Here is a 60,948-nt window from a genome sequence, read left to right as displayed (position 1 = left end):
AGTGATGTGCTCGACACTGGAGAATTCAAGTCCAAAGTCAGCAAAGATATTTATTGTTTGTAGTAAGTGAATGTGTGTGTGTGAGTGTTTTTCTATGTCAAATTACTACGTCAAGTACTTTTATTATTTAGCACAAAAAACTGTTTTTACAGCGATTATAAATATGTGTATAGTGTTTTTGATTATTGTTGCTGTAAATGTTTTGCTAGATTTATATTCTATTAAAGTGAATATATTCATGACAAATATTCAAACAATAAAAACGATCCACTGTTTCAAGAAGCTTTTCCTCTCTGTGTATTGTATAATAAAGAACACTTTACCTAGAAGCCAGTGTCAAATATAAGAAACTACATTCTTCCTCAACATTAACAGTAAATTAGCAACCGCTGTATCTTCAACATACAGAAGAGCGGGTCCGACTCATCCCCCAACACTGACTTTCTCATGACTGCTTATTTTTCTGCTTCATCATGAGTAGAATGTCTGCAATCTCCTGAAGAGCTCCTGTCTCCTCTGAGACCCGGTTCTTACCCCTTTCAGCTAAGAATCCACCGTCATGTTCCTCACTCTGCACAGGATTTTCAGTGGGGCTTTGCTTTGTACTGTTCTCATTATCTCCACACTTTCTTATCATCAAAACATTTTCTGTCAGCTGCTTATGTGGTTCTACAAAGGAAAAAAAAAAACCATTTTATAAACTTTTGACATTTGACTTCTATTTCGGTACAATTCAGTGCATGTGGTAGCCTAGTAGGTGAAGCTTTGGGCTATCAACTGAAAGGTTGAGAGTTCGAATCCCAGCTCTGCCATGCAGACATTGTCGGACCCTTGAGCAAGGTCCTTAACCCTCTCTGCTCCAGGGGCGCCGTACGATAGCTGACCCTGCGCTCTGACCCCAGCTCCCAAACAAGCTGGGATAGGCGAAGGAATAATCTCATTGTACTGTTTAACTGTATATGTATAAATGACAGATAAGGCATTCATTCTATTCTATACTTTATACTGTAATATTTACTGAAACAACACGACTTATTCATAAAAAGAAATGAATAAAAATGCTCACCACAATAATGCATTTGACATTTGCACGTCTAGGCAGCAGTTTTAGCTTGTTTACTGTGAAAATGTCAGTATTGGTACAGTATTGACAGCCAATTCTCAGAATGGAAGAGAAAAGTTCATGTAAAACGTGATCAGTAAGTCATTACATGTTAGAACTGATCTGACACATTATGGTGAACAGTTTTAACACAGCTTTTCTCCACACCCAGTTCTTCCTCAAACATTTAGGACATATACACGTAGACAAAATTGTTAACGTTTATAAGGATAATATTTTACCCTCCTTTTTCCAATGTTTACATATTTCTAATACTTGGGGTGTGTTCGAGAACCTATAAGCTCTCTACATAGACGGAACTTTATGTCATCCTACGCGCGCTCACGAGAAGGAGGCTGTTCGAAATCCTAGATGCTTTAAAAATGCTCACCACTGAGGTATCTTAAATTTAAACGGTATTTTGACTGAAGAACGAGGGAGCATCTGATGCTTCCTTAGCGGCAAAGGCAATCCCAGCATTCAGTGCGGCACAACTTTTCTCCAAAAAACTAAAAACAAAAAAAACTAATATGGAGGACGATGCAGTGCAACAAACCGAGTTATTTTCAAATGTAAATAAATTATCATTGTTTTTTAATTTGTATAAATGTGTACAAGTATCATTTATTTGCAAATTTGGGCTTGTCGGTGAATGTAACCGTTTTCGGTACACGGAGGGAGATGTTAGTTGACATGCTAGCACGTTGTGCCACCTCATCCCATTGGTTTGAATGGCATGATGCTAACTGTGTTAGCTTAGTAAGCAAAAACTGATGTAATAGCTGTTTAAGATGACTTATTAGAATCCTCTCTACTTAGGCAGCTGCCTATGTAGGCAGTAAGACAGCAAAGCAGATCACTAGGTTTTCAAACACACCCTTAGTTGTTTCGGACATTCATGCAGTGGTGGCCTAGTAATCAGAAGGTCCTTGGTACAAGCCCCAGCACTACCACTTTGCCACTGTTGGGCCCCTGAGCAAGGCCATTTACCATCAATTGCTTGCACTGTATTTAATCACAATTGTAAGTCAGTTTGAATAAAAGTGTCTGCCAAATGCTGTAAATGTGAGCAAAATTTAAGCAAATTAACTCACAAATACAGCTTTTAAATGTTTATTTTATTTACTGACATGAATTTTGTTACACCTGTGAAGGTAGTCTACTGAATAGGGAGTTGGTACGTTAGGGGTTCAAATCGTGGTTCTCCAATGCAGTCAGTTTTGGGCCCTTGAGCAAGGCCCTTAACAGAGTTCAACATTAACATCATCACACTAACTGATAAACCTGTTGGTGGTGGTGTTGGGCTGTTGGGATGCCTTGCTGCCTGGGTGACTTGCTATACAAAAATCCACAAAACCATGTTTTTGTTCTCTATCAAAAAACCCTAAAGTAGAATGTCTGGTCTTTCTTTTATTTTCATCAACCGCTTTATCTTGGTTAGTGTTGTGGCAGGTCCAGTTCCACCAGGAAACACTAGGCGCAAGGTATGAATTCCCTAAACAGGGCACCAGTCCAGCGCAGAGAATTACAGCCATCACTCCATAGACATAGCCGCTCATGTCTGTATAGGCGCCCAAGTATCCAATAAAACCACTAAGATTCACACCCAGATCTCAGCCTGTGTCTTTTCAGCAATCTGTAATACATGGCTGAAGTGCAAGTGGGTTAAGCCACAACAATAAAAAGTTATATAAACAAGAATATAAATGACATCGAATATAAATCTATATATAAAAAGAAAAAACATTAAGGCTTCGGAAAGGCGCAATCAGGCTTAAACGTCATTGAGATGCTAGGACAGAACCTTAAATGGCAAAATTAGTTTAAAAGCCTCAAATTAAAGCAATTTTGTAGAAACTGGTGGGCGAAATGTTTCCACAGCCTTGCAAAGCACAAGCTTTTTCACTTTGACCTTACTGCTACTGCCATCCATTGTTACAGATGCTTGCTTCCAGTCATTAAGAAAATAAGCAGCAGTTCGGCAGCTGGTGGCTTTGCTGCAGTATTGCTGGGGGTGGCAGCCACCAGTAAATAAACTGATTCTTCATACTGAACCTGGTGCTTGGTGAAAAACATTGTTTGTCTGGCTACATTTTGAAATGAAAATAGGCATTTTTTTTATTTACTCCATGGTCGGGCGTCTAGTACATACAGATATGATTGGCTGGGAAGAGAATGTCTGGGAAGAGAGAGGGAGGCCAAGGCCCTGCGATGGATTGACATTCAATTCAGAGTGTGTTTCGGCATTGTGCTAAATGATTTCCGGGAAACCGGGCCCTCAGTGACCCTAACCAGGATAAAAAGGTGGTAAAATATGAAAATGATGATGATTATTATTACAGTTTGTTGCATAGATCTTTGCCCCTTAAAATCCACATTTTGTAGTGTTACAGCTTCGATTGGATTGAAATTCACTATTTTATGTCTTAAATTTTGAATAAGTAGAATATTATGCACTATGAAACAATAATTAATGCAAATTAAAGCAGGCATGGGCGCTCAGGTGTTACTTCCAGCTTGTAACACTGAAAATATTCAGTGTAGGTGACTAATTATGCAAGGCACTGTAAAAATATTCAGGCCACTTTAGTTTTGCACTTTTATCTTTTTGTGGAAATAAATTTACATGAATATAATTGCTAGTTGTACCCATCACCCTACACTTAATCAGTAAGCATGACAAAGTGGACAATATGCTTTGAACTGCCATCCTTACAGATAGTGAACAGGGTTTAAGGTTGGACTTTGGCTAGAACATTGCACTCGGAAGGAGGTTTTTTTCAAGAATATTTCTGTATTTCCATCCATCAATTCTTACCAGTCTCCACATCCCTGCCACTAAGAAGCCCCCCCTACAAATACAACACAGTGGTACAGTGATAACTTGGGAGGTGATAAGGTTTGAACCAACCACCTTCAGATTAACTGGCCAGTACCTTAACTACTGAGCTAACACTGCCCTGGTTTGCCACCACCATGTTTTACCATAGGAATAGTTAAGCCATGTGATTACCAGACAAAATGCTCGCTGTTTCACCCAAAGAGTTACATATTCATCTCATCAGACCAGAATTTAAAGTTAGTAAACATCACACTGGCTGTCATACATCTTTACTTCGACAGTGGCTTCCGTCTTGCCACTCTGCCATAAAGGACTGATGTATATAGTGCTGCGAAGATCGTTGATCCAACCAGTAATTCCATCTCTGTACATTCCATCTCATCACAATTTGAATGCAGAGATCCACACCAATTCCTTGGACCTTATGGTGGGCCCGTATAACCCCAGCTATGTGTCTTTCCGAACTAAGTCCAATAAATTTAACCCTTGCACTCCAAGGGTATCATATTTGAAACATGAGTTTTAGAGGCCTCTGCATCATCAGTATAGATATTGTTATCCTGAAAAACTTGATGTTGTCTTCTGCCCATGGTAGATTTTTCATGTACTGCATGCACCAGAGGACCTTTTATTGAGAGATCAAATATGATACAAAACAAAACTTATACAGTGGGGGAAATAAGTATTTGATCCCCTGCTGATTTTGTAAGTTTATCCCCTTACAAAGACTTGAACAGTCTATCATTTTTATGGAAGGTTTATTTTAACAGAGAGATACAAAATATCAACAAAAAATCCAGAAAAAAAACATTAAGTAAAAGTTATACATTAATTTGTATTTAATTAAGGGAAATAAGTATTTGATCCCCTACCGACCAGCAAGAATTCTGACCCCCACAGACCGGTTATGTGCCCATGAGGCACACAAATTAGTCCTGTCCCTGTATAAAAGACTCCTGTAACAGAATCAGTTTCTTCCATTCAAATCTCTCGACCACCATGGGCAAGACCAAAGAGCTATCAAAGGATGTCAGGGACAAGATTGTAGACCTGCACAAGGCTGGAATGGGCTACAAGACCATCAGCAAGAAGCTTGGTGAGAAAGAGACCACTGTTGGTGCGATCATTCGAAAATGGAAGAAATACAAGATCACAGTCAATCACCCTCGCTCTGGAGCTCCATGCAAGATCTCACCTGGTGGGGTAAGAATGATTCTGAGAAAGGTGAGGTCAGTCCAGAATTACACGGGAGGAGCTTGTCAATGATCTCAGGGGAGCTGGGAGCAGTGACAGGAGTCTTTTATACAGGGACAGGACTAATTTGTGTGCCTTTTGTGCACATAACCGGTCTGTGGGGGTCAGAATTCTTGCTGGTCAGTAGGGGATCAAATACTTATTTCCCTTAATTAAATACAAATTAATTTATAACTTGTATTTAATGTTTTTTTCTGGATGTTTTGTTGATATTCTGTCTCTCTCTGTTAAAATAAACCTTCCATAAAAATTATAGACTGTTCAAGTCTTTGTAAGGGGGTAAACTTACAAAATCAGCAGGGGATCAAATACTTATTTTCCTCACTGTATATGCAAACTCAAAAAAATGGAATTTTTGGATGCAATGTTTTGGTGGTTCAGGCTTTAAAGGATTAAAGTAGAACAGGTGGACCCTGAATTCTAGACACATCTTAAGTATATACACCGATCAGGCATAACATTATGACCACCTCCTTGTTTCTACACTCAATGTCTATTTTATCAGCTCCACTTACCATATAGAAGCACTTTGTAGTTCTACAATTACTGACTGTAGTCCATCTTTTTCTCTACATACTTGGTTAGCCCCCTTTCATGTTGTTTTTCAATGGTCAGGACTACAGGGCAGGTATTATTTAGGTGGTGGATCATTCTCAGCACTGCAGTGACACTGACATGGTGGTGGTGTGTTAGTGTGTGTTGTGCTGGTATGAGTGGATAAGAGACAGCAGCGCTGCTACTTTAAAACACCTCACTGTCACTGCTGGACTGAGAATAGTCCACCAACCAAAAATATATCCAGCCAACAGCGCCCCGTGGGCAGCGTCCTGTGACCACTGATGAAGGTCTAGAAGATGACCAACTCAAACAGCAGCAATAGATGAGCGATCGTCTCTGACTTTACATCTACAAGGTGGACCAACTAGGTAGGAGTGTCTAATAGAGTGGACAGTGAGTGGACACGGTATTTTAAAACTCCAGCGGCGCTGCTGTGTCTGATCCACTCATACCAGCACAACACACACTAACACACCACCACCATGTCAGTGTCACTGCAGTGCTGAGAATGATCCACCACCTAAATAATACCTGCTCTGTGGTGGTCCTGTGGGGGTCCTGACCATTGAAGAACAGCATGAAAGGGGACTAACAAAGCATGCAGAGAAACAGATGGACTACAGTCAGTGATTGTAGAACTACAAAGTGCTTCTATATGGTAAGTAGAGCTGATAAAATAGACAGTGAGTGTAGAAACAAGGAGGTGGTTTTAGTGTTCTGGTTGATCGTATATATAGCACTGGTTCTTATTTTGCATTCTCTAAATATCACTGATGCAAAATCTCTACGAATACCACAGGATATTAATAGCCCACCCTAATACAAACAGCACTGTTATTTAGCATGATATTATCCACCTACTGTTGGATCATGCACTATAATTAGGATTATTTATGCTCCACTTAAATCAATCAAGGACACACTGGTGATTCTGATTAAAAAAACAATTCCACATACTTTTGCAATCAGTGAGTTATTAATACCTGCAGCGTTTGTGTGGGCGTGGTGCAATAACTGTTGTTTTCTCATGCATGCCTGGCTGTCAGCTTTGTGTGAACTTCCACGTCCTCTGGTTGTTTCTGGACCACGCTGTGTGGGCTCCCTTGATGACGTCATAATCCAGGGCGTGTTCCAATTCACTTCATGGCTGTCTGATGGAGCTTGATGTCTCTTGCTGATGTGACCTGTATGCCTCCTAGTGGCAGGAGCTTTGCATGTTCTTTCATGGTGAAGTACAGATCTGAGCTCGGGTGGCTTGCGTGGTTTTAACAGGCAACACTGCACCGAGGCGTCTTGAGATGTTGCTGGTAAAACGAGTCCAGTTTGTGTCCCCTGGTCTCGTATACTGGTAGATTTGTCACCAATCATTGGTTTGGATGTCTGTGGATAAAAGGGAACAAACCGATCTTTCTCATAGTCACGTTTTTAAGATTTTTATTAGAGTTAATAGATTTATTAAATCTATTTAAAATATCCTATTAAATAGATATAAATATATTTATCTATTTCTAATCATGTTTACACACCACATTCTGGCTGAATGATAGCACTCTTGTTGGAGCGCTCCTGTCCGGTGAGCACAGCCTGGCTACTGGAGTGTCTGCAAGAAAGCATGAGTGCAAATGGGAAGCAGCGCTCTGCATCAACTGCGTATTCTCCACTCCCTGTCCAAAGTTTAAAAACAGGAAAAATGTGTACATGCAATTTTAATACGGATATTTACAGATACAGAGATTTAATTTTAACGTCATGTTTTACACACTTTGGTTACATTCATGACAGGACAGGTAGTTACTCATTACACAAGATCCATCAGTTCAAATTTAATGTCAAACACAGTCACGGACAATTTTGCATCTTCAATTCACCTCACTTGCACGTCTTTGGACTATGGGAGGAAACCTAGTACAAATTCCACACAGAAAGGACCTGGAACGTTTCACCTGGGAATGGAACCCAGGACCTTCTTGCTTTGAGGCAACAGTGCTACCCATCGAGCCGCCGAGATTTAATTGAGCTGTGGTAGATCTAGACTGACTCATTAACAGCATAGCAACAAATAAGATTTCAAATTAAGTATAGAGCAATGCAGCCTCCACAGGCTGCACATTTTCAAGTGGTTAACTGTACATTCTAATATGGTAAAGAGGAAATGTATAGGGTCAATGACAGTTTAACCACAAACTGTAAGGATGCACAAACTCAGAGTACATGTCATGGAGCGGGTCGTGACTCGCCACTGAGGCGGCGTATTAAAAATATACCTACTTTTTTTTTATGCATTTTCTCCAGATTTTTTTTAGCGCGTCAAATTTTTACCCAATTGTGTTATGCTTCCTCTCTACTGGTGCTGCCCCCCGCCCCTGATTAAGGAGAGCGAACTGACACACGCCCCCTCCGACACGTGAGCAGCAGCCGGCTGCATTTTTTTCACCTGCACGAGCTGAGTTCATATGCGAATCAGCCCTGTGTACGGAGAGCCACACCCTGATCAGCATTATTCCTCCACTCTGTGCAGAGGTCATCAATCAGCCAGCAGAGGTCGTAATTGCACCAGTTATGAGGTCCTTATCCGGCTCCCTACCCTGTATGAACAACAGCCAAACGTTGTTCATGCAGCCACTCAGCCCAACCGGATGGCAGAGCTGAGATTCGATACGATGTATTCGAAATCCCAGCTCTGGTGTGCTAGCGTATTTTACCGCTGTGCCACCTGAGCGGCTAAAATGTACCTACTTTGCAGAATGCTTTACCATGGTAGAAAAATATTGTGGCTCAAAAACCACACACAAATGAGACATTTGGCAAATAAATAAGGTGGCCAAAATAATGAAAACAACTGAACACACAAACATCCACAGCCCACAATGGAAAAAGTGGATAGAGAAGGCATAGCACAAAATGAAAACTGGATGTCACAATATGGAAAGATGCGTAAAGCACTTTTGACAATTTGGTTCTCAATTTGGAAAGAAAGGAAACCGAGAACAAGCCAGGGATGGCAATTACTGAGTGACACCCCACCCCACCAACCAGAGCAGCCAGTGCTCAGCATGAATACTAACGTGGGACCCACTCTGTTTGGATTGTGAAAAGTGCCGCGACACTGGCTGAGTTCCCAGGGAAAAAATAAAGACTGATGCCGTATATGCCAGCCGAAAACCAAACTGGATAACTGTTGCCAGAGAAAGCAGGTTGCCAACAGAGGTGCCATCAACTCAGTGAGGAAGAAACCGTGACAAATGTAGACACCAGACATGCCAATAGCACCAATGAATAGTGAACTAGAGTGCATTTAATTTACATTTAATTTTAATTCAAGAATTTGAAAAACCTGACCTGTTTAGAGTAATGTAACATACAGTTTTTTTAATGTTGCAACTAATAGAAGTACTGTAAAAGTGCTAGGTTATTTAATGTGTTTACATAAAAAAGAAATGGATTTTTCTTTTGTTTTTAACAACTATGATTGGTAGATTAAACTGTGTGCCTCGTAGTTCGAGGTACTCTTTTGTTTTAGCAAGGCAATGCTCTCAGCAGTCTTTATGGTGCCAGTACATAACAAGCAAAATTCTTTGAAACTGCAAAATTTGAATGAAATGGAAGGAAACAGTACGTTTAAAGTCTCTTAATCAATTATTTAATTAAAAATCTCCAATAACTTACCAAAAAAATATGTAAAAGATTGCAGAGTTCATCACTGTACTCATACAGTCTGAGCTGACGGCTCTTGGTGAACAGTGCATCTGTGATTGACAGGCATTCATCAGGACATTTCCTGGTACACTGCATATTGCAAGACACCTACGTTAGGTTCAATTCAAAATCAGTCACGCAGACTCATCCAAAAATAACAGCATGACACTTATTGGGTCTGCAGTAGGTGCTACAAACAGCATTATAACAGTCCCTCACAACTGAAGCTCTTTCCTAATATGCTGCATATACTGTACAGTATAACTGGGGTGGCATGGTGGCTCGCTGGATAGCACTGTCGCCCCACAGCAAGAAGGTACTGGGCCTAGTTATGCTTGCCCACTACTGCTAGTAGCCAGGGTTCTAATTATTAGCATTGGCATCGGACATACAGACAGAAGGTGTCCGAGGCCCAGGATAGGATTGGCGTGTTACTGCATTGGGCTCAGTGATTCCAGGGAAGGCAGACCCATTACAACCCTGAAATGATAATAATTAAATATAATGCTAAGAAATTAGGAAAAAAATAAAAAGTTGTACCTGTGTAAACTGAGGTAGGAACTCAGCATTGCAGTCTCCGCTATGTGGTTCACTGTAATCATTTTTAAAGATAAAAAATAATTACAAATGCAACCAAACGTTCAAATTTATTAAATTAAGTTTAATCTGTTGGAGGAATTAAGCTACTAACTGGGCTTTTGTGGGGGAAGTAAGAATCTCGCCCTGAAGAGTAATCTTCCTTGATTTCTTACTGAATACACCTACAATCAACAAAACAAAAGTTCAATATTTGGTAGCCTTATATACCCTACAAAAGTATTTAACTACTAATAGTAATTAAACCCATTTAATATCTTTCTCTTCTCCTGGTTGCCCATGATAGGGGTCGCCACAGCAGATCATTTGTCTCCATCTTGCCCTGTCCTAAACATCCTCCTCTGTCACCCCAACCACCTGCATGTCCTCCCTCATTGCAAATCTATTCTTTGACCTTTCTCCCCCCTTAGCACCTTCTCCCAATAAAACTCTCATCCCTCCTCTGCACATGCCCAAACTATCTCAATCTCTCCCCATAACTTTGTTTCAAAACATCCTGCCTGCTCTGTCCCTCTAATACACTCATTCCTAATCTCACCCTCAACACTCCCAATGAGAATCGCAACATCTTTATCTCTGCCAACTCAAGCTCTGAGCACCCAATTATTAATAGGTAAATACTTGGTTAAGAAAACATATGTATTTTTTATATGGTGAATGGCATCATATTTAACCTGTTTATACATAAATGAACATACATAAAAAGTACTTTATGGAATAGGGATATAGACCTCATCAGAGGATTGGTTTAAACTTTGGAATCTGGGTTTACACTTTGTCTCCAGCCACTGACCATGACAGGTACTTTAGTTTTCTTCCCATCTTTCAAAACATGCATAAAGTGGATTGGCTACTCTAAATACTCGGCAATAGGTGTAAGTGTCAATGAAATGGTGCTGCTCTCCTCACTGTGCCCTCGTGTCCGGTGTTATTAGGTGACCTGGTTAGATGAAGCGGTTATCAAGGATGATTGGATGGCATATATTCAAGACAACTTTCAAACAGATAGTGCTCTACAACAGTACCTTCATCTCCAAATTCCTCAGTGCTGAACCCTAAGAATAATGGCTCTTCTTGGTCATTCTTCTGTGAAGTGGTAAGGGGGTATCCAGTCATATTTATGGACTGCCCAATTGCTTCTGTGCAGCTATTAGAAAAGATTAATTAATTAGAAATTCAAATTAACACTTTTACTGTTTATTTTCTTTAGTGTAGGTAAAACGCAAAAAAAAAAACATAAAGCAGAAATTTATGAACTGGCTTTTACATACATTTAATCAAAAACTGCACAAATTTTAACTGGTAATTAAATTTAAATTATTTGCTTTCCTCTCACAAGTCCAAAGACATGCAGTCAGACCAACTGAAGCGACTAGAAATTGCCATGAGTGTGTGTGTGTGTGTGTGTAAATGTAACCTGTCCAGGCCTTTCACCCAATGAAATAGACCCATCCTAACCCTGACTAAAGTGGAGGTAAAACAGACAATATAAATGAATAAATTGAACACTGCTTTATCCTAGTCGAGGTCGCAATGAAGTAACACACCCAGATAGGATGCCAATTAATCGCAGAGCCTCAGCCACTGAAGAGACACAGCCAATCATGTCTTTACAGGGATTTAAACCCTAGTAGAGGATAGTGCAATTTACTGCTGCCCTGCCCAAGCAGTCTAATCTACTTTCTGTTTTCTACATGCAAAGAAAATGTGCACACTTAAAGTGGATGAGTTTGTTTTTACGTTTTAGTTTGTTTGAACTGTTTTCAAATAAATACAGGTCAAAAAAAGACAATTGCTTTTTAAATACACAGACAGACGGACAGACAGATACATACTGTAGACTGATACTTTATTAATCCCAAAAAATAAAATAAAGCCCCAATAACATTCATTTTAAAATCATTGTTGTTTTTTTTTTGTTTTTTTGTATTTTGTTTATGCATTTTCTCCCCTTTTTCTCCCAACTTTTTAGCACGTCCAATTGCCCGAACTTGCATCACGCTTCCTCTCCACCAATGCCAATCCCTGCTCTGATCGAAAAGAACAAAGCCAACCAACGCCCCCTCCGACATGTGGGCAGCAGCCGTATGCCTTTTTTCACCTGCACTAGGCGAGTGCTAATGCGGATCAGCCCTGTGTACGGAGCGACACACCCTGATCAACGCACTCCCTCCCCACCCCTGTGCAGGCACCATCAATCAGCCAGCAGAGGTCGTAGTCACATTAGCCACGAGGAGACCCTATCCGGCTTACTACTACCCCACCCCTATTTGAACAACAGGCCAATCGTTCATGTGGCCGCTCAGCCCAGCCGGATGGCGGAGTAAAATTATTGTCGATACCGAGGCTTGCTGTTACCGTTGTAAGATGCTCCCAAACTGAGCTTGATCTCCTTGGCTTGTCTGAGAGGGCTGTGTTTGAGCGTGCATAGCTGCCCATAGATCATCATCACACAACCCCAGTGCCTGAGAGAGGAATACACCAATGAAACAAAACAGCTTGGGGATTTTAAGAGTTTAAGATATTTTAGTTCATTTTACACTGAACTGACGTTACTGCATTGCGCCCTATGATTCTGGGGAGGCCAGACCCACTGGAACCCTGACCAGAATAAAGCTGCATTAGAAAATTAAATTAAATAGAATATAAAGCTTTGTATCTTTTGCATGTGTAGTGCATGAGCAGCAACCATACTAAAACTGTGCTTCTGTACTTTCTGTACTAAACATTTAAGGAAGTCATCTGTCTCGCGTGTGTAACTCTTCACTCGATTATTAGTAAATTAGGACATACAGGTGTATATTCTGTGCATTTAAAGGGCTAGTTTTTGAAAGACATGTCCAAAAGCTTAAACACAAGAAGGACCCCCTGCTCTGGGCCCCTTAAGCTTAGGGACAAAAAAAGCAGAGCCTTTCTTTGCTGCACGACAGCCTCTAAGCCAAATGAACTGTGACAATTGCTTGACTGTGGAGTGTCACTCATGTTCCTGCAGCTTCTAAATCACGCCTGACATGTTTTTGATGGCTCATGGATTACAGCTGGCCATCCGAGAGAATTTTCTTTCAGTGAAAAATGAGAGATAAATTTGCTTGGAACTTGGTAAAAGACCACCGATTTATGTACTTTTTCTATAGGTTACATTCAACTAGCACCATATATATGGGCACAGAGAACTAAAAACAGCAAATGAATGGACCACAAAATTAAATGCTGTTTTTAAAACATCTTTTAAAAGATTCCACAGAAATCTCTATGCATGTAGGGCAAGGCAGAAAACCCTTTGACCCTTCGATCCTTCTGCTGTCACTGCAATAAAAACAGCCATGCAGTTTACTGACAGAAGCAACCCTTAGTAACCCTCATCAGTAAGTTAAGTTTTCTGACAGAAGCAACTCTTAGTTTGTTTGTTTGTTTGTTTTATAAGGGTTTTAACGTCATGTTTTACACACTTTGGTGACAGGAACGATAGTTACACATTACACAAGAGTCATCAGTTCACAAGGTTATATCGAACACAGTCATGGACAATTTAACATCTCCAATTCACCTCACTTGCATGTCTTTGGACTGTGGGAGAAAACCGGAGCTCCCGGAGGAAACCCACGCAGACACGGGGAGAACATGCAAACTCCACACAGAAAGGACCTGGACCGCCCCACCTGGGGATCGAACCCTGGACCTTCTTGCTGTGAGGCGACAGGGCTACCCACCGAGCCACTGTGCCGCCCCAGCTTTCATGTATTATCACTGCTTTATTCTGATCAGTGTTGCAATGAGTACGGCTTCCCCCAGAATCTCTGGGTGCAATGCGGTTACCATTGCAGAATGCCAATTTATAGCAATTCATAGCAATTATATCTGTATGTAGTTGCCCAACCATCCATTAGCACCTCTGAGGATTCGAACCCTACGATTTAACGCTGCGCCTCCTGAGCACCCCAAGTTGAGACTTTACTGCTCAAGGAAGAAGTCAAACAACAATGTTTAAAAATGCAGCCACATTCTCAGGGCTTAGGTTAATCTGAGTTTAGGCAATGCAAAATTGAAACGCCTGTTGTGCTCTAATAGGACCACCATTTAAGATGTTTTTGGAATTAATGAACATCGTGTTTAAACAGAATACTGTTTTATTTTGCCACAAGAATAAGTGGTTGTTGATATCAATGTTAGAACAAACTGCCCTTAGACCTATAAGTAAACGATGTGTTTGTGTAAGGAAATGCTTCATTATAAAATAATTAAACACAGATCTAAATGGATGAATGTATGTTTACCTGGGAGGTGTTTGTGCAGTAGAGCTCTGATTGCGGCTGACAGGGGATGAGTGTTGTGGGTCTGGACTGTAAATTGACGACATTTGATGAGACTGCTGAAGAAAATGAACTGGCACCGTCCTGAGCGCGGTTCTGACACTCTGAAGCACTGTTTTCAGACAGGTTGGTCTCCAACAGAGGGGACAGCTTAGATGAAATAATTCATATTAATTTATTTATTCATTTAACATTTTTACCACTGCTTTATTCTGATCAAGGTTTCTGGAGCTCTGGTTTCCTCCCACAGTCCAAAGACATGCAGTCAGGTTAAGTAGATATACTAAAATGCCCTTAGATGTGTGTGTGTGTGTGTGTGTGTGTTAAGGTGTGAGTGTGTTTGTGTGTATGTCTGCCCTGCAATAGAGGTGCCTTGTCCAGGATGTTTCTGTTTGCCTTGCGCTCATTGAGAGCTGGGATACAACCCCCCCTGCGACCCTGATTAGGACAAGCGGCTTAGAAAGTGAGTAAGTGAGTGTTTTGTAAGTGTAAACGTCTTGAACGTCTACCATCTTGAACTTGTATTCGTCCAGGAGTTGTTTTCTCTTCTTCCAGCCAAGTGTATCTTCACTGTAAAAATCCGAAATAGCAATATTATATTATTACTGATGTGACATTTGAACTGATTTGCAAACTGATAGTCAGTTTGCATATATAGTAAAAAGCAAGTAATAATAATGTATCTATCTGGTTATCTATTAATAAATAGTAACTAGATGCCTCATTTTGCACATTTCTTTTATTATTCTCAATTTAAATCAGTTACCTGTAATGGGGGTCGCTCTGTGCAAGGCTCAGGCGTGATGGTGAACAAGGACTCATTGGAAGCTCTAGAGGCTCCACACCAATGGATTTATGTGTTTTTTTAGAATCAGGCAGGTGTGTTATTTTAAGTTTACCTAAAATAAACACCACAACACTTTTGCTTAAATATGTCAGAAGAAAAATGGGTTTCTAATTTCTTAGTCCTCATTATTAAGAATGATGCACTTACAAGAATGATGTTCTTTCTTTAATGCAATTTGGTTCACAATAAACATTGTAAGCAGATCCATGTTTCCGACGTTATTTCCTTTAGGTGATGGTGGTGGTGCAAGAACATTCCTTCTTTTCTCCATCTTTTTCTTTTCAAAAAACTCCTTCAACACAAATTCACCACACACACACACACACACACTTTTACCTTTAATTATAAAAATAATTCCTTTATAATCATTAAAACTGTATTTTGAGTTTACTTAAATCTTTGAATTATTTGAAAGAAAAAGGCAACTTTCTTTTTTCATTTCACCACCAGGAAACACTGGACACAAGCAGAATTACCCTGGACAGGGCAACAATACATGTGTCTGTGTAGACACCTGGTCGGACATTAGCACCACTGAGATTCGACCACGGAATCGTTTAATCAATTATTTAAAAATGATTATTTCCTTTATTAAAAATATGGACCAGTGTAGCTGAACTAGGGCAAACCTGACCAAGATAAAGGGGTTGACCAAAGAGTTGTGCGTACTGATGATCCTGGGAACTATTAACATTTTCAACTGGCGTCAAAGGCATGAATTGTGATCCACTTTTTTATACATGTGCTGAGAGCTTCTAAAACTTTACAACTGTAAAAGAAATTATCATAAGTAGTCGATCATAATTACAAATCAAGAATGATGTTGCCATGTCACTAAACAAAATGACTTTTTACAACACCTTATCAATTATCTAAATTGCTGTAAGTATATTGATAAGTGAACCGCTGATAACAGTTGATAAGTAAACTTCACCATGACGTACAACCCTAAATCAGAAAAAGTTGGGACAGCATGTAAAATGCAAATAATAAAGAACACAGAGTTTCTTACATTTACTTTGAGTTTTATTTGATTGCAGACAGGATGAACCTGAGATATTTCATGTTTTGTCTGGTCAGCTTCATTTCATTTGTTAATAAACATCCATTCCTGCATTTTAGACCTGCAACACATTCCAAACGAAGTTGGGACAGGCTAATCGGGCTGGGCAACTTTTTTTGGAATGTGTTGCGGGCCTGAAATGCAGGAATGGATGTATATTAACAAATTAAATAAAGTTGAGCAGACAAAATGTAAAATAAATTGGGTTCAAACTGTCTGCAATCAAATAAAAGTCAAAGTTAATGTAAGGACATTGCATTATTATTTTATTTATATAGGTCTATTTAAACTATTGACTTAAAATAAAAAATAAAATTATTTTAATGGTAAAGATGCAATTAATAATATAAATTACCTTTTGTTTTTTCATGTCACTGCTCTTCATAACACGGCTTCTATAGAAAAACATATACAGTATATCAGTTTAATAAAGTAAACAAAAAAGCTAAAAAATTTATTATTACTTTGTGTATACATATATTTGGACATATTAATACATGTATTGTTATATTTTTGTAAATAATTACTAAATTTAGAGTTCCCAACATACCTCCAGCCCCCTACCCAGTTCATCACCGGGAACCGTTATGAAAAGGTGGCTAATAATTAATCAATATTCGATGTTTTTTTTCCTTTAAGTAAAACCCAATTAACGTGTTTACCGCGTCCTAAGTAATTTTCTGATTGATTAATTATAATTAATGGTGTTTTATTGGTTTAAACAATGTTTACATGACAGTAATTAGTAATTGATACTATTTTAGCTAACAGGCTACATCTTCCTAAAACGTTTGATTCGCGAGCACAGTGCACGAGAATCATTCGACTCACTTAAAAGATCCGGCTCACCTAAATGATTCCTAAATGATAACGGATTTGTTCAGTACAGTTTCTGGAAAGAATTTTTGGAAATGATCTAAATTCATGTATTTTTTTTATCACTTATATGTTGTCCAAGCAACCTAAACGATGTCTTTACACATGGACATGGAGTACACCGAAACCAAAACAAGTACATTATTTGCATCGAGTGATGGAAGAGCTCAATTTTAATAGTTAAGACCTGGCCTGGGTTGTGTTACAGACCAACTTCTAATGTGTAAACTGGGGAAAACAATCAAACCATCAGGCTTACAAAATATGACATGAAGAACAAACCACCAGTATTTGAGAAAAAAAACATGAGAAATTGATTTCAGGTGCTATAAATAGCTGACTGAGAGCCAGAGGAGCTATGGGTGGAAATTGGTCATCAAAGAAGAATCAGGAGAAAATCCTGTAAAGAATGAAAAGGAAAAGAAATCAAATTGGCTAACTGATGTTATGACGGAGATTGAAAAAAGAGAAGAAATGTCAATCATGAAGGATAAAGAATAATCTTTTTAGACAGCTAAACTGTGAACGCCAGATTGCTGCAAGTTAGGGAAAAAACAGTACTACATCAACATTTGCAATGACAATAAGGATGGAAACAAAAAGAATTGCTTCCCAGAGGATATGTAAAGTCAGTAATAAATTTCAGTCTCAAGTTGGTATGTCAGTGTTACTGCCCATTAAGTATGTTGTGGTTGGGGCTTTATTCTGACCAGGGTCATGGCAGGCCAGATTCCATTGGGTAACATTGGGTGCAAGACAGGAACACCCTGGATAGGAGGGCAATACATTGCAGGGCTTCGGACCCAATCAGACAACACAAATCCTGTCTGTATAGATGCCTAGCCATCCGGTAGCAACATTGAAATTTGAATCAGGATCTCAGCTTCCAAACAAGCTGGGATATGTGAAGAAAGAATTTCGTTGTGGCACTCTGGTGGCACCACGGTAAAACACCAGAGCTGACATCTCATCTCATCGAATCTCAGCTCAGGCTTGTTAATGCCAATTGTAATGAGGATCAGGGTGTGTCTCTCAGTACACAAAGTTGATCCACATATGAACTCGCCTTCCACCAAACTGTTATACATCTAAACCGTGTTACTCACCAATGGTTACCCTGAACATTCAACACATTCCAAAGACTCCATCGGGATTACCCCACTCTCTTCCCCTGATCTGCATAATATGTCTTACACGATTATAGACAAAATTCTATTTATTATTTATCTGTATCTAAATTCCATTTATTATTTGCTATTTGCACATCACATTGCACATTATTTGTATCGTTAGAGTATCTGTGTCAAGGTGAAACCACACCCTCTTTTACATTGTGCATGCATTTAAATTTTCAGCAATTAGCAGACACTTTTATCCAAAGCGACTTACACAACGAGCTGAACACGATGAGCAATTGAGGGTTAAGGGCCTGGCTCAGGGACCCAACAGTGGCAACTTGGTGGTGGCGGGACTTGAACCGGCAACCTTCTGTTTACTAGTCCAGTACCTTAACCACTGAGCTATCACTGCCCTGCATGCACGTTGTGAATGACAATAAATTGAATTGAATTGAAACGTATATATTTATGTTGAATATATAATTATAATTATAGCTATTTACATAAATGGTGTTGTACTATATACATAAACATAATAATAATAAGCATATGAATAAAATGGGATTAGTTAGTTATGTATTATAATAATAACAGTAATAATAAAGATGTGTAAAATAAATAACTATATAACTGTGACTGTAACTGTGTAAAGACGTTGCTAAATAACTGTACATATACAGGTAAAATCTACACAATATGGAATTAGCCCCGGGTGTGCAAACATTTACATAAGACTGTATTTATGGCCATACACCAGACCTAAGTATGTGATTATAAAGCCTACAGTATCCTATAGATTAATGTACAGAGTATGGAAAAGAATCTATTTATTATTTATCTGTATCTAAATTCCATTTATTATTTGCTATTTGCACATCACATTGCACATTATTTGTATCTTTACAGTATCTGTGTCAAGGTGAAACCACACCGTCTTTTTCGTTTACATTGTGCGTGCACGTTGTGAATGACAATAAACTGAATTAAACATATACTGTATATTTATGATCAATATACAGCTATTTACATAAATGGCATTATGTCTATGTACATAGTACTATAATAATAATAAGCATATGAATAAAATGGGACTAGTTAGTTATGTATTATAATAATAACAGTAATAATAAAGATGTGTAAAATAAATAACTATACAACTGTGACTGTAACTGTGTAAAGACAAGTTTAATAACTGTACATATACAGGTAAAATCTACACAATATGGAATTTGACCAGGGTGTGCAAACATTTACATAAGACTGTATTTATGGCCATACACCAGACCTAAGTATGTGATTATAAAGCCTACAGTATCCTATAGATTAATGTACAGGTCAGTAGGGTTCATTCTGATACCCAAAGAGCAAAAATCGTGCTGAGTCACGTTACAGAACGGACCAATCAGATTCCTCGGTGGGCGGGGTTAAGCAGAAAAGCCGCATCCTGACCGAGCGGAGAGGAGCTGATAGAGAATAACGGAGCTGCTGCACACCGGCCTACAGAAGCGCTCAGTTATTATAGGAATAGTGATCTTATAATAATCATATTACAAACATTACCTGATGCATATGATTTAGATGATTACAGTAGAGGATAACAATAGAAGATGAGTAATATACTGCATGCTGCGGCTGAAGTGAAGTGGAATAAGAGCACAGCGGTTAAACGGGCCGTATTTCTTACTGCTGCTGCATACAGTATTAAAACGCTTTATCCCATCATTTATAAACGCCTCTGCCACAAACAACACCCTGAGAGCAAAGACACCTGCACATCTGAACACAACGGCAACAATGGACTGGTAGGATACACCTGTAATATATTTCACTTATGCCATATCATGCTGCATATCGCAGATGTAATGATTCATATTATTCTATTTAATGTGTCTTCTTAATGCCAAATAACCCAAAATGGGTCAAACACTTGATTGTGATGTACAGGTATTACAGCTGTCCAGATGCAATATGTGTATGATTGTAATGTTACATCTATTACAGTTGTCCTCATGCCTTATGTGCATTGCTATAATGTACAACTATTTATTTATCATGTTTTACACACTTTGGTTACATTCATGACAGAACAGGTAGTTACTCATTACACAAGATTCATCAGTTCACAAGTTTAAAGTCAAACACAGTCATGGACAATTTAGTATCTCCAATTAACCTCACTTGCGTGTCTTTGGACTGTGGGAGGAAACCGTAGCGCCCGGAGAAAACCCACGCAGACACGAGGAGAACATGCAAACTCCACACAGAAAGGACCTGGACCGCTTGACCTGGGAATCGAACCCAGGACCTTCTTGCTGCCACTCTTGTACAGCTTTTACAATTGTTCTGATTAATGTCTTAATGCCTTATGCGCATGACTATAATGTACATGTATTACAGTTCTCTTAATGCTTTATGTGCGTGATTGTAATGTACATGTATTACAGTTCTCTTAATGCCTTATGTGCATGACTGTAATCACACACATAAGGTATCAGGACAACTGTAATACCTGTAGATAGGTAGGTAGATAGGTAGATACTTTTTTCTACTTAATTACCTTTGGAATTAATAATGAATCTATCTATCTATCTATCTATCTATCTATCTATCTATCTATCTATCTATCTATCTATCTATCTATCTATCTTTCTTTCTTTCTTTCTGTCTGTATCATCTATCACTGTTGTCCTGATACGTTATGTGCATGATTGTAATTTAATTGTTAGTTGAATTGGGTGAAAGCATCTGCTAAATAAGGTAAATGTAAGGATTGTGCATAATGTACTAGGAACGCCATACCAACAGTGAAGTGTGGCGGTGGAGGCATCATGATTTTGAGATGTTTCTTTGCAAGTGGCACTGGTGCATAGCACACCATCAAAGGAAATATGAAAAAGATATACTGGGACATATTTGAAGGACATTGTATTTCATTGCCCAAAAACTGAGGGTGCTTGCACAACCCAGAAAATCTCCAGACTTTAAAACCATTAAAAATGTATCAAGGATTGGGATAAATAGAAATATTATTGTAACTTTGTGGAATGAAAGATGATTATCAGATAAAAAAAGTCAAAATTACACCACTGTCCTGCAAAAAAAAATAAAAATCCTAAATCACAACAATTTTGCAACAAAGTATTTATATTATTGTAAACAGATCAGTAAATATGATTTACTATATTGTCCTTTTATTGCTGTTCACAGGTTACCATACAGAAGGACAGAACTGCGTCAGATACAGTCTCTGGTCCTGATGACAGTCGCAGATCGCCGGGTGTGGATGCCCGTTTCTTCAAACAGATCCTCTCACTAATGAGAATTGTCTTTCCAAAACTGGCCACTCGTGAACTCGCTTTGCTGTGTTTGCACTCAGCAGCTCTGGTATCTCGGACCTTTTTATCTATCTACGTGGCTGGTTTGGATGGTAAGATTGTTAAAAGCATTGTGGAAAAAGAGCCACGCAGCTTTGTGGTCAAGCTGATAAAATGGCTACTTGTGGCACTACCAGCAACATTTGTCAACAGTGCAATCCGTTACCTGGAGGGCAAGCTGGCACTAGCTGTGCGCACACGCCTTGTCGAACGTGCCTATGCCACCTATTTCGCAGAGCAGACGTATTACCGTGTGGGCAACATGGACTCCCGATTAGCCAACCCTGACCACTCGTTGACGGAGGATGTTGCGATGTTTGCGCAGTCTGTTGCCCACCTTTACTCAAACCTGACCAAACCGGTGCTGGATGTCATCCTGACCTCCTACACGCTCATACAGACTGCTAGGTCTCGGGGAGCTGGGGCTGCCGGGCCCACCATGCTGGCTGGACTTGTGGTATTTATCACCGCCAAAGTGCTGCGAGCATGCTCCCCAAAGTTTGGCCAGCTTGTTACTGAGGAGGCACGCAGGAAGGGGCACCTACGGCATGCGCACTCCAGGATCATCAACCATGCGGAGGAGATCGCTTTCTATAGCGGCCATAAGGTGAGGTCCTGATCTACATTTGTTTGTGATTTAAGTACATCTGGCATATAGGTCCCAGTGTAGGTATACAATTACTGGCTGCTGCCAATCTGCTATGTATAGCTTGTTAGCCTTTCTCAAACCCATTCATTAGAAGAATGGAACCATTATTGCACCTTATCTTCAACAAAGCCGTTTTACCGATATACTGTAGTTATGATATGGTAGTTGTATTGTAGTGACATGGTAGTGTGGGGGGTTTAGATCTGAGTGTATCAAACACTGTATCATTACTGGTACCGATGTTAAAGCGCCTGGATGTTCACCAGCCAAAGTAAGAGCACTGCTCTGTAATCAGAAACCTCACAGAACTGATAAAGGACTAAATGAAGACTCATACACAATGTGCCTGTAAGCAGATCATCCCTAGTCTCCAACTTTACATCTACAAGCTGGAACATGAAATTAATAGAAAGTATGTGGACATGCCTGCTTATTATTTATTTCAGCTGTTTTACCAACCATCACTGCAGTCTTGTATAAAATCAGTTAGATGGATGGACGAACTGATTGATTGATTAGATACTTTATTAATTCCAAAGGAATTTTTTGAAATATAAAGTAAATAATCTGCTTCCATCTTTATGGAAACAGTTTGGGAAAAGTCCTTGCTCCAATGGCCTGAACAAAGCTCTGACCTCAATCCCACTGAACATGTTATAAATTGGAATGCCAATTGTGAGCCATCCAACATCAGTTCCTGACCTTACAAATGCTCTGTTGACTGAGTGGGTACACGTTCCAAATTCTAGTAAAGACACGTTCCAAAACATATGGAAAGTGGAGACTGTTATAGCCACAAGGGGGTCCTTGTAATCAGATGAATGAATAGATAGGTAGAATGGTAGACAGGTAGTTAAACAGATAAGCAGACAGACAGAACGGCAGATACATGAGTAAATGAATGACTCCTAAGTCATTACCCCTGATACACCATTCAGCCATAACAATAAAACCACCTTCTTGTTTCTACACTCACTGTCCATTTTATCAGCTCCACTTACCATATAGAAGCACTTTGTAGTTCTACAATTACTGACTGTAGTCCATCTGTTTCTCTGCATGCTTTGTTAGCCCCCTTTCATGCATTGGTCAGGACCCCCACAAAACCACCACAGAGCAGGTATTATTTAGGTGGTGGCTCATTCCACTACCAACTAGGTAGGAGTGTCTAATAGAGTGGACAGTGAGTGGACACGGTATATAAAAACTCCAGCAGTGCTGCTGTGTCTGATCCACTCATACCAGCACAACACACACTAACACACCACCACCATGTCAGTGTCACTGCAGTGCTGAGAATGATCCACCACCCAAATAATACCTGCTCTGTAGTGGTCCTGTGGGGGTCCTGACCATTGAAGAACAGGGTGAAGGCAGGCTAAAAAAGTAGGTAGAAAAACAGATGGAGTACAGTCAGTAATTGTAGATCTAGTGCTTCTATATGGTAAGTGGAGCTGATAAAATGGACAGTGAGTGTAGAAACAAGGAGGTGGTTTTAATGTTATGGCTGATCGGTGTATCTTAGTGTTTTCACATCCAGCATTGTTTTCTTTTCTTTTTTTCCATGGCGCAGGTCGAGATGCGTCAGCTGCAGAAGTGCTACAAGGCTCTGGCAGGGCAGATGAACCTGATCCTGTCTAAGAGGCTGTGGTACATCATGATCGAACAGTTCCTCATGAAGTATGTGTGGAGCGGATGTGGTCTGGTCATGGTGGCAGTGCCCATCATCACTGCCACCGGCTTTGCTGATAACGGTGAGCTGTATTAGGATTTGTTAATTTTAGTCACCAGGACAGTTTTGAGTTCAACCACAATTTAAATATTTACTTCCTTTATTGTTTTTTTAAAGCTTTTGTGACAGAGGGAAATAGGCCTCATTTAAATTTAAAAGGTATGGACATGAGCAATAGATACTTCATACCTGACAAAGGACATTGAAGGGTCAAACAGTAGGGTGGCCTGCATTGTGGTGATAAGTACCATTGTTCCATTGATCAGGCACCCAGTTCTATGCCGTTCCGGTTCACTGGAGGTTTAAACAGAGGACCATGCATCATAATGTTCATTGCATGATACATTACAACAGCATTCAAACACTGAAGCGTGGGCTTTTACTGTGTGAAAATCTGTTCTTCACAGAACTCGCCAACGGTCAAACACAAGTGTTAGTTAGTGAGAGGACAGAAGCCTTTACCACCGCTCGCAACCTTCTTGCTTCAGGAGCAGACGCCATCGAGAGGATTATGTCCTCCTACAAAGAGGTAAAAACCAAACACGTATGCCTGACCTGGTCTGTGTGTGATGAAGGGGAGGCTGGGTTTAAATGTAAGCAAAAATATTTTAATATTTTAATTTTAATATTCTCACTAACTCAATCATGGAAGCATTTTGGGGTTGCTAGTCCACCTGCCTGGTTTTGAATCACCATACTTAATATGGCCAAAAGTATGTGGATACTTGATTGTAAACTAATTTGATGTTCTGTTTCAAACCAGGGCGGCACTGTGGCTTAGTGGGTAGCACTGTCACCTCACAGCAAGAAGGTCCTGGGACCTCCGGGAGCTCCGGTTTCCCCCCACAGTCCAAAAACATGCAGTCAGGTTAATTGGAGACACTGAATTGCCCTATAAGTGAATGTGTGTGTGTGTATGTTTGTATGTTTGTCTGCCCTGCGATGGACTGGCGCCCCGTCCAGGGTGTTACTGTGTGCCTTGCGCCCATTGAAAAGCTGGGATAGGCTCCAGCACCTCCCCCACGCGACCCTGATTGGATAAGTGGATAAGACAATGAATGAATGTTTAAAACCATGGGCATAAAGCATTTGTTTCTCTCTGCAGCTCTTTAGGGATAGATTTCCACAATATTGGAGTGTGTCTGTGGGACCTTGTGTCCATTTAATCGAATGAGCATGTGTGAGGTCAGGCACTTATCATGGATAGAGGGCCTAGCTTACTATCAACATTTCAATGAATGTCTGAAGTCTTATAGGGTAATAGGGTTATGTACAAGGCAGGCACACACACACACACAAACATTAGGGCATTTCTAGTAGTTCCAAATGGACTGACTGCATGTCAGGAAACCCACACAGACACAGAGAGAACATGCAAACTCCACACCAAAAGAACTAAAACTCAGGCCCTTCTTGCTGTGAGGTAATAGTGCTAACCACTGTGCCAGTGTGCTGCCCAGTATGTAATAAATTTTACATAACTGATTATATTTACCTGTTAGTAATAGCCATAGGCACACAGTAACACCCTGGACGGGACGCCAGTCCATCTCAGGGCAGACACACATACACACACACACACACATACACACACCCATTCACTTATAGGGCAATTCAGTGTCTCCAATTAACCTGACTGCATGTTTTTGGACTGTGGGAGGAAACCAGAGCTCCTGGAGGAAGCCCACGCAGACATGGGGAGAACATGCAAACTCTGCACAGAAAGGACCCGGACCGCCCCGCCTGTGGATCGAACCCAGGACCTTCTTGCTGTGAGGCGACAGTGCTCCTGTTAGTAATAGCCGTAAAGGTTAGTAAAAGGCTCATGTCTAGTGGTTAGGGTACTGAACTAGTAATCAGAAAGTTGCTGGTTCAAACCCACCACTGCCAGGTTGCTGCTGTTGGGCCCTTGAGCAAGCCCTTAACCCTCAGTTGCTCAGTCTATAGTGTATCTGTAATTTAAGTCGCTTTGGATAAAGGCATCTGCTAAACGCCGAGAATGTAAATGAATGTGGCTGAAGTATATGTTGAATTTTTTACCATATAGTGTAAATTGTAATTGTCTGGTTGGTGGAAATATTTTGATATAAATCTAATAAATAAATTCAAAATGACTTGATATTGCTCACCTGTACTGAAAAGTACGGCAAAAAAGCAGGGGAAAAGAGAAAGCAAAAGAGTGACACAGAGTGCACCGGTTTCATTTATTACACCCCGACGTAACACTAATAGTTACCAGAAACCAGAAGTTTGCCTCATGAGTATAAACTGAGCGGAGCTGATTGCATCCTAATGAGAAACTCCACAGAGAGGAAGAAACATTAAGGACTAATGGCGGATGGAAAAAATGAGCTTTGAGATTCCTCACAGTCATCTGAGATCTGCTGCAGGTGGTGTTACAGAGTTCTGCAGTGCTGTGAAAAAGTATTTGCCCCCATCTAATTTCTCGTTTTTGTAAATTTGACACATTTAAATGTTATAGATCTTCCAACTAATTTTAATTTCAGATCAAGACAACATGAGGAAAAACAAAATGCAGCTTTTAAATTATCATTAAATTTATCAATGTCAGGACTCTAAAACCTTTGTTTTGTTACTTTTGAGCCATTCAGAAGTAGACTTGCTTGTGTGCTTGGGATCATTGTCCTACCTCAAAACCCAACTGTGGTTGAGCTTTAGGTCAGGGACTGATGGGAGAAACTTTCCCTCCAGGATTTCCTGATAAAGGACATGATTCATGGTTCCATTAATTATGACAAGTCATCCAGGTCCTTCTGAAGCAAAGAGGCTTTACACCTGATGTAACTAGCCTCATGTATTATAGAAAGTTCCATTTCTGATTTATCAGTACACAGAATATTATCACAAAAGTCTTTGTGGTCTTTTAGATATATAATCCAATTTAGTGCAGTAAATTTGTCTTCTACTGCTGGGGATCCCCGATTATTTGAAGTCGAGGTGTGTATATTGCTGCTCATGCCTCCTTCGACCTGCGCACAGCCAATAACGGAACCCTTTTCCACTTATGCACTCTGCACAGGTGCCTCTATCCGCCAATCAGGGTCCTTACATAGTGTTTGAATACATCGCCCACATATTCCAGTAATCCCTTTCGTGCAAGCACTGCCAATTATGCCCGCTAGATGGCGCCCAGCCAACCGGTGGCAACGCCGAGTTTCGAACCGAGGAGTTCAGAATCTCGGCACTGGTGTGTTAGCGGAATATCCCGCTGCGCCACCTGGGCACCTTTCTTTTAGATTTAGTGGTTTGTGCCTTGAAACTCATTCCATGGATGCCTTTTTATCCAGTGTTTTTTATTGTGGAATCATGTACATTGATCTTAACTGAGGCAAGTGAGGCCTGCAGTTGCTTAGATTGTTAGTCTGGGTTTTATGTGACACACACTGGATGAGCTATGTGTTCTTGGTGAAATTTTGGTAGGCTGACGACTCCTGGGAAGGTTTACCACTGATTCAAATTTTCTTCAGTTGTGAGTAATGGCTCTCACTGTGGTTTGCTGGAGTCTTACAGCCTTTGCAATGGCTTTGTAACCCTTTTCAAACTGATAGATTTCAGTGACTTTGTTTCACATCAGTATTTGATAGTCACCATGTGAGATTCAGTCATGTACAACTGTGTTTGAAGCGACTCTATGTGCTGATTTTTGAGATCTTTTAGGCTGCTTCACTAGACAGATTCTATTTAAATGATGTTTTGATTGAACAGGTCTGGCAGTGATCATACCTGGGTGGGTGTTGATTTATTAGCCAGGGGCAATCACTTTTCACAAAGGGTCAGAGAGGACTGAACAGCATTTTTCCTTTAATAAATGAATCATAATTTGAAAAAATGCATTTGTGTTTACAGTGGTACCTTGAAACTCAACGTCATTTGGTTCTGGGAGTGGCGTTGAGTTGAAAAGGCATTGAGTTTCAAGGTATTTTGTTCCATAAGGATGTATGGGAAACTTGTTAATGCGTTCCATGGTCCCATGGAACTGCATAAATTTTAGGCAAATGTAAAATACACACTGAAATACATTTAAAAAAAAGTTAAAAAACAATAAAAATACTGTAAAACCTGCACTTTAGCTTTACTTCTTTATTGTTTCCTTATACTTCTTAGTCATGGAGATGCTTGATCTTGAAAAACCGTATTCCGTTAAGTAAAGGCGCATTCACATGAGAAGTGGCACAATAGCTTTTGTGCTGCTGTGCCGTTACTTCCTATGGAGTGTGGTGATGCACAAAACTTAACGTGACTTATTGTACTAAAACAACGAGCGACAAATTTTATTAGTGGAGACACTTATGAGCGGTAATAATTAAGAGAAGTTTACTGTTTCTATGTCGTTCTTTTAATACATTAAATCATGTTAAGCTTTTTTAACATTAAGCGTTTTAGACTCTCTCGGAAAAGCTGATTCTCACAATTTCTCAGAACCTCGAGCTATAACACAAGTTTAAAAGTAAAACAGTGAGAAAAATCAAGCTAAACACAGATACATGTGGAGCTTTCAGAGTAGATTTGATGGTTATTCCACACAAATGCAGATTCATCTCATATGCACACTTTGATGATGTTCTACTGCACCGCCAAGCCAAGTGCTGAACAAAGCGGCTGTTCACTGTTAATTTAAAATTAAATAAATAACTATTAAATAAAAAAAGCTGAAGACGTTGAGTTTAAGGTAAACATCGAGTTTAAGGGTACAAATTTCTCGCCCAAGGCCACCGAGTTTCAAAGATTTTGAGTTTGGGAAACGTCGAGTTACAACGTACCAATGTACTTGGGTCTTATAATTTAATAGTAAAAGTAGTTTGATGATCTGAAACATATAAGTGTGGCCAAAATAGAACAACTTGGACAGGGGCAAATACTTTTCCACAGCACTGTATATCAGGATGAATGTGCACATGGTACATAGATGCATAGTGATGCACCATTATCAGTCACACACAATTCTCACACAACTTCCACAATAGTGTCATGCACGGCATTATCACTACAATGTGCTTCAAGTGTTTAAAGTCAAAATGTACCTCAGAAGTCCAGCAGACAAGCCAAGTCAAGTCAGTTTACAGAATCCAGGACCAACAGACCAAAAGCAGACGCTTTTTCATTAACTCAGTTAAAATGTGAAGAGGTGGGCCGCTCAGGTGGTGGAACGGTAAAAAAAACACACGCTGGAACCAGAGCTGGGATCTTGAATACATCGTATCGAATCTCAGCTCTACCTGCCGACTAAGGCTGAGCGGCCACATGAACAACGATTGGCCTCTTGTTCAGAAATGGGCGAGACTAAGCCAGATGTGGTCTCTCTCTCTCATAACTGCTGGCTGATTGATGGTGCCTGTACAGAGGTGAGAAAAGAGTGTTGTCAGGGTGTGTCTCTCCGTACACAACGCTGAGCTGCACCGCACTCGTCAAAGTGTAGGTGATAAGATGCATACGGCTGCTGCAAACGTGTCGGAGGGGGCGTGGGTTAGCTTCGTTCTCCTCAATCAGAGCGGGGATCGTCATTGGTGGAGAGGAAGCATGACGCAATTGGGCAATTGGACGCGCTAGAAAGGGAGAAAAAGGGGAGAAAATACATGAAGAAAATATATATGAAAAAAAATGTGAAGAAAATGTTAAAATGTTTTATTTTATTTCTAAACACTACATGACAAATCGGTTTGGTATTACAAAATAAAATTCATGTTGGTCTTTTCAATGTCACATACAGTAAAGGTTGTGATCAATTTTATATCACTCATCTCTGCTTTTGTCTGGACGTTTGGCATTGTGACACGAAGCAGTAAAAGCTGGATAAGTCACGAACAGATGAATTTAGCCTCATGTTCTGTTGGTGATCTGCCTCTCTGATGATCTAACCTCACCCAGTGATTAAATCCACCATCTGCTGAGCAGCAACAATCAGTCCCACTCACAGATGCTCAAGCTTAAACATCCTGCTGTCCTATTGGTCAGTTTGGAAAGAATCCATGAGTCACTGAACCACAATTATGGGTTATTCTAAACTCAATGACATATTTATATTGTTCAAATTGTTCAAATTATCATATACACTGATCAGCCATAACATTAAAACCACCTCCTTGTTTCTACACTCACTGTCCATTTTATCAGCTCCACTTACAATATAGTAGCACTTTGTAGTTCTACAATTACTGACTGTAGCCCATCTGTTTCTCTGCATGCTTTTTTAACCTGCTTTCACAGAGCAGGTATTATTTAGGTGGTGGATCATTCTCAGCACTGCAGTGACACTGACATGGTGGTGGTGTGTTAGTGTGTGTTGTGCTGGTATGAGTTTTTAAACAGCAGCGCTGCTGGAGTTTTTAAATACCTTGTCCACTCACTGTCCACTCTATTAGACACTCCTACCTAGTTGGTCCACCTTGTAGATGTAAAGTCAGAGACGATCGCTCATCTATTGCTGCTGTTTGAGTTGGTCATCTTCTAGACCTTCATCAGTGGTCACAGGACGCTGCCTATGGGGCACTGTCGGCTGGATGTTTTTGGTTGGTGGACTATTCTCAGTCCAGCAGTGACAGTGAGGTGTTTCAAAACTCCATCAGCATTGCTGTGTCTGATCCACTCATACCAGCACAACACACACTAACACACCACCACCATGTCAGTGTCACTGCTGTGCCCACCACCCAATTAATACCCGCTCTGTAGTGGTCCTGGGAGAGTCCTGACCCTTGAAGAACAGCAGGAAAGGGGGCAAAAAAAGCATGCAGAGAAACAGATGGACTACAGTCAGTAATTGTAGAACTACAAAGTGCTTCTATATGGTAAGTGGAGCTGAAAAAATGGACAGTGAGTGTAGAAACAAGGAGGTGGTTTTAATGTTATGACTGATCAGTGTATATATGTATAGGTTTGTTTGTCTGTAAAAAAGTAGATGCCCCCCTTTCCTTTTCCACTTTGGTTATTGCATATTTGTCACCCTGAATGATTTTAACTCATTAACAAACACGTAACTACACAGTTTGTAAAATAATATTTGGCCATTTATGTGTGTGTGTGTGTGTGTGTAAATATGCAAAAATATACAAACTACATTTTGTCTTTCCCAGTGCGCATCTGCCTCTGCAGGTTTATAATAATTACTATCTAATATAATATATATAATAATTACTATCTAATGAAAAATGTTGTTTTGAATTTTGATAAGTTCTGGTTTAAGGTGATCTGATCCAGCTGAGTGACCTCGTCCTGTGCTCTGCAGGTCACTGAGCTTGCTGGATACACAGCCCGTGTCCACAACATGTTCCTGGTGTTTGAGGAGGTACAGAGGGGCGTGTACAAACGCTCTATGGTCTCTGCAACGACAGAAACGGGAGAGAAGAAAAGTGGTGCCCGGCCTGAGCTGCACATTGATGGCCCTCTAGAAATTAAAGGTACAGATCTGAAAAATCTTATGGACATTAGTGAGGAACACTTAAAGTCTGTTTTATGCTTTTTAGTAGGGTTTCTAAAAGCTGACTCAAACTACTGTTTGAACAGTAGGATGATTGAAGATTAGTGGAGATCAGTGGTTGGGCACAGTTACAGAATATTGTCCTTCTGTCCTGACATTTATGGTCAGCAGAGGGGGCATGGAGGTGCAGATGATTCCTCTTAAGTTTCTCCTAACTGACAATCACCTGAGTTTATCACGGTTTCTTCCTCACAGATTTGCCGGCTCCTCTGTTGGCAACCTGCTCTCATTTGGAACTGGGCTCAGTTCGGTCCAGTTTTCCACCAGCGTGTGATGCACAGTACTCAAAATTCAGCCGGTGTCATCGCACTTTCTGGCTGAGTTACAGCAGCCGATGAGAGAGTGGGGTGTGTGTGTTGGGTGGGGTGCCACTGGTTTATTGCAGTCCTGGTTTGTTCTGGGTTTCCTTTTTTTTCTTTTTTTTCAGAGAACTAGGTTGTCGCAGTCACTCTGAGCAGCTGGCCATATTGTGACAACCTGCGACATCCTTAATTTCTGCTCTGTCCCTTTTCTAACCACTTTCTCTGTTGTAGACTGCAGATGTTTATGTGTTTTTCATTAGTTGCTTTAGTTTAGTTCTTTTCTTTTGGCCACTACTTTTATTTTCCATTTACTCTTTATGTTTGTAGCTTTTAGCCACAGTCATGTTCTACTTCTAGTCATGGTTAGGCATCCAAACTGGGTTTATTTTCAATTCTTGAAAGTGCAGGGCTTCACCTGCCTGCTCAGTGGCGAGGCACGACCCACCCATGCTCTGACAAAAATAAGAGAGATATTTACACACATTTTACAGTATGAGATAAGCTGCTAAGCAATACATGACCTAATGAATTTAAAAAATGCTTCAAAAATTGTGTCTTCATCCAGCTTTGAAAGGTAGTGTCAAATAGCATTGTATAGGATGCAGTAAGTAAACACACAATTAAATGTGTACCTGTATAGTAACTGTAGCTGATAACATCAGTGTACACCGATCAGCCATAACATTAAACCCACCTCCTTGTTTCTACACACACTGTCTATTTTATCAGCTCCACTTACCATATAGAATTGTAGTTCTACAATTACTGACTGTAGTCCATCTGTTTCTCTGCATGCTTTGTTAGCCCCCTTTCATGCTGTTATTCAATGGTCAGGACTCTCCCAGGACCACTACAGAGTAGGTATTATTTAGGTGGTGGATCATTCTCAGCACTGCAGTGACACTGACATGGTGGTGGTGTGTTAGTGTGTGTTGTGCTGGTATGAATGGATAAGACACAGCAGCGCTGCTGGAGTTTTTAAACACCTCACTGTCACTGCTGGATTGAGAATAGTCCATCAACCAAAAATATCTAGCCAACAGCGCATCGTGGGCAGCGTCCTGTGATCACTGATGAAGGTCTAGAAGATGACCAACTCAAACAGCAGCAATAGATGCGCGATCGTCTCTGACTTTACATTTACAAGGTGGACCAACCAGGTAGGAGTGTCTAATAGAGTGGACAGTGAGTGGACACTGTTTTTAAAAACTGTCAGTGTGTCATGGTATGGCTGATCAGTGTATATGGCAGTAGTATTTGCAAAACTGAAGGTAATGTTTATTTGATCATCTCTCAGTTACAGTGCTGTACTTATATGACAAAAAGCTGTCCATTATCAGAATTGCATTAGTTAAATGGGCCTCCAGGGACAGTAACTGTATCTGTTGCTGTGGTTGAATTGTGTTTTCTCTTTGCCCTCCCAGTATACAGCTTCACACATTTCACTGTCTCAGGAATTGTATTTAACATACACTGTTTATCTTACTTTACTGGACATTTATTCCATTTTTGTTGTGTTGTTATTTGGGTATTTCATATTAAAACATAAAACAGTGTCAAGCTGTATATTGGGAAGCCAAAAATAAAGACCAATACAACTTGCCTTTAGAATATGTAATAATAATATTCTTTAGAATATGTAATAATATGATTTCTGTCTGATTTTGTGCTTTTTTTAGGCAAGGTGATTGATGTGGATAATGGTATAGTGTGTAAGGATGTGCCTATCATCACTCCAAATGGGGATGTTGTAGTGTCCTGCCTAAACTTCAAGGTAAGATAAATGGCATGTTGTATAAAAAGTAACTACAATGCTGAAAGTTTCAGATGTCTGCTTCACCCAAAATCTTTACCTACACTTCTTCTTGTTCCTCAGCCTTTGTCCTGTTTTTCGATTACGGGGTCGGCATTTCCGGCTTCTTCCCGTTAGGGGTCGCCGGCGGGATTTGGCACAGTTTTTACACCGGATGCCCTTCCTGACACAACCCTCCGGGCTTGGGACCGGCACTACAATGCACGGGTTTGTGCATCTAGCGGCTAGGTACCTTTAGGACAATTCAGTGTTTCCAATTAGCCTGGTGGCATGTTTTTGGACTGTGGGAGGAAACCGGAGCGCCTGGAGGAAACCCACGCGGACACAGGGAGAACATGCAAACTCCACACAGAAAGGACCGCCCCACCTGGGGATCGAACCCAGGACCTTCTTGCTGTGAGGTGACAGTGCTACCCACTAAGCCACCGTGCCGCCCCAAATCCTTACCTACACAATATGACCAAAAGAGTCTGACCATAAGCTTGTTGGACATCACATGTCAAAAACAAATAGTATTAAAACAGAGTGACCTCTTTGTGATTGTTTCAGCTATAACAACAGCCACTCTTCTGAGAAGGCTTCTCACAAGAGCCTTCTCAGTATGGCTGTGGGAATTTATGTCCTTTCAGTCAAAAAAGCATTTGATGTTGGTCAGGAAAGTCTCAACTGATGTTTCTTGTTTATTCCAAAGCTGTTCAGAGCTCTGACCTCAGCTCCACTAAACAAACGAATACAACAACAAAGGTACACTAGACCCTTGACTTACGAATTTAATTGGTTCTGAAGGTTCCCAAACCTCCCTAACCCTTCTAATGTTTTGAATGGTCTTTTTTGTTATAAATACAAGTATATTTTCACTTATATCTTAAATTATAGAATAGACATTACTGTAATAAACAATAATAAACAACAATACACAGTAGTACTGTACTGTACATAAACACACACCACATTTCAGTACAGTACGTGTGCTGTACCATACACCATAATACATTTCCTTCTTTTTTAAATAAAATGTATCTACCAGAAACAACAACTCTCATATTTCTCTATTATTTCCTTCTTTATTTCAATAGTGTTGTATTTTGTAGGTGCACGAAAGAAAGAATACTTTACTCAGCGATTTTCTTCTTCTCTCTCAACAACATAGTAATAGATTCAATTTCTCACCACTATGCTTTCTCTGCACCTTCTTTGAGGCCATTTTATTAAAGAATTTTACAAAATATAAAGAAAACACTAAAAAAACACTGTCCGCTCTCTGCTCACTGTATATATATAGAGAGAGAGACGCTCGGAGACAACTTGTTCGTGACGTCATGTGTTTTGCGAATTTCGGTTCGTAATCCGAAATTTGTTCGTACGTTAAGTTGAAAAAGATCGTAACCCAGAATGTTCATATGTTAAATCGTTCGTAACTCAAGGGTCTACTGTATTTGTATTTGTTTGTTCAGTAGGGCTGAGGTCAGGGCTCTGTGCAGGCAGGGGCGGAGCCAGGGGGTGGCCAGTGGTGGCCATGGCCACCATAAATGAATCTTCGGCCACCCCTTCCCCCCCCATCACCGGCCCCCCTAAGGACGCAATTTAACAGCGCACCTCAAAGAAGTAGTTCTCCACCAAAACAGTGCAGTAATACACTCGACATAAATGTAAACCACCAACACAATTACAGAAGTAGTACTACTTAGTGCTACTAGTACTACTATTACTATTTAGTAGTATTTGTGGCGAGCTACGAGTAAAGGTAGCTCTGTGCGTTCCAGTGTTGCCAGATTGGGCGGTTATCCACCTAATTGGGTGGATTTTGTTGGAAAACAATTTAATAGCAGTTAAATAACACTTCTATTTAAAAGAATATATTCCGTTTTAGGAAGCTCCAGCATTGTAGAAGGCTATTAAAAGTAAAGTCTATTTTCAATGCTGATTTGGCTTAATAGTGTTGGTCAGTCTGTATCATTTTGTTTTCCATGCATTCACACTAGCATGTTCTGGGGTTCAAATGAGTCTCATCATTACACACAAGTTGGCAGCCAAATGATAAAGTATTGCAAAGGAATATCTTTGAAATTCTTCCTCATAATGTTAAGGTTATAGGCTATATTTTGGTTTTTCACTTGTCAGAGAAAATGAAGAGAAAAAAAAGCTTATTATTCTTCGTGATGTAATTCTACATGGCACTTACTGCCTGTATAGGTAAATGAGTGAGTGACCACATAAAAAAAGGTATCAGTTTCTGTGCCACCCCTGTCTGGCCACCCCTATGAAAATTGTCTGGCTCCGCCACTGTGTGCAGGTCTGAGTTTCTTTAAACCGAGATTTTCTTCATGTCTTATTAGAGCTTGCTTTGTGCACTGGGGTACAGTCATGCTGGAACAGGAAAGGGCCTTCCCTAAGCTGTTGCTGCGAAGTTAAAAGCATAACATTTCATTTATTTAACTGATTTATTACACCAGTTAGCAAGTGGTGTGGCTGAGAAACATGAATTCAATAATTAGAAGAGGTGTCTTAATATTTTTGTTCATATAACGTGCACGCGTCACATGCCATTGTACCCGCATGTAACCAGACTGAATAAACACAGTTATAGGAATAGTGTGTTATTACAAATGCTCAAATGTGTGTGTTACGTATTTAGGTGGAGGAGGGCATGCACCTGCTGATCACCGGACCTAATGGCTGTGGAAAGAGCTCTCTCTTCCGAATTCTCAGTGGTCTCTGGCCTGTGTACGGGGGTCTGCTGTACAAACCTGCTCCACAACACATGTTCTACATCCCACAGAGGTAAGACTTCCCTGACACGCCCTCTCACACAGCTCTTGGAGAAATCTTAGCAAGCCAGCCACTTCTGGGTAGATTCACCGCTGTTTGCTGCGCTGTGGTTCTGTGGAGTCATGGAGCTTTAGGGCTGGCTTTGTAAGCCTTTCCAGAATAATATGTTTTAACAGCTTTCTTTTCTCAGTAGTTCCAAATGTTTTGTTAGATTATGGCATATTGGTGCCCAAGTGGCGCAGCGGGATATTCCGCTAGCACACCAGCACCGAGTTTCTGAACTCCCCAGTTCGAAACTCGGTGTTGCTACCGGTTGGCTGGGCGCCATCTAGCAGGCATAGTTGGCAGTGCCTGCAGCAGATACTAATTGGCCATTGTATCTGCAGGGTGGGGGGCGGACTGTGGGTGGGTCTTCATATGCTGTGTAAGGACCGCGGAAGAGACGCCTGTGCAGAATGAATGGGCAAGAAGAGGAGGGCTGTGCAGAATGAATGGGCAAGAAGAGGAGGGCTGTGCAGAATGAATGGGCAAGAAGAGGAGGGCTGTGCAGAATGAATGGGCAAGAAGAGGAGGGCTGTGCAGAATGAATGGGCAAGAAGAGGAGGGCTGTGCAGAATGAATGGGCAAGAAGAGGAGAGCTGTGCACGTGTCAAAAGAGGCGTGTACAGCGACGTGCTCTCCTCGGATGCAATCTGGTATCTCTCAGCAGAGGAAGACAAAATTGAGTGCGCTAAATCGGGAGGAAAATGGGGAGAAAATGCATGAAAAAAAATAAAATAAAATAGATTATGGCATATTGTCCCTGTAAATACTTTATGGTGACCTTTTTACTTTAGATTCTAGATGAGTAGGATTTATATTTTACAAAGCTGATCATTTGCTTGCACATTGAAATTTGTTCTTTTGTTGATTTAGTAAGCAATGGGGCAATTTATTTACAAAAAAGATGATATGGGAGTTGAATAACTTTAAATACTCTTCATACCCATTGATTATGCTATTGGATCTGATATTAAATTGATGTAATTGCCATTTTCACCATCAGTGTACATTTAATTACCCATAATGATGAAGAGGTTGAATAATTTAAAAAGTCTTTTTTCAAATACTAATTAAAAATCAAAAATATGGAATTAATGCTTATGAGGCATGTGATTATTAATCAATAGCAACTGAATTATCAATCAATTGCGCCTCCGTGCCCCCTTTGCTGACCAAAATGGCATGCAGAACATGAACTACTTTAGAAGATAAGCCACATTACAACCTACTTAATTTGCTCCAGCATCTACCTACATTTTAAAAGCCTGTTTGAATATACACCGATCAGGCATAACATTAGAACAACCTCCTTGTTTCTACACTCACTGTCCATTTTATCAGCTCCATTTACCATATAGAAGCACTTTGTAGTTCTACAACTACTGACTGTAGTCCATCTGTTTCTCTACATGCTTTGTTAGCCCCCTTTCATGCTGTTCTTCAATGGTCAGGACCCCCACAGGACCACTACAGAGTAGGTATTATTTAGGTGGTGGATCATTCTCAGCACTGCAGTGACACTGACATGGTGGTGGTGTGTTAGTGTGTGTTGTGCTGATATGAGTGGATCAGACACAGCAGTGCTGATGGAATTTTGAAACACCTCACTGTCACTGCTGGATTGTGAATAGTCCACCAACCAAAAATATCCAGCCAACAGCGCATCGTGGGCAGCGTCCTGTGATCACTGATGAAGGTCTCAAAGATGACCAACTCAAACAGCAGCAATAGATGAGCGATCGTCTCTGACTTTACATCTACAAGGTGGACCAACTAGGTAGGAGTGTCTAATAGAGTGGACAGTGAGTGGACACGGTATTTAAAAACTCCAGCAGTGCTGCTGTGTCTGATCCATTCATACCAGCACAACACACACTAACACACCACCACCATGTCAGTGTCACTGCAGTGCTGAGAATGATCCACCACCTAAATAATACCTGCTCTGTAGTGGTCCTGGAAGAGTCCTGACCAAAGAACAGGGTGAAAGCAGGTTAAAAAGGTATGCAGAGAAACAGATGTCAGAAATACAGGCAGTATTGTAGAACAACAAAGTGCTTCTATATGGTAAGTGGAGCTGATAAAATGGACAGTGAGTGTAGAAACAAGGAGGTGGTTTTAATGTTATTGCTGATCAGTGTACATTGCTTGTATGTTGTTGAAGGAGTGTTAGCAGTCTGATGTCCATTCGAAGTTACAAAATCTAGTAAATCTATATGGGGTGCAATAACAGTAGCAGCATTTTTAGAAACCCCATACAGTAGCCAGCCAAACATCACCCGAATGTTTTCTTTGATTGGACATTTACATTTACTTTTTCATTCATTAACACAGACACATTTACACTGTGTGAGATCCGCCTGTAACTGAAACTAGAAGATACTGCTGACAGGAAACCAGACTTCTCAGTATTTAAATATTTAGCACATCCTGCAGCCACACTTACACATAGCACTACAGAGCAATAAATGTTCAATGTGGAACTAATACATTTTCAATATAATAACAATAAATATTATACTAATAGAAATAAAATAATATTTATCGACTGTATGGTCAAAATATTAGGACGCCTCTTTTACTTATTTAATTAATGTGTTTCAGCCACAACAATTGCTGAGCTAATAAATCAGTTATATAGAGGAAATTAAATGCTTTAAACTTAAGGAATGGTTTAAGGAAGGCACTTTTTTTTGTTCCTGTGTTACTGTGCTTCTGTGCACAAAGCATGCAGAAAATCTTGATTTAAAGAAATCCCAGTGTCCTGCACAGAGCCCTGACCTCAGCCCTACTGACCAGCTCTGGAATGAACTGGAACATCATCTCAGACTTTCTTGACTAACATCAGTGTTCAGCCTTACAAATGTTCTTTTGACTGAATGGGCACAAATTCCCACAGACATATTTCAAGTCTTGTGAGAAGCCTTCCTCAGAGGAGTGGCTTTTGTTCTGAGCTGAAAAGAACAAAACAGCTTACAAACAGCTTTATACCAATCAAGAAAAAACAACAATGTAAAAGGAAAACAACCATTCTTTTGTCATTTGCATATTGTATGTATTTTATTTCTGCATTTTCTCCCAATTTAGTGTAGTCAATTTGTCTTCCGCTGCTGGGGGATCCCTGATTGCAGTCGAGGTGGGTATATTGCTGCTCACGCCTCCTCCAAGCACAGCCCTTAGCGTAACCCTTTCTCACCTATGCACTCTGCACAGGCGCCTCTCTATCTGCCAATCAGGGTCCTTACACAGCGTTTGAAGACCCCACCCACATAGTCCGGTCACCCCGCCCTAGCAGAAACGTGTTGCTGCAGGCACTGCCAATTATGCCCGCTAGATGGCGCCCAGCCGACCGGTGGCAATGCCGAGTTTCGAACCGAGGAGTTCAGAATCTTGGCGCTGGTGTGCTAGTGGAATATCCCGCTGCACCACCTGGGCGCCATCAACAAAAATGTATTTTTTAAACACAAATTAATTGTAGAAAATATTTAGTCAATGTTGGGCAGTTGGGTTGTGCAACTGTAAATTATACTTAGCCCAATCATGCTGTGATCCAGGGTTCAAACCCTCAGCGGTGCTATTGGCCGGTCGAGCGTTTGCATACAGACATGATTGGCTATGTTTAAGGGAGGATGGTTGAGGCCCTGTAGTTTCACAGTGAAGCTGGATTATGAACAAGCCTTCACCAAACCGTAACTACAAAATTGGAATTATATTATTTATTTTCTAGAACTGCTTGCAAATACCTGTTAGCAATGGTAGTTGTGAAAAGACATGAACTGTTAATGACTGTAGTGTAGCAGGTATTACACTTAACATCTGTCTGTTTTCTTACTGTATTACACACCTGTGTTTAGGCCTTACATGTCTATTGGGACGTTGCGAGACCAGGTGACCTACCCAGACTCTGTGGAGGACATGTACGAGAAAGGCTACCGGGACAAAGACCTGGAGGATATTCTGGATATCGTCAACCTCAAACACATCGTTACCCGTGAAGGAGGTACTCAGTCTACCTCACAGTTTAAAAGACTCCCTGGTTGAGAATGTCAGTCCTCCAAAGTGGGACAAGAGCAGAACTTACTTTTTTCAAAAAGTTGTGTGCTAGCACACAATAATGACTATTTTCACTTTTCTGAAATAATTAATTGAATGGCTGTTTGAGGTTTTTTTAATTTAACAAAGCAATGCTTTGTCTGTGCCTCTTCCCCCTCGCCCCAATGCACTCCTGCCGAAATGGGCCAGTCTTTCTTATGTAAATCCTGGATTAAAAACAAGCCTCACTCAGACTCTGTTCTGACCTGCATACTGATGCTGCTTTTCTGCTATAATTGATGTACAGACTTTTCCACTACATTCACCATGCGATTTTCCAAATATAAGTGATTTGCAAGTATTTGGACACCTGACCATAAGCTTGTTGGACATCCCATTTCAAAAACAAATGGTATTAAAATAGAGTGACCTCTATATGATCTTTTTAGCTAGAACAACAGACACTTTTCTGAGAAGACTAACAAGAATTTAAATCAGTGGTCCCCAACCACCGGTACCGGTCCGTGGGTCATTTATTTCCGGGCCGCACAGAAAGAATAAATAATAAGAGATCACTACAAGAGCAAATAATTTTCCAAAACTCCTCGGGTGTTACTGTCTTCAATCACCACTAGGTGGGAGCAGCATCTCATTGCAGCGAAAAAAAACTCAGGATTCACTCTGATTTTCCATTCTATAGTTACTACTTTAAATCCTCTCGTGGCGGTCCATAAAATTATATCTTATATGAAATCAGTCCGTGGTGAAAAAAAGGTTGGGGACAGCTGCTTTAAAGTATGTATGTAGGAATTTGTGCCTGTTTTTTCAAAAGAGCAAGTGTATGGCTGGACGTTGAGTTGCCCTGTTCCAGGTGCCTGCCTTAAACTGGTGCCACAAATTGGAAGCATAAAGTTTACTTATATTACAACTGTTGGGTAGCACTATCACCTCACAGCAAGAAGGTCCTGGGTTCAATTCCCAGGTGTAGTGGACCCTGTCCTTTCTGTGTGGAGTTTGTATGTTCTCCCCATGTCTGCGTGGGTTTGCTCTGATAGTTTTGGTTTCCTCCCACAGTCCAAAGACATGCAAGTGAGGTGAATTGGAGATACAAAATTGTCCATGACTGTGTTTGACATTAAAAACTTGAATTGATGAATCTTAACTATCTGTCCTGTCATGAATGTAACCAAAGTGTGTAAAACATGATGTTAAAATCCTAATAAATAAATAAATGTAACACCTGTTCGCATTTGCTGTGGCTGAAACACAATAATTCAGAGATTAGAAGGGGTGTCTCAATACCTTTGTCCATATAGTGTACATTAGACATTAATGTAAACTTTAAAATCACCTTTTTAGCTTGATCCTTCCTCATTTGCATATGTAGAATACAAGACTTTGGGTCCGTTTGTGGGTCTCTAAGAACATGACACGTAACTTGCGTGTTTAAGCTTTAAACCAAATGCAAGAACCGTGTGTACATAAACACATCTGGAATTGTTTGCAGGCTGGGAGGCAGAGGTGGACTGGAAGGACGTACTGTCAGGAGGAGAGAAGCAGAGGATGGGCATGGCTCGCATGTTCTACCACAGGTACGACATCACAAGCTTAAAACATCATTGTGTTTCTCATACATGTACTAAAATCTGGGCCTTTTTCTTCAGGCCTAAGTACGCCCTGCTTGATGAGTGCACCAGTGCTGTCAGTATTGATGTGGAGGGCAAAATATTCCAGGCTGCAAAGGATGCTGGGATCTCCTTGCTGTCGATTACGCACAGGCCATCTCTATGGTGAGATTTCTAGTTACTCACTGTTTTATTAAATGTGTTAAATAAATATACAGAGACTTTTTGTACACTTTATTGATAAAGTTTAGGAGGTCGGATTGAGATGGTTTGGGCATGTGCAGAGGAGAGTTCTATGTATGAGGGGATGACAAAGAGGAAGGTTATGGATGTGGTGAGGGAGGACATGCAGGTTGTTGGGATGAATGTGGAGGATGTTCAGGACGATGCAAGATGGACACCAACGGCCTGCTGTCACCACCCCTAACAGAAGCAGCCAAAAGAAGTAGATTGTGTTGTTTGATTTAGGATTTAGAATGGATCAAACTGGCCTTTTAACATCAATTTACTCTTAATTACCAGTAATGACAACATGTTTAAATTTTTTTTTAATTAATCAAAATGTGGGCTGCTCAGGTGGTGCAGCGGTAAAAAAAAAACGCTGGAACCAGAGCTGGATCTCGAATACATCGTATTGTATCTCAGCTCTGCCTGCCGGCTGAGGCTGAGCAGCCACATAAACAACGATTGGCCTGTTGTTCAGATATGGGCGGGACTAAGCCGGATGGTGTCTCTCTCTCTCATGACTGGTGCAATTATGACCTCTGCTGGCTGATTGATGGCGCCTGCACAGAGATGAGAAAAGAGTGCTCTCAGGGTGTGTCTCTCCGTACACAACGCTGAGTTGCACTGCACTTGTCAAAGTGTAGGTGATAAGATGCATACGGCATGCTGCCCACGTGTCGGAGGGGGCGTGGGTTAGCTTTGTTCTCTTAGAATTTTTTTTTTTATTAATCAAAATGTATTCAGACTCTTGGCTTTGGCACTACAAATCTTGGTCAGGTTCATTCTGTTTTCTTTAATTACTCCTTGAGATGTGTCCACACTTAACTGGAGTCCACCTGTTGCAATTTGTTTGTTTATTAGGATTCATGTTTTACACTTTGGTTACATTCATGACAGGAACGGTAGTTACTCATTACACAAGGTTCATCAGTTCACGAGGTTATATCGAACAGAGTCCTGGACAATTTTGTATCTCTAATTCATATTTTATATTCATATTTTCATACATATTTTTTTCTGTAAGCTTTCATAATTGTACTCAGAAGTAGCACTACTTATGGGCAAAAAGCTTACGATGAAACTCTATACCCTTGTTTTTGTGGACAGGAAGTACCACACACACCTGCTGCAGTTTGACGGAGAGGGGGGTTGGAGGTTTGAGCAGTTGGATACGGCCACTCGGCTCTCTTTTACTGAAGAGAAGCAGCGTCTGGAGACTCAGCTAGCAGGCATTCCAAAAATGCAACAGCGACTGAATGAACTGTGTAAGATCCTGGGTGAGGATTCGGTCCTGAAGACCACTGAGCCCAAAGAGGATGAGTTATAGGTGAAGGTATACCTACACCGACAGTGAAACTGAGACGCACATCTGACGGTACTACTGCAGTGTTACATGTTCATTTCAATTTTTTATATCATTTTTGAATGTATGATAAATGAGATTTTAGTTCAGGTTTAGTATCAGGTTGTATTTTTAATTACCTCAAAAAACATCATGGTGGCGCAGCGGGATATTCCGCTAGCACACCGGCACCAAGTTTCTGAACCTCTCGGTTTGAAACTCGGTGTTGCCACCGGTCGGCTGAGTGCCATCTAGCAGGCATAGTTGGCAGTGCCTGCAGCAGATACTAATTGGCCACCGTATCTGCAGGGTGGGGGCCGGACAATGTGTGGGTGGGTGGGTCTTCATACGCTGTGTAAGGACCCTGATTGGCTCTCCTTGGATACAATCTGGTATCTCTCAGTAGTGGAAGACGAAATTGAGTGCTCTAAATCGGGAGGAAAACATATTAATAAGTATCTCTTTTATTTTTATATATATTTTTTGCATTTTTCTTTTTTTATTTTCTAATAAATTCAATTCTAAGCACCCTGGCTTGAGACCCTCACTGGTAGAGGAGGGCTGCAGATGCCATTCAGTTCTGCCATATATGGAGGACCATACTGTACTTTATGTATTCCTCTGTCCTGACCAGACTGCTGGAGTTCCCATGCAGCTGCAAGGAGGTGTATATCCATCTAGCAAAGGAATATTATTATTTTTGCAGCTTGTACCCACAACCTTGTATTCATCATTCACAGTTCATGCCTATAGGTGAGGGCAAAGACATAAAATGACCAGCCCACAGAGCTTTGTCCTCTTTTTTGGTGTTTTTTGGGTTACCCTAATTTCCAGAAACTCTTTTAGTCGTTCATTTACAAGCTCACTCCACAGTAAATGTGATACACATACCAGACTTGGCACAGTTTTTATGCATGATACCCTTCCTGACCAACTCCTGTTTCTCAGTGCCAGCTTGGGACCCAATGGCTTGGCTGTTTCAGTCTTAGCAGTAGTTGACTAGCATATGTTTATTACTGTGACATCCTTACGCTCTACTACAGTACTGATCAGGATAAATAAAAAATGTTGTCAACACAGTTTAGTGGTTAAGATACTGGGCTAGTAATAGGAAGGTTGCTGGTTCAAGCCCCACCACTGATTAGTTGGCACTGTTGAACCCCTAACTATTGGATCCCCTTAACTGTAAGTCAATTGGTATAAAATACACTTGTGTTGATGTAATAGGGGCCTTCTTGGGGTGAGGTGACAGCCCACTGCTCCACCATGCCATCCTTTCTTTACAGTAAACTGGTCAAACCATGTCTGTATGGACATCCTAGTGCAGCATCAAACCAATGTGATTGATTGCTATGGCATCTTTAGGGCTTAAATTCATTATTTCCAAACAATAGGGTGAATGTGTATTTACTGCAGCACATGAGAGCCTATGTTATAGATTTTACCATTTGTTTTACACCATACTAATACTTCATGGGATCGACTTTGCTTATAAAACAGGTGAATTAACCCAGCTGCTGGAATGTTTCTCTGAGATTTCAGTCTGTGTTGACATGATTGCGTCATAGAATAATTAGATTCATATCTGGTGACTGAGGAGGCCACTGAGCTACACTGAACTGTGTGGGACATGGAAAATTGTGGTTATTAGTAAATCCGGGCCATAAAGGGATAAACATGGTCAGTAACAACACTCAGAGATCACAATGTTCAAGCACCAAAGAATGCTCTAAGCCATCCATGGCCTGGAGCTGAGATATGATTGGTGGTAATATAACCCCGAATCAGAAAAAGTTGGGACAGCATGGAAAATGCAAATAATAATAAAACACAGAGTTTCTTACATTTACTTTGACTTTTATTTCATTGCAGACAGGATGAACCTGAGCTATTTCATGTTTTATCTGGTCATCTTCATTTAATTTATTAATAAACATCCATTCCAAACTAAAGAAAAAGTTGGGACAGTAAAGCATTTACCACTTTGTAATGTTGCTGTTCCTTTTCACCACACTTAAAAGACGTTTTGGCACCGAGGAGACCGAGTGATTTAGTGTTTCAGCTTTTATTTTGTCTCATTCTTCCTGCAAACACGTCTTAAGATGTGCAACAGTACGGGGTCGTCACTGTCGCATTTTTTGTTTCAAAATTCTCCACACATTCTCTACTGGGGACAGGTCAGGACTGCAGGCAGGCCAGTCCAGTACTCGTACCCTCTGCTTCCGCAGCCATGACTTTGTAATGTGTGCAGCAGGTGGTTTTGCATCGTCTTGTTGAAAAATGCTGGACGTCCCTGGAAAAGACGACGTCTTGAAGGCAGCACACGTTGCTCTAAGATCTCAATATACTTGTCTGCATTAATGCTGCCATCACAGAAGTATAAATTACCTTTGCCAAGGGCACTGACACAGTCCCATACCATGACAGACCCTGGCTTTTGGACTTGTTGCTGATAACAGTCTGGATGGTCCTTTTCGTCTTTGGTCCGGAGCACACAGTGTCCAAAAGAGACCTGGAATGCTGATTCATCTGACCACAATACACATTTCCACTGTGTGATGGTCCATCCTAGATGCCTCAGAGCCCAGAGAAGTCGACGCCGCTTCTGGACATGGTTAACATACTTTGCACAGAAAAGTTTTAAGTGGCGTTTGTTTTTAAACATTTCAATCATTTTCTCACGCAAACTGGAGATCCTCTGATCATCTTTGCTCATCAGAGACTCGGCCTTTCCTGGATGCTGCTTTTGTACCAAACCATGATTACAATCACCTGTTTACATCACCTGTTTGAAATCACACGATTATTTCGTTTTTTTCACCTCATTACTAGCCCTAAATTACCTATGTCCCAACTTTTTTTGGAATGTGTTGCAGGCCTGAAATGCAGGGATGAATGTTTATTAATAAATGTTGAGCAGATGTAACATGAAATATCTCAGGTTCATCCTGTCTGCAATCAAATAAAAGTCAAAGTAAAACTTTGTGTTTTTATTTTATTTGCATTTTCCATACTGTCCCAACTTTTTCTGATTTGGGGTTGTATTTGTTGGTGAATGTGCTCTTGTCATTCTTGTCATTATTCATGGCTTAGCTGTATGCTTACAGTCATTATGAAAAAATTTCTGTCTGACTTACATGATTAGTGTGATAATTCTGCTCTGACTGGACAATATTCTATGTATTGAAAATAGTGCAGGACTTGTTTCATTTCTTGCTTGTTTAATTTTAATCATTATTAATATAAGTACATGTGGACAAAGCGTCCAATACAAGCATTACAACACTTCTTACAAAGCACATGCAGCACTTGCAAAAATGTGACTTAAAGTCTGAAAATCTAGTGAGATATGTACTTCAGGTTGGGTGTAATGTTGGGTGAAATGTGCTTTTGTGTTTTTATGATGAGTTTTGAACCAGACTATGTTGCTTTTTAACTGATATACTGTGAAACGTGTGTATATATTAGGGAACATTGTTTAAATGAACAAAATGTTGAACAAATTGGTTTATGTCGAGTGGTTGAGGATCAATGCTTGTTAACAGCAGTGGATAAATGGGTGGGGATTGGTTTGTAGGAGTTAGTTATGACAGTATTATCACAGTATCATACACAGATAAGGCATAACATTATGACCACCTTCTTAATATTGTGTTGGTCCCCCTTTTGCTGCCAAAACATCCCTGACCCGTCAAGACATGGAGTCTGACACCTTTCTATCAGAACCAGCATGAACTTCTTCAGCAATTTGAGCTACAGTAGCTCGTCTGTTGGATCGGACCACACGGTCCAGCCTTCGCTCCTCACATGCATCAATGAGCCTTGGCCGCCCATGACCCTGTCGCCGGTTTACCACTGTCCCTTCTTTGGACCACTTTTGATAGATACTGACCACTGCAGACCGGGAACACCCCACAAGAGCTGCAGTTTTGGAGATGTTCTGATCCAGTCGTCTAGCCATCACAATTTGGCCCTCGTCAAACTCACTCAAATCCTCACGCTCGTCCATTTTTTTTGCTTCTAACATCAACTTTGAGGATAAAATGTTCACTTGCTGCCTAATATATCCCACCCACTAACAGGTGCCGTGATGAAGATATGATCAGTGTTATTCACTTCACCTGTCAGTGGTCATAATGCTTTGTTCCTCCCAATTTTCTCCCCTAATCTAGTAATGTCCAATTACCCTGATTTCCTCCTCCACTGATGCTACAGACTGCATTTTTCACCTGCATGAGTCGAGTTTATATATACCCATCAGCACTGTGCACGGAGAGCCACACCCTGATCAGCAATATTCCTCAGCCCTGTGCAGGCGCCATCAATCAGCCAGCAGGGGTCGTAATTGCACCAGTTATGAGGATCCATGATCCGACTTGCCCCTAACCCTATGAACAACAGCCAGTCGTTGTTCATGCAGCCGCCCAGCCCAGCCGGATGGCAGAGCTGAGATTAGATACGATGTATTCGAAAACCCAGCTCTGGTGTGCTAGCATATTTTACCGCTGCGTCACCTGAGTGGCCACCTACAGTGGTCATAATGTTATGCCTGGTCGGTGTATGTTTTCCTTTTTGTTACTAAAAAAACAAGCATTTTTCCCATATTTCCACCTCTGGTGTACGAAATATGATCAATTCAACAGTTTAAATTATTTATCAAGTCGGTTAAGCAAAAGGGCCAAAAGCAACAAAATAACAACATTTGTAAACTTACAAATCTACAGACAGCAAGAATTTGCAAATGCACCTCAATTTCAGTGGGAGACAGAAGCGGACTGCAGGCAGGCAATTCTAGCATCTGCACTTTCTTTCTATGAAGCCATGCTTGTTATAACACATGCAGAATGTTACTTGACGTTGTCCTGCTGAAACAAGTCGGGACGTCCCTGAAAAAGGCGACATCTGGATGGCAGCATCTGTTGCTCAGAAATGTGTCTGTACCCCTCAGAATTAAAGCTGCCTTTACAGATGTGCAGCTACTCAGGTCATTGGCACTAACACACTTACTGTGATAAAACCTTTTGAACTTTGCGTTGGTAACAATCACGATTGACTTTTACCTCTTTTTTTTTTACCAGAGGACACAATGTGTACTATTTCACAAAGCATTTTAAAGATGAACTTGTCAGACCATAGCACATTTCCACTATGTGCCAGTCCGTCTCAGATGAGCTGTGCCCAGAGAAGTCGGCACCATTTGTGGATGTTGTTTATTTAAGGCTACTGCTTTGCTGTGAAGCCATGTTTGCTTACAGTGATCATTTTCATGCACACCTCATGAGGAGGGTTGTAACAATATATATATATATATATATTGTTTATGCATTTTTCTCCCCTTTTTCTCCCTTTTAGCACGTCCAATTGCCCGATTGCGTCATGCTTCCTCTCCACCAATGCCGATCCCGCTCTGATTAAGGAGTATGAAGCTATCAGAGCGGGATCGAGCTGCACACTTTGACGAGTGCAATGCGGATCAGCACTGTGTCACTGTGTACAAAGAGACACACCCTGACAGCACTCTTTTCCCGTCTTTGTGCAGGCGCCATCAATCAGCCAGCAGAGGTCGTAATTGCGAGCACTGTGTCCCTATCCGGCTTTTTAACATTCCACCCCTATCTGAACGACAGGTCAATCGTTGTTTATGTGGCTGCTCAGCCCAGCCGGCAGGCAGAGCTGAGACTCGATAACGATGTATTTGCGATTCCAGCTCTGGTGTTCCAACATGTGTTTTTACCGCTGCGCCACCTGAGCGCCTCATAACCACTTTTTTTCACCTGTACGAGGCAGAGTCTGATCACGGAGAGTCACTGATCTCTATTATTCCCTGTCTCCATTTATCAGCCAGCAGAGGTAGTGATTGCAGCAGTTATGAGGAATTCCTACAGCCCTCCCTCCCTTGGCCGAGCCAATTGCTGTCTGTGCAGGCACCTGGCTGGCTGATAGCAAAGCTAAGATTGGAACTCACAAGCTCAAAATGTGCTAGCGTTTTTCCACTTTGCCACCTGAGCACCCTATAGTGATCATTCTTAACCCTGTTTAGTTACACCTAACTGACCAATAGGCAGCTTTTGACCACTTAATATGCCTGTGGCTAACTTGTATATTTTGTAGATATTTAGTAGTTTTCAAACCATTTAATAATTTCGCTTTTGGTCTAACAGCAGGTAGGGGCACCTAAGTGAACAAAATACCCCTAATTAATATTAATAATCATTTTTTTGCATCATGTAGCCTTGATAGCTGTGTGAACACAGAGGGTAAAAACTCTTCATGACATATTAAATGTAATGTTTTTTATGTGAGAAATTAATTTGTTTATTTTACATTTCTGAATAAAATCAGATCAGGGCCTGGTTCATCGTTTTACAGTACGTAATGATGTGTATAGCAAGATGACTTTAAGTCACATGTCAGGATCTGTAAATAGAAGGATTTTATAAGGCTAAAGCTTGAGCCCTACATGGGAGGATAAGAGACATTTTGCTGATGTGATGAATTAACAATGAGGGTGCAGTTTTATGAGAAGTAATATGAACTCCATCCTACTGCGAGGTGGATGAATACAATCAGCATGATCTGAGCAAAGCTTTTGCAACCTTTCTTTTAGACTTTTTAAGCAAGTTCAAACCTTTTTTACTCTATGGCATTATGAACAAATATCTTAATACAAGACAATGTCTTTTTGCATGTTAAAATAACTAACACTATGGGTATATTCTGTTCATTATCTAAGTGATAGTCTGAATGTTTACAAAGCAAACAATAAAACCTTAATCATTAACCATGTGTACTGTGTTTTGTACTTTGTATTACTTTCATTTTTTATTCTTTATTTCTATTTTTCTATTCTACAATTACTATTGTGCAGTAATGCAATGCAAACATGACACACACTCACGCCTAGAGGAAATTTAGACCAGCTACCTACAGTATTTGAGAAGTGAAAGAAAACCAAAGTATCCAAAGAAAACCCATGAACATGAGCAAAAAATGTGAACGCCCCAGGTTTTAATGCAAAACGTATTAAATAATATAATAATGACATTTCAGATCTAAATATATTAAAGGAAAAACTTAAATATTAATGTAGTTTAATAATGCACATGCTTTCTACTCACAAAATGCCTATTTTTCCTAAATGGGTACCCTTTATTTAGTCTGGTTTTCTTCTATCATTTCAAAACAATATATCCTCTAAACCACCACTGTTACCCTGCACCAGATAAAGATTTTTCCAGTGTTTCCTGGACCCGCCATGACCCAGACCAGAGTAAACTCTAGTGATGATCTGCAATGGATCAGCACTACTGTCCAGTGTATTCCTGCTTTAGGACCAGCGATTCCCAATGGAACTGGAACCGTCAATGAATAATGACAATAAACTCGTGAAATGAGAACTGTGTAACACTTCACAATGGCAGCATGTCATTGACTGGGGCAGCTCCAACATGCCTGAAATGTAAATGATCTGTCGAAAAGGTGGCATCCGATGGCAGCACCAGGTTAAAAGTCACTGAGACCCTCGGTACTACCCATCTTATTGTATTGCTTCTGTCGTGGACGTTTAAATTCAGGCTCCTGCCAAAATCACATGATGAACAGGTGTCCTTATGTTCAGATGACGGCACAATTGAGCTGTGCAGTAATGCAAAATGATCACACGGTGGCGCTGTTTTTCTGCTTAAGCACTGAATGAGGGTAGTGTTTCATTTTCTTTATTAACCTCATTCTGATCAAATTAGATCAAATCAAGGTTTATTTGTCACATACATTGTCATGCACAGTACAAGCAATATATATTTATACAAAAAATACAAATGTTTTAAAATGTAAAAAGTGTAAAAAATTTGAAAATGTAAAATTAAAAATGAAACTTACATTTAGCAGACACTTTCATCCAAAGCGAGGCTTAAGGGCCTTGCTCAAGGGCCCAACAGTTGCAACCTGGAGGGTGAGGCTTGAACCGGCAACCTTCTGATTACTAGGCCAGTAACTTAACCACTAGGCTACAACTGCCCTAAAACTTAAAATATAATTTACATTTACATTTTCAGCATTTAGCAGACGTGTTTGTCCAAAGCGACTTACAGTACTGTGACAGTATACAGTCTAAGCAATGAAAGGGTTAAGGGCCTTGCTCAAGGGCCCAACAGTGGCGACCTGGCAGTGGTGGGGCTTAAACCTGTGACTTTTCAATTACTAGTCCAGCACCTTAACCACTAGGCTACAACTGCTTAAAAAATAGAAGCAATTTAAAGTAAACCAAGTGTACAAAAGTGACAACAGTTGTGCAAGAACTGAACATAATACTGAACATATATTGTGCAACATAATGCTATGAGATAAACTCATAGTATGTTAGTTGTTTTATTTGGTTAATTTTATTATTGAAGCTTTTTGGCTTGTGCTTCTTCGTTTTATTATAATAATACTAAAACTACTAAAATTAATACTAATAATTCCAGAGTGACACACTGGCAAATAATAATAATAATCTTCTTTCTTCTTCTTCCTCGGCCTTTGTCCCATTCGGTTACAGGGCCGGCTCTCGGTGGATCATGATCCGCATTTATTTGGCACAATTTTTACGCCGGATGCCCTTCCTGACACAACCCTCCCTATTCCATCCGGGCTACAATGCACTGGTTTGTGCATCTAGCGGCTAGGTATCTATAGGACAATTCAGTGTCAATTAGCCTGGTGGCATGTTTTTGGACTGTGGGAGGAAACCGGAGCACCCGGAGGAAACCCATGCGGACACGGGGAGAACATGCAAACTGCGCACAGAAAGGATTATTATTATTATTATTATTTTAATATTTTATTATTTTAATATTTTATTATTTTAATATTTTATTATTTTAATATTTTATTATTTTATTTATATAATTATTTAAACAAAAATATGTCAGGTCTTAATAAAATAGAGAAATTAAGACCAGAAATATTTTTTGTTTCAATAATTATATAAATAAAATATTTAAATAATAATACTAATAATAATAATAATAATTATTATTATTATTATTATTATTATATTTTAATATTTTAATATTTTAATATTATAATATTTTATTTATATAATTATTTAAACAAAAAATATTTCGGGTCTTAATAAAATAGACGCTATTCTAACAAATAATTTGACCACTACTATTAAAGCACAATAAAATCTGCTTAGTATTGATGAAAGTCGAAAAATTACTAATGAATTAATACATTTTTAATAGTGTGTTAGCCTCTAAATACCTTTTAATTTGCCAAATTATTTACACGGGCGACACAAAGAGCGCCGGAAATCAAATAGCTCTTTAATCCCTAAATAAGTGCACTATATAGGGTAAGAATGAGGATGTTTTGTACCCTACGTAGTGCACTCGATTTAAATCATAAAGTCGTTTAGTTCACACAACATTTGTTTCTCAACCCGGGTGTATTGAGGGCGTGGCCTAATGACGGTTGGTCTCGATGAAGCCACGCCCCTGGGACGAATGAATCCGCTCGAGCGCAGAGCAAAGCTCAGCTGGGGCTGAATTAGACAGGACGATGGAGACTTTTTAAAACGGATTAAATACATATATATGAGGATTTTACATAATTTATTTATTTAAATAGAAACGTTAAACACCCTGGCTCTTTATTAAACACTGAGGAGGAGCAGGACGGCAGAATAAAAGGAGCGACATCGCCGCCACCTGCTTAAGCCGATAAAAAGAAACACAGCCAGCCGAGCCGAGCAGCCCGTACGATCGGCTATTTTCGGCTATTCTCGGCTATTGTCGGTTTTTCTATTGTGTGCGGATCATGTCGGCCGGACAGGATGAAAGTTCGGTGCAGGTGGCTTTAAGGTAGGTCCCTAAATTTACCTCCTCACCTCTTCTGTCCCACTGATGCTCATTTAGGTCCCGCCTCTCCGCCATGTACCTGTACCAGCCACAAAGCCTGGAATGGTGTGTTGGGTTTGGGCTTAATCGCTACCATAGTACGTACATAGGCACCCAGTACATTATAGTCAGGGTAGTAATGTTTATAGTAATGGGAAGGTATTTGGAACACATTCCTTTATGTTAATGAGAGTCTGAATGCACTGTGTTTATATATTTATCCTTATTTGTATTTAAATTCTCATTGACTTGTTAAGAGTCTTTCTGGGCACAAACAGACAGGATGCTACTGAAGAATTTGCATAAATGGTTGAAAAACATGGAGACATTGGGGGTATTTTGCTGACATTGTCTGCTTCCACGTGTCTCCTTAGAGGGAGGTGTCACTACAAACCCATACATAATCATTCTGACTGATAACTAAATAAGATGAATCATTTCTATCCTGATAGGATTGCTCAGGGTTCAGTCCACAGGGCATCCAGTGTGACTGAATGGTTTGATGGGTATGATGTAAAAATGATGTAAAACATGCTATGCTCTTCACAGTCTTAAAGAGGGACAGTGGTAACCTAGTGGGTAGAGCTTTGGGATATCAATTGAAAGGTTGAGCGTTCGAATCCCAGCTCTGCTATGCAGACACTGTTGGGTCCTTCAGCAAGGCCCTTAACCCTGTCAGCTCCAGGGGCGTAGTACAGCGGCTGACCTGTGCTCTGACCTCAGCTTTTAGTATAGTACTGTACACCTGTATATGTATGACAAATAAAGGCATTCTTCTTCTAACAGCACACTGTATACATCACAAAATTGAGCCACCTCTAAGCAGCATCAGGTCACAAGATCATCCATATAGTCACTCGTATGAAGAACACAAAATATTATGTATGAGTACACCGATCAGCCATAATATTAAAACCACCTCCTTGTTGTTTTATCAGCTCCACTTACCATATAGAAGCACTTTGTAGTTCTACAATTACTGACTGTAGTCCGTCTGTTTCTCTGCATGCTTTGTTAGCCCCCTTTTCATGCTGTTCTTCAATAGTCAGGACCCCCACAGGACCACCACAGAGCAGGTATCATTTAGGTGGTGGGTCATTCTCAGCACTGCAGTGACACTGACATGGTGGTGGTGTGTTAGTGTGTGTTGTGCTGATATGAGACACATGGATAAGATACAGCAGCGCTGATGGAGTTTTTAAACGCCTCACTGTCACTGCTGGACTGAGAATAGTCCACCAACCAAAAATATCCAGCCAACAGCCCCCTGTGGGCAGCGTCCTGTGACCACTGATGAAGGTCTAGAAGATGACCGACTCAAACAGCAGCAATAGATGAGCGATCGTCTCTGACTTTACATCGACAAGGTGGACCAACTAGGTAGGAGTGTCTAATAGAGTGGACAGTGAGTGGACACGGTATTTAAAAACTCCAGCAGCGCTACTGTGTCTGATCCACTCATACCAGCGCAACACACACTAACACACCACCACCATGTCAGTGTGGGAGTCCTGACCATTGAAGAACAGCATGAAAGGGGGCTAACAAAGCATGCAGAGAAACAGATGGACTACAGTCAGTAATTGTAGAACTACAAAGTGCTTCTATATGGTAAGTGGAGATGATAAAATGGACAGTGAGTGTAGAAACAAGAACAAACACATTTTTTGCATATTTTAATTTATGTATCTCTTTTGTTTGTAAATGTGATGACAAATAGTTCTTTTCAACAGTGAATAACTGGGGTCACCAGCCGTGTTGGCTGGATTTCATGGTTTTACATGTGATCTATACCAACATCTTATACCCTTTGTACTGAGCATACCCTATAGAAGCGCCCGTCTATCAAGCGATGTTTGTATGATTTTGGTTCCGTTTTCTTGACCTCCTTTCCGTCTACCTGTGTGTAACTGTCATGTATTAAGAACATGATGATGTGCTTTGAAAGCAGCACAATAATGCCAGGGCTAAAACAGGAAACAGGTAAGGGTGTATCATGTACCCTTTTGTTATTGAAGAAGGCTTTGTTTAGGACAAAAGACCTGCAGCCTGGCTCAGGTTACTTTATTCCAGTGTGACTGTTCTTCTCTGGTTACCGAAGGCAAACTTTGACCCAGCATGCAGTGTGTAGAAGGTCTGGACTTTAAACTGCCTGCTGACTAAACGTCACCACTTCTGCTCTGTGTTCAGTAAATGCTGAGGCATAGTTCATATGGAAACATTAGTTTTGCATAGCAAACACCACAGTGTGTGTGAGGAGAGAGAGAAAAGCAAAACCTACCTCATGTCAGGCAGGTGTACAGCGTTGTAGTATGAACTGTGCATGTGGAATGGAAACTGCCTAAACCTGTAACATGTGGGGTGTTTGACATGTATTTAGGCAATTTCTTAGAAATATCACCCATAACATAATAAGACAAATTTGTTATTATGTTGACACCCTGTCAAATTATTAAAAAAAGTTGCTGGCACACGGGTGGTGCAGTGATCTAGTACGCTGACCCACCACCGCTGAGATCCAGTGGTGAAAGTGCTTATCCCAAAAAAGTGCTATAAAACAGCTGGTCACCTATGCAGAGGTTATTGGTCATGTCTTGGTCAGTGTCCTGTCAGTGTCGCTTGGGAATCGAATCCTTGTGCTAGGGACACTTTACAAGCAAGTAGAGTTTTAATGCAGCATTGCATGGGTCATACTGATATGTTGTAATCGGCATAAACTGCTCTGAGATTTTAAACATCTGTGTGTGTGCATTATACAGCAGTTAACCACATAACAGTGTGATCATGTCTACATAATAGACAATTGTGCCAGTTCTGTATTTGACTCTCTTGAATCTTTTCACAGTATTATGCTCGGTAGATGGTAGAAAACCTAAATGACGTGTAATCATGTATTGAGAAATGTTCTTTTAGAACTAACTGGTTAGGTTTGTTTGTTTGTTTATTAGGACTTTTGGTTACATTCATGACATGGACTCATTACTCATCACTTCACAAGGTTATATCGAACACAGTCATGGACAATTTCGTATTTCCAATTTACCTCACTTGCATGTCTTTGGACTGTGGGAGGAAACCCACACAGACATGGGGAGAACATGCAAACTCCACACAGAAAGGACCCGGACCGCCCCACCTGGGTATTGAACCCAGGACCTTCTTGCTGTGAGGCGACAGTGCTACCCACCGAGCCACTGTGTTAGGAAGTTTGTGGTGAGCCACAACCCATGTTTGCTTGCAAAGACGGAGGATCCCATTTTCATTCCCAGTCATGTTACCCTCACCTGTTACCAATTTACCAGCTTATCATGGAAAGTTTTAAATAGTGTTTAATATACATTTTACTCTTATTTTGCCCTGTTCCAACTTTTTTGAGTGTTTTTCAGGCATCAGATTCGACAACTGTATATATTAGCAAAATACAATATTGGTCAATGAAAACTTTAAAAACACAGATTCTTGTTTTTATTGCATTTTGCAAAATGGTCTAGCCTTCGGAGGAAATAAGGTTTGAAATTATGCAAAATGGTCCCTCTGCTTTTGCTGCGAAAATAAATTGGTACTTAGAATTATTATTGTAACATAGCAGCTGCTGAAGTAGTTTAGCAGATGACCAACATCAGGAGTCGTGTCTTTCTGCGTTGCCATTTTTGGCGACAGAGGGGGCACGGAGGCGCAGATTGATTGCATTTACATTTTCGGCATTTAGCAGACGCCTTTATCCAAAGTGACTTACAGTTCTGACAGTATACAATCTAAGCAATTGAGGGTTAAGGGCCTTGCTCAAGGGCCCAACAGTGGCAACCTGGCAGTGGTGAGGCTTGATCCGGCAACCTTCTGATTACTGGACCAGTACCTTAAACGCTAGGCTACAGCTGCCCTCTTAAACACCTCTTTAAATCACAGTTTGTCCTCTCACACTTGCCAGCTTTTTTGTTGGCGCACCTGTTTTTCTCTAAAGCTGTGATCCTGGCTCGCTCGGTCCGGTCTTCTGCACCCTGGTGTCCCAGTGTTATGGGCCTCCGGATGGAACCGCCCTGGGAGGACGGATTGCCCCAGAGGCAGCAAGCCGTCCTTTTTTTCTTGACATATCTAGATATAAATGATCTTTAGCTAGTTTAAACATATTATGTGTGATTACGTGTTGGTATTCAGGTAAACATGTCCAGCAACTGTGAACATTCTCAATCCATCATTTCGTTTTCTGTTTTCATTAGACCATGGCAACTCCTAACACTTGCGCTGACAGTGAAAGGTACTATTAAATATGCCAGACTGGTGTCTTGACTGGTTCATAACATGCTCATTTGGGCTCGTATTCTCGATAGTTCATCATCCACACTGTTCCAGGGCCTGTCTGAGCCTGCTGGAGTCGTGCCATGTGCTGACAACACCTTATTCATTGTTGGCTTCAAAGACTGACTTTAAAATTCATTAGTGTATTATGTTGCTAATGCTGCAGATACGTTCAGGGATTATTATTAACTCTAGTTCTGGCTTTTCTCAGAGCCACTGACTAAATACACAATACTTTCGTATGCATATACGCTTATACAAACTAGAAAGGATGGGGCGGTCAAAGCACAAGGTCATAAATCAAATATGACTTTAAAATAAATAGTTTAAGGCAGATTTGCCCTGCTTGACAATCACAAACTGTGTCCTGATTTAAAAGTCTCAAATTATTATTTTCTCTAATTGTCTAGTTGACTGGGGCTCTATAATCCAATCTTAACTCCACCAAAGTCCAGTCTTGGCCAGTCTTGATAGCAATTTGTGTATTAATCCTGGAATCACTTGTTGTGTCTTCTTTTTTATATATATATATTTTATTTATGCATTTTCTCCCCTTTTTCTCCCTTTTAACGCGTCCAATTGCCCGATTACGCCATGCTTCCTCTCCACCAATGCCGATCCCCGCTCTGATTGAGGAGAACGAAGCTAACCCATGCCCCCTCCGACACGTGGGCAGCAGCCGTATGCATTTTGTCACCTACTTTTTGACGAGTGCAGAGCAGCTCAGCGTTGTGTACGGAGAGACACACCCTGAGAGCACTCTTTTCTCATCTCTGTGCAGGCACCGTCAATCAGCCAGCAGAGGTCGTAGTTGCATCAGTTACGAGGAGACCCTATCCGGCTTAGTCCCACCTATATCGGAACAACAGGCCAATCGTTGTTCATGTGGCTGCTCAGCCCAGCCGGCAGGCAGAGCTGAGACTCGATACGGTGTATTCGAGATCCCAGCTCTGGTGTTCCAGTGTGTGTTTTTACCGCTGCGCCACCTGAGCGGCCCACTTGTTGTGTCTTCTTAGTTTTTTAACAAGATTTAATGCAGCCTTTGATTAAAACAATAAAGATTAATTAACCCACATTTTTTTATGTTTTCACATCTCCAAATGACGACACTGCAGAGCGTTCTTGTTTTAAAACTTAAAATAGTTAGTTAGTTAGTTAGTTAGTTAGTAGGACCCTTGACTGATGTTGTAGGGGTGCCATGCAAGAGAGGGCGATCAGCGACCTCCATTTATCTTATTATCTTAACTTATTTATTGCTAAAGGGATGGGATTCACTAAACTGGACATGATGTTGTGTTTTTTATTATGTTTATGCTTTTTTACTCCCAGTTTAGTCATATCCAATTACCCAGTTGCAGACCACGACTTTAACCAAGGACGGTCGTGCCTAACACACGCTCCTCTGATTCATGTAACCAATTGCTTCTTTTCACCTGCCTGAGGCGGGTTCACACAGGGACCAGTATTGCATACGGAGAGTCTCGCACTAATCTCCATTATCCCCCGTCTCTTTGGCGCCTCTGACCAGCCAGAAGAGTTCACAGTTGCAGCAGCAGTAAGGAATTCCTTTGCCCTGACTGGCCAATAGGAGGGTGAGTAGGGTGGCCAGATTCATAGTAACAAAAAGGAGGACATTACACCCAAAAGCCGGACATCATATTAGGAACAGGGGGACATGGTACTGCAACACACAGAATGAATCCAGAACCCATATAACAGAGTTTTTGACCAATTTAAGCAAGAATTCTATAACAAATTACTGTTTTACTCACCAAATGTTGGGTCTACTTTTGATATTTAAGTCCGTTCCTCGCTGCCTCCAAAAGTTTACTAATTGGCATTTTTACAGTGTTCGTGAGCATGAGAGCTGATTGACTGACTCAGGTAGCGGTGTTTACATAACAGAGCGGGCGGGACAAATTCAACCCCCCAATCACAGACTAGCATTTAGAGGGCGGACATTCTCCGATTGGCCAGTGGTAGCTCTATAAGGAGTCAAATGAGGCTGTTAAACCGATGAAATAAAAAGCATTTGTTTGACATGTACCTGAGCCAATGGCAGATAATATTAATCAGAAATGAAACCAGTTCACTCCAAAAGGAGGATTTTTAAGTGTCCGTCCTAGCGTTGCGTGAATGGAGGACTGGCAGCTGAAAAGCCGGACTGTCCGGCCTAAAACCGATTTGAGAATTCGAGAGTTCGAGATCTCAGTGGTGTTGGGCTAGCGTGTTAGATCTCTGCGCCACCTAAACTGCCTGGTTGCGATAATTGACTCAAGGCACTGACTGTGATTTCAGTTCTGGACAAACAGTCTATAAGCGTTTCATAAGTGTAAGTACTGTATGAATGGCTCAGCTGAAGGGCCCGACTGTGTCTGTCTCTCTATACACTGCTCTCTCTCAGCTGCTGGTGCTTTGAGTGCCACTGTGCTCCAGCAGCCTGAAGCAAAACCATTCATGTTGAAAAAGTGTTGGCTGGACAGTAGCACTCTTTGTTACGTTGATCTTTCAGTCAGTTGAATTACAAGTTTGTTTTGGAGACAATGGTGTTTTCATTTCTAATCGAGTGCTTGCCTTGGTTTGACCTTTATGAGCAGTTGTGTTTAAAAAAGGAAACGTGGTAGAAGTCGTAGGGCGTTCGGTATTAAACAAGCAGAGTCAGAGCTTGTAAATGAATAATCTCTGCTGATGTACCATGATTATGGAAAAAGTTCAGGTCAGTGCTTTCTTTCTTTCATTTCCTACTAGTAAGTTCAGCTGTTCTTGTGACTTTTCTCACGGCTTACCCTGAATGGTTCATCCTCCTGGTAGCTGACTAAGTTGGGAGATTATTCTGTGTTAAAGATTCTGCTGTAAGGGCCGCTCAGGTGGCGCAGCGATAAAAACACACGCTGGAACCAGAGCTGCGATCTCGAATACAGCGTATCGAATCTCAGCTCGGCCTGCCGGCTAAGGCCGAGCGGCCACATGAACAACGATTGGCCTGTTGTTCAGATGGGCGGGACTAAGCCGGATGGGGTCTCTCTCCCATGACTGGTGCAATTATGACTGATTGATGGCGCCTGCACAGATGAGAAAAGAGTGCTCTCAGGGTGTGTCTCTCCG

General features: G+C 40.7%; 3 protein-coding genes across 6 annotated transcripts in view; 2 read left to right on the top strand and 1 right to left on the bottom strand.

Annotated features, from left to right (window-relative positions):
* Positions 1-274: 274 nt before the first annotated feature.
* On the bottom strand, positions 275-16,991 carry LOC134316035 (uncharacterized). The gene is made up of 13 exons (XM_062996473.1): positions 16,820-16,991; positions 16,625-16,664; positions 15,354-15,498; positions 15,126-15,258; positions 14,869-14,929; positions 14,324-14,509; positions 12,408-12,514; positions 11,075-11,196; positions 10,144-10,213; positions 9,993-10,044; positions 7,283-7,420; positions 6,740-7,136; positions 275-669 (listed from the first exon to the last, which is right to left on the bottom strand). Exons 1-13 carry the CDS (start codon positions 16,840-16,842, stop codon positions 446-448), a joined length of 1,698 nt encoding a protein of 565 aa, XP_062852543.1. The 5' UTR covers positions 16,843-16,991; the 3' UTR covers positions 275-445.
* Positions 16,992-19,743: 2,752 nt separating this feature from the next.
* LOC134324957 (ATP-binding cassette sub-family D member 2) lies at positions 19,744-44,618 on the top strand. 2 transcript variants are annotated; one of them, XM_063006931.1, is made up of 11 exons: positions 19,744-20,065; positions 21,486-22,244; positions 23,860-24,040; positions 24,426-24,547; positions 31,262-31,433; positions 33,495-33,589; positions 36,264-36,409; positions 40,294-40,439; positions 41,979-42,063; positions 42,136-42,261; positions 43,429-44,618. In XM_063006931.1, exons 1-11 carry the CDS (start codon positions 19,871-19,873, stop codon positions 43,646-43,648), a joined length of 2,247 nt encoding a protein of 748 aa, XP_062863001.1. In that variant the 5' UTR covers positions 19,744-19,870; the 3' UTR covers positions 43,649-44,618. The 2 variants fall into 2 exon arrangements, with proteins under 2 accessions (XP_062863001.1, XP_062862992.1); XM_063006922.1 differs by having other exon boundaries at positions 21,483-22,244.
* Positions 44,619-53,180: 8,562 nt separating this feature from the next.
* Positions 53,181-60,948, top strand: part of LOC134315999 (kinesin-like protein KIF21A) — a 99,457-nt gene continuing 91,689 nt past the window's right edge. For 2 of the 3 annotated variants that reach the window (XM_062996471.1, XM_062996470.1), the window contains exon 1: positions 53,181-53,511. In XM_062996471.1, coding sequence (XP_062852541.1) covers positions 53,468-53,511 — 44 coding nt within the window. In that variant the 5' untranslated portion in view covers positions 53,181-53,467. The remainder of the gene's footprint in view (positions 53,512-60,948) is intronic. The other variant, XM_062996472.1, reaches the window with a different exon arrangement.

Source organism: Trichomycterus rosablanca, chromosome 1 (genome assembly GCF_030014385.1).
Source record: "Trichomycterus rosablanca isolate fTriRos1 chromosome 1, fTriRos1.hap1, whole genome shotgun sequence".
NCBI lineage: Eukaryota > Metazoa > Chordata > Actinopteri > Siluriformes > Trichomycteridae > Trichomycterus > Trichomycterus rosablanca.
Note: the sequence above shows the minus strand (reverse complement) of the source record. Positions and strands in the feature narration are given on the sequence as shown.

What these genes read in the sequence shown, in the direction of transcription:
- LOC134316035 (XM_062996473.1), bottom strand. Translation starts at nt 16,842, where the DNA reads ATGAACTGGGTAGGGGGCTGGAG. An exon ending in ACGAATACAAGTTCAAGATG is followed by an intron (nt 14,510 to 14,868) that starts GTAGACGTTCAA and finishes ATTTCATCTAAG; the next exon opens with CTGTCCCCTCTGTTGGAGAC. An exon ending in CGCCCACACAAACGCTGCAG is followed by an intron (nt 670 to 6,739) that starts GTATTAATAACT and finishes TTTCCTTTGTAG; the next exon opens with AACCACATAAGCAGCTGACA.
- LOC134324957 (XM_063006922.1), top strand. Translation starts at nt 19,871, where the DNA reads ATGAGTAATATACTGCATGCTGCGGCTGAAGTGAAGTGGAATAAGAGC. An exon ending in TTATGTCCTCCTACAAAGAG is followed by an intron (nt 24,548 to 31,261) that starts GTAAAAACCAAA and finishes TGTGCTCTGCAG; the next exon opens with GTCACTGAGCTTGCTGGATA. An exon ending in CATCGTTACCCGTGAAGGAG is followed by an intron (nt 40,440 to 41,978) that starts GTACTCAGTCTA and finishes AATTGTTTGCAG; the next exon opens with GCTGGGAGGCAGAGGTGGAC.